Source organism: Vitis vinifera, chromosome 18 (assembly GCF_030704535.1).
Source record: "Vitis vinifera cultivar Pinot Noir 40024 chromosome 18, ASM3070453v1".
NCBI classification, from domain to species: domain Eukaryota; kingdom Viridiplantae; phylum Streptophyta; class Magnoliopsida; order Vitales; family Vitaceae; genus Vitis; species Vitis vinifera.
Window position 1 is genome coordinate 36,089,600 of NC_081822.1, and position 69,038 is coordinate 36,158,637.

At 33.9% G+C, this 69,038-nt stretch overlaps 7 protein-coding genes and 1 non-coding gene across 15 annotated transcripts; all 8 read right to left on the bottom strand.

The window, feature by feature from the left end:
- Positions 1 to 7,043: 7,043 nt before the first annotated feature.
- LOC100261996 (DNA repair RAD52-like protein 1, mitochondrial) lies at positions 7,044 to 11,291 on the bottom strand. Its single transcript, XM_002266622.4, has 4 exons — positions 10,959 to 11,291; positions 9,599 to 9,636; positions 9,376 to 9,470; positions 7,044 to 7,552 (listed from the first exon to the last, which is right to left on the bottom strand). The coding sequence occupies exons 1-4, from the start codon at positions 11,246 to 11,248 to the stop codon at positions 7,409 to 7,411; spliced, it is 567 nt and encodes a 188-aa protein (XP_002266658.1). The 5' UTR covers positions 11,249 to 11,291; the 3' UTR covers positions 7,044 to 7,408.
- Positions 11,292 to 12,585: 1,294 nt separating this feature from the next.
- On the bottom strand, positions 12,586 to 15,878 carry LOC100267169 (GDSL esterase/lipase At1g71250). Its single transcript, XM_002266158.4, has 5 exons — positions 15,459 to 15,878; positions 14,594 to 14,721; positions 14,024 to 14,266; positions 13,264 to 13,513; positions 12,586 to 13,021 (listed from the first exon to the last, which is right to left on the bottom strand). Exons 1-5 carry the CDS (start codon positions 15,718 to 15,720, stop codon positions 12,801 to 12,803), a joined length of 1,104 nt encoding a protein of 367 aa, XP_002266194.2. The 5' UTR covers positions 15,721 to 15,878; the 3' UTR covers positions 12,586 to 12,800.
- A 22,587-nt stretch (positions 15,879 to 38,465) lies between these two features.
- Positions 38,466 to 38,586, bottom strand: LOC132253285 (U5 spliceosomal RNA). Its single transcript, XR_009465160.1, has one exon. It is a non-coding gene; the product is annotated as a U5 spliceosomal RNA (small nuclear RNA).
- Positions 38,587 to 40,323: 1,737 nt separating this feature from the next.
- On the bottom strand, positions 40,324 to 46,095 carry LOC100854310 (F-box/LRR-repeat protein At3g48880). Of its 2 annotated transcripts, XM_010667198.3 has the most exons (4): positions 44,978 to 45,916; positions 43,323 to 43,683; positions 40,931 to 41,250; positions 40,324 to 40,848 (listed from the first exon to the last, which is right to left on the bottom strand). In XM_010667198.3, the coding sequence occupies exons 2-4, from the start codon at positions 43,386 to 43,388 to the stop codon at positions 40,401 to 40,403; spliced, it is 834 nt and encodes a 277-aa protein (XP_010665500.1). In that variant the 5' UTR covers positions 43,389 to 43,683; positions 44,978 to 45,916; the 3' UTR covers positions 40,324 to 40,400. The 2 variants fall into 2 exon arrangements, with proteins under 2 accessions (XP_010665500.1, XP_010643992.1); XM_010645690.3 differs by lacking the exons at positions 43,323 to 43,683; positions 44,978 to 45,916 and adding an exon at positions 45,926 to 46,095.
- A 1,818-nt stretch (positions 46,096 to 47,913) lies between these two features.
- On the bottom strand, positions 47,914 to 51,233 carry LOC104877452 (uncharacterized). Of its 2 annotated transcripts, none has more exons than XM_059734827.1 (4): positions 51,039 to 51,233; positions 50,081 to 50,532; positions 48,858 to 49,182; positions 47,914 to 48,461 (listed from the first exon to the last, which is right to left on the bottom strand). In XM_059734827.1, exons 2-4 carry the CDS (start codon positions 50,456 to 50,458, stop codon positions 48,448 to 48,450), a joined length of 717 nt encoding a protein of 238 aa, XP_059590810.1. In that variant the 5' UTR covers positions 50,459 to 50,532; positions 51,039 to 51,233; the 3' UTR covers positions 47,914 to 48,447. The 2 variants fall into 2 exon arrangements, with proteins under 2 accessions (XP_059590810.1, XP_059590809.1); XM_059734826.1 differs by having other exon boundaries at positions 50,081 to 50,557; positions 51,039 to 51,231.
- Positions 51,234 to 51,496: 263 nt separating this feature from the next.
- LOC100853816 (putative F-box/LRR-repeat protein 23) lies at positions 51,497 to 56,259 on the bottom strand. 5 transcript variants are annotated; one of them, XM_059734825.1, is made up of 5 exons: positions 56,021 to 56,254; positions 55,809 to 55,902; positions 53,806 to 53,918; positions 52,425 to 52,783; positions 51,497 to 52,277 (listed from the first exon to the last, which is right to left on the bottom strand). In XM_059734825.1, the coding sequence occupies exons 4-5, from the start codon at positions 52,781 to 52,783 to the stop codon at positions 51,719 to 51,721; spliced, it is 918 nt and encodes a 305-aa protein (XP_059590808.1). In that variant the 5' UTR covers positions 53,806 to 53,918; positions 55,809 to 55,902; positions 56,021 to 56,254; the 3' UTR covers positions 51,497 to 51,718. The 5 variants fall into 5 exon arrangements, with proteins under 5 accessions (XP_059590808.1, XP_059590806.1, XP_059590807.1 ...); XM_059734823.1 differs by having other exon boundaries at positions 55,809 to 55,923; XM_059734824.1 differs by lacking the exon at positions 53,806 to 53,918 and having other exon boundaries at positions 56,021 to 56,252.
- A 6,330-nt stretch (positions 56,260 to 62,589) lies between these two features.
- On the bottom strand, positions 62,590 to 65,721 carry LOC132252645 (F-box/LRR-repeat protein At3g48880-like). Of its 2 annotated transcripts, none has more exons than XM_059734985.1 (4): positions 65,553 to 65,721; positions 64,595 to 65,046; positions 63,372 to 63,697; positions 62,590 to 63,183 (listed from the first exon to the last, which is right to left on the bottom strand). In XM_059734985.1, exons 2-4 carry the CDS (start codon positions 64,970 to 64,972, stop codon positions 62,646 to 62,648), a joined length of 1,242 nt encoding a protein of 413 aa, XP_059590968.1. In that variant the 5' UTR covers positions 64,973 to 65,046; positions 65,553 to 65,721; the 3' UTR covers positions 62,590 to 62,645. The 2 variants fall into 2 exon arrangements, with proteins under 2 accessions (XP_059590968.1, XP_059590967.1); XM_059734984.1 differs by having other exon boundaries at positions 64,595 to 65,071.
- Positions 65,722 to 66,010: 289 nt separating this feature from the next.
- Positions 66,011 to 67,316, bottom strand: LOC132253196 (putative F-box/LRR-repeat protein 19). Its single transcript, XM_059734705.1, has 2 exons — positions 66,939 to 67,316; positions 66,011 to 66,791 (listed from the first exon to the last, which is right to left on the bottom strand). The coding sequence occupies exons 1-2, from the start codon at positions 67,295 to 67,297 to the stop codon at positions 66,233 to 66,235; spliced, it is 918 nt and encodes a 305-aa protein (XP_059590688.1). The 5' UTR covers positions 67,298 to 67,316; the 3' UTR covers positions 66,011 to 66,232.
- Positions 67,317 to 69,038: the final 1,722 nt, after the last annotated feature.

Consider the following 69,038-nt stretch of genomic DNA (forward strand, 5'->3'; position numbering starts at 1 on the left):
TAATTATCCATCTCCTACTTAATATACTATATATTTTTTTTTGATAATTTGTAAATTTAATTAAGCATGAACCGATTTTTTGAATAAGTTAAAAAATAACGTATGTAAGAAGCAATATTATCTCGACTTTCATATTAAGCTTCTATTTGAAATTAACTTTAATTCGAAGTTGAAGACAAAGAGAGAACCATAATTTTTAAAGTGTCATATCGGTATTACAAATTTTTTATTAAATATGAATTAACTTCTAATAGAAATAAAATAATAATCCTATAAGAAATAATATTTTTCAAATTTCTATATTAAGTTATTTTCAAATCATGAGTTTATTCAATAAAATTACTCAAATAATTAGATAAAAATCCTTTATAAGATCTCCTTTAAGCACATAGATATGGTTCTTGCATAAATGTTTGACTTTTTAATTTTATGTTTGGTTCTTAAAAAATTTGAGAGAAAAAAAAAAAACAAAAGGTGAATGACAACAAAAGTAATTTAAAATTAATAAAATTTATTTAACTTATATTTTTATACAAAAATTAAATAATTTAAAAAAATATTAGTTTCTTATTAATTTAAATTAGTTTTTAAATTCTTGTTGTTTTGAATTTTGATAAGACAATCCAAATGCCTTAGTTTTTAAGTCAACTAAAACATGGATTAAATCAACAAATCTCATCTAATTTAATTTATAAAATTATCATACAAATTATATTTAATGTCCTCCAACATGATAAGACAGTCCATTCATGATGCATGATGCATGATGCATCAAGACATGGCAATTATAAAGTAGTTGAGAATCAATAAAAAAAAGAAAAAAAAAACATTTTTATTAATTATTACACCTTCCATCTCTTAAAAGAGATTTAAAATGGAAAACTACTTCCTCCCACTTCTTTTATTAATTTCACCCAATTTTTTTTCATATTTATGCGTGTTCCCATTCTAAAGGAAAAAAAAAAAAAAATCAAATTGCATGTGGACAGTTTTACCCTCCACCATGGTAGCTAAACCCTCAAATAAATACAAATATTTTTAAATCATGTTAGGAACAACTTTCTATTTTTGGTTTGAGCGAAAACTTGAAGTCAAAACTAATACCATAGGGTTTGATTGGTGACATTTTCTAAACGTCAATTTTTGAAAATGTTACTTGAAAGCAATTTTGTGTTAATTTTTTGAATAAAGTTCCATTTAAGAAATTACTTCTAAACAATGGTTTTATTCTTTGTATTTTAAACCACGATTTAATAAATACTTTTAAAAATATGAAAAATTAGCTTGTAATATTAAAAAATCATTTATAATATTTAAAAAAAAAAAACACTTCATAAATGATTTTCATGAAAACACTTTTTAAAAATCATTTACACTGAAAACATTTTAAATATAAATAGATTGTGTTCGAAAGTATTTTTACTCAAAATATTTTTAGTGAAAATGTTTTCTCTAAAAGGATTTTTAAGAAAATCATTTATAAAGTGTTTCTCTTATAAAAAAACTACAAGTACATTTGAAATGCACTCATAATATTTTTAATGAAAGTGTTTTTTTTAAAGTATTTTTAAGATAATCATTTATAAAATATTTTCAAAAAACATTATAAGAAATTTTTTTAATATTATAAGTGATTTTTTATATTTTTAAAAGTATTTCATAAAATTTGTTAAATATTTTTTTTAAAAAATATTTTTTAAAATTAAAAACACTTTAAAAAATCACTATCAAACAAATTCTATAAGTGAATTTTTTAACATTAAAAATAATTTTTAAAATTTTTAAAAATGTTTCTAAAAACTCTACACTTATTTCTTTTTAAAACATTTCCTAAAATTACTATAAAAGACACTATTATTAAAATGCACCTTATTCTATGAGTTTCTTTGGTCTTCGACAAGAAAGAATTATAAAAAAAAAAGCTTTAAACTTATTCTAAAATTAGTAAATTCCCAATTAAAAAATGTCAAATAGATTCATAATTTTCAAGAGCAATATTGATCCAGAAAATTATACATAGAGTACAGGAGGTGGAATCTTATTTATAACTGGGGAAAAGTTGTATTTCATTATTTTCTTTTAAAAAAATAATTATCATTTAACAGCTAAAATTTTCTGTCACAATTCTCAGACTCCAAACAGATATCTCTGAGGTACTATGAGAAACAGTTAGGCAGCCATGACACTAGTGGTTCAGATTTCCCGGGAAAATCATTGAGCTTTTCCGCCCAGGGTGGCTGGACCCCCACTTGACGAATCAAACTAGTCCACGTTTCCACCCCTAGTACCAAACGGAGTGGCATTTTCGTAATAAACAGAACAACCAAGCCCAAATAACAGACAGCCAGACCCACCACCAAACCGTCCCTTTAACTTTTCAATAACAACGTAACATTCCCATCCTCTATTCTCAGCCGTCCGATGATGCTGATATTTGTCGGAAGATCTACGTAGGTGGTGTGGGCTGGAGAGAGTGAAAATTTCACTACGTAGTAAACTCGAGGGAAGCAGTCAAATTTTTTCACTGCCTTGAGAGTGTGCTTGCAAGTGGTTTAGAAGCACTTTGTAATACGCCAAAGCACTTCTTTACCCAAATCATTCGTTTTGAGGATGGCTTCAGTTAAAACTCTTTTAATACATAGTACGTTTATTGATAATATTTTCTAAAAAATATTTTTGAAGAGAATAGCTTAAAGCGATAATTATTTTGATATTATTTTTATTTTATTTTATAATATGTTATATAATAAAGCGATAATTATTTTTAAGTAATTACGTATCAAGAGATATTATGAAATCATTTGAAGGGATTTTTTAGATTTTTAAAAATGATTTCAAAGTTTAGTTAAACGCTTCTATTCGTGCAAGTATTTTCAAACATTAAGAAGAGTTTTAGACTCTTTTAAAACAATTTAGGAGTAATTCTGGTTAAAATACTTTAATTTGCAATATTTTTATTAATTTCGCTTCAATTAAGAATGTTTTTAAGAAAAATAATTTAGAGTTTGTTTGAAAGTTATTTTGATTAAAATTGTTTTAATCCATTAGATAGTAATATTTTTATTAAAATGTTTTTAAAGGAAATCACTGAATATTTAGATGCAACAATTTTTTTAAGCGAATTACAAAACCCAAGTGATAATCACTCTGTATCAAGCATTTTTTGGAATTTTAAAGTGTCAAACATCAAATTTCTATAAGAAAACACTTTAAATCGAGAGTAAACCGTAAAATCACCAAAAAAACAATACAAGTTGAATTTTTTTTTTTGCCAAATTAATATAACTACTTTCAAGTGTTGTCTAATCCATATAAACTACTTTCTTATGAAAATAATATATGTGATAAATTTTTAAAAATTATTTTTAATTCGTTAAAAATCATTTAAAATGATTTTTAGTGATTCTTTGTAGTTATTTATTTATTTTTTTTGGCTAAGGTGGTGTTTGGTTTTTGACTGAATAGAAAAAGTCAAAATATTTAGTTTTTTCTATTCAGCTAAAAGTAACTTGTTGATAACATTCAATATAGCTAAAATGAACTTATTATCAATAAGTTCAATTTAGTTATGTTGGATGATGTCAATATGTTACTTTTATTTGAATAGAAAAAACTAAATATTTTTAGATTTTTCTATTCAGTTAAAAAACAAACACCACCTAAATTTGTTGTTCATAAAAACCTTTTTTTAGAACTTATATGAAAATATAATTTGGAATCCGTTTGATAGTGATTCTAGGAAACTTTTTTAATATTTATAATATTTAAAAAATTTTATTATTCAAGTGTTAGAAATGTTAGAAACGTTTCATAAAATCATTTTTAAACACATTTTAGAACTAGTTTAACAATAATTTTAAAAAGTATTTTTAATACTTTTAACCCTTAAAATTTTTTATCATTCAATTATTAAAAATGTTAGAAATATTTTTTTGAATCATTATCAAACCCACTCTATGCTTATGTTTATAATAAATATATTATTAATAAATTTTTCTTATAGATAAAGGGACTATTAACGAACTAACCTCCAAAAATAGGTGAGTGCAAGGTGGAGAAAGTAAAACATCAATAACAATCCAACAATCCCATCCTCAATTCTCATTGGAATGTTGCAGATGCATGAATTTCATTATCATATTTTGGATTATTACACGTCATAAGAAAGTAGTTAAAATTTAATTATGTTTTTAATATAAATATTTTTCATTTATTAATCATATTCTACTTTTAACATATGGTGGGAAAAACAAAATTCTAAAATCTAAAATCATAATAAACCCTGATCAAAATAAATCTTCACGGTTTTAAAATACATTTATATGATTAAAAGAAGTTTATGTATATATAGCACCAAAAACTTTTTCCTCTATTAGATGTGGGATATCACATCATCTATATAACTCTCAAACTTAATTATTTAAGTTTAAGAGAACTAACAAAAACATGTCTCATATAATAATTATTTTTTTTAATAAAGTTATATTAAATTTTATTATATAAATTCAATAATATAAAAATACTAATTATATATACTTCTATTTCTTGGATTCTCCTACCCATAAACATATAAATTAAAATAATATCCAAACATGTCTTTAGTAAAAGATTAAAATCAACATAAAAAATTCTCCTAAATAAAAATTTAATTCAATCATATTGTAATGGTAATTTTTTTTTTTTTAAATTTTACTTTTTCTAGAAGTCTTTAGTAAGACTTCAAAAATCCTCCTCAATGAGAATTTAATAATTATTTTACGAAAAAAAATAAAAAAATGATGATGTTCTTATAGATGACCAATAATAAGAGGGCAGAAGTAGAGCCGAGGAGGAGGGAATAGAAACTCAACCTTTTGCAATAGCGAGGGTGGATGATTGAGAGACGTACGTAGGTCTGAGAAGGAGGGAATAAAAACTGCTGAGAGAGAGAAAAGGAAAAAGAGAAGAGAGAGCAAGCTGTCACCAACTCAGAAAATGGAAAAAAAAATATAAAATAGAGAAAGTGAGAGACAGCGCAGACACATATGATTCAATCCTCTCTCCCACATGCCAACTCTGAACACAAAGCCTTTTTTCCTTTTTTTCCTTTTTTTTTTTTTTTGGGATTGTGTGGGGGAGAGAAATGGGGTGGGGACCACAGCCAGCTCACTTTCACTCACCTGTAATTGACTGTGTGTGTTGTTTGGATGGCAGGAAAATAATGGGAAAATGTTGGGGCTGACGTCTGCCACTCTTTTTTCTACCAGCATGTGTCGGTTGACGTGGCAGCATCAAATACCGTAGTCTAATTTCTCTATATAAGCTCAAATATGGATTTGAAATTGGTATAGGTACATTAGCAATTACTAATTGCATTAAAAATAACTAAAATTAGGTTTTTTTTTTTAAATTAAAAAAATATTTTCAAAATATCTTTTTTTATTTATAGTTGAAAATTGGAATTGACACCAAATATAAATTTTAAGAATAATATTAATATAAATATAAAATAGCTTTGGATCTCCTAAAGCTTAGATGATAAGTAAGATTTTTGTGACAGACACATCCAACTTTTTTTCAAAAAAATTAAATCATAAGCTATGTTAATAAAATTAATTAAATAAAAATAAATAAATAAATAAAAATGCTATTGTAAGACATGTGACAACTTATGCATAAAATAATTTTTTAGGTCTAAAAAATACATTTGAAAAACTTTTGGAAAAAATAGTTTTTTCAAAATTTTGAAAATAAATTTGAAGTATTTAAGAGTTGAGAATATTAAGAATCCTTTTCGAATTTTTACATTATATATAAATATATAAGATTTTTATTAAAAATAAGGAAAAACTATTTTTTATATTTCAGTTTTCAAATACGATTTTATTCTTAAAATCAATTTAATTGTTTTAAAAATTTATTTTTAAAAACATTATCAAACACATCATTATTCAAAAAAGCATCATCAAAGAGACTTTCATGATTTCTTTTTCTTTCTTTGTTTCTTTCAATGTTTTTCATTTTTTATTTTTGTTTTTTTTTGGTTTTTCCTCCTTTGAGAATAGGAATGGGCCAAGAGCATGAGAAGAGCAAAGATAGAGGTCGATTGGACTTCATAGGTTGTCTTCAAGTCATGTAGAGAAAAGAAATTCTCTGCTTAGCTTACAAACTAGTTGGCTCATTTTTGTATTCTTTGAAACAAACTACCATTCTAAGGGGAGATAAGGCATGAGTTGGAAATTTTCATGCAAATTCCCTGCACTTTCCATTCTACATGGGACAATAATGAAATGAAACTTAAATTAAATTAAATTACAAATAAATGAGACTATTTTTTGTTACATGCCCCTATCATCATTAGCCATCACTTTTCAATATGGTACCAAAAAACCATTTTTCAATTCCATATAGAATGACCTTTTGGCATATGTTTCTTTCTTTTGGCAAAGAATCCATGGGGAAACATTTTGTCTCATATATTGATGAAGCAAATCCTAGGTGATATGTTTCCCATCCTAAGCTACTTTGATACTACAAAGATTTTGAACTTTTTTTGAAATTGTTTTTGAAAACACTTTTCAAAAAATGATTTTCTAAAACAATTCTTTAAAACAGTTATGGCTCATAATAAAATTTAATTTGAGAACTTTCAATATGAAAAACAGCTTGACTTATTCTCTGTAAAGCTTTTATATACATATAAAGTTCCTAAAATGTTTTCCATACTTTCAATTGTTGCTCAAAACATTATACAAAAACTAACTTAAAACAGTCCAAATTTGTTCTAAAAAACAACCTGTTATTAGAACAAATTTTCAAAAAACTATTTTTTTTTGTTGTGAGTTTGCCATGTGTTTTCCAAACAAGACCATAGTCAAAGTGTTTTCCTTTTAACAGTTAAAACAGAAAACAATTTTTAAAAACAGTTCTAAACAAAGCCTTTGAGAAGGCACTACCATTGAGATGGTTAGAAATGGCTAGAAAGGCCTTCAAGTTGCTTTCATTTTAACAGTTACAATATGCTTAGAAATGGACTTTTGATTGCATATGGGACATATGTGGGATGCAGAAAGCAATAGGCATTTTGCCTGCAGCCTGTATTAGCAAACCACCACAATCACAAGTTAAACATGCTGCGGTTGCACCCTAAATACAGGATTACCATCAGGAACACTAACAAGACAGCGTGTTTAGCATTCATATTGGATAATAAGCGACAAGGGAAACATTCTGAACAAAAAAGAAAGCTGTAAATCTTCTGGCTTAACACGTGAAGAGGCACTTCAATTGCAGTTTCATATGCAACAATGGCAAAACTCAAGCTTCCGGTTAGCATGATCCCCTCCATCAACCAAATGAGATCACGGTCACAGCAGGATTTCCCAATGTCAAAAGCGAGCAAGCTGAATTTGAGGAGCATGAACGTGTTCTATAGCATGTCCTCATGATAAAGATGGAGGCCAAGACCAAAGCGTGCACAAGCACGCCTGAAAGCCATTGCTTCCGCCTTCTGTACAGGATCTCCATAGCCTGTGTCCTCTACTAAAGCAGTTCCTGTTGACTCTCTGTACATCTGGTGGAAAGACAAATAATGTTACGGGCAATTCAAGTTAGTTTTCCTTCAGGGGTTTGGCCTCTTTTCATTTTTGAGATAAAAAACAAAGTAGCTGATGCTGCTGACCAATTACCTAGTTTTAGACGGGTTTTTCCCTGAAGGTTTTGTTATTTTTAATCTTTTCCTTCATATTCAACAAACTGTGTTCGGGAATATGCTAGGCATTATGAGTATAAATCCTAACAGCTTAAGTTTTTAAGGCATTGATTGTCTAACATGGTATCAAAATCTCATTTAATGGGAGGTCTTGACAAATTAAATCTATTTTCTATATGATGGAATAGTAATTCTAAAATCAGGAGAATATGAGTAATTTGACGTCTTTCCTCATGCCTTCGCCTACTAGAATATTGTTATAACATCTTCAGAGTACTTGAAACAATGAAGCAAGACGAGCAAGATGTACAACTTGAGTTGTTCGTTTAAATACTCCTTCCAGAATCATAAATACCTTGATATCATTGTTATTCCATCGTGATTTTAGAAGCAGACCTATAAAAATCTGCGGAATTATAATTCAAATTATAATCAGATGTTAATATCCCCTTTCCTGTCAATCAAGTTCGTTGTTGTCTCATTATTCAACACGTTTGTTTCACCACTTTCCCAATCAACAACTCTACTTTTCTAGACCAGAACAGCATCCTGTGCCTTAGATGAATAGGAAATCTTCACAATAAACAATCATTCCAAGATCACATAATACCATTTTGAACCAGATGCTTGTGTAATTTTACCAGATTTTATCCGAGTTTCCAACATCTAAATCCTGAAGCTCATCTGCAACTTAAGAGAACATCATTTCCATCCTATTATTGGTTTTGGCTATGTATTTTGCGACAAAAGATATTGTTGAAGTTCATCAAATTCTAAATCTCATTATTCAAGATAACAGCACTCTACTCTGCCTAAGCATCTCTGGATCAAACCACCATTTCACACCACAGTGCTCTAGACAGTTGGGAATGCATAGGCAAGAGGTGTGTCATGCACCAAGCAGCAAGCTGAACCTTCAGCATGTCCCCATATCCCAAATTGAATCAAAAGCCAATTTTGAAGTTCTCCCAGATTACAATATTGCTTTGTCCAGAGATACCCTGAAACTTCAACAATGATCATTGGTATAGATCATTTTTCTCCATAGCCTATCTTAGATCATCACAGCCCTTTACAATGACCAGCAATTATCCTTGTAAAAGGATTTACCAATTTTTCTCAGACAAACAACAAACCTGAAGCCAGCTAGATTATCTTTAAGAGTGGTACAGATATTTTAGTTCTCAAAATTTTCATAGTATTTTTAACAGTATGAAAAGGAATTGGTGTCATGACTAAAATCCACATTTGACCTCGTTTTTGTGAGGCAGTTCATACTTCTTCAACCGCAATCAAGCCTCCACTTTCCATAAAAATTACATCATACTAACTGTATATCCATGTACTAATAAATCTGTTACAAAGCTGCGAAGGGGTTTTATATAGTCCGGGCCTCTAAATCAGAACCTAAAAGGAATCATTTCGTAGGGTGTGCTGGTGTATGCTGTCCTTAAGATGGTGGGTTTAGGTCTAGACACCATGAGTCTCAGGACTAAATCCTTTATAATGATTTATATATGTGCATTTGCTGCTGGGCTTTTTATGATACTTCTAATCGAGAAATTTAAGAGCACTATTAAAATCTAATGAGTATTTTCTGTTATTTCTGCACCAGGACAATGTTCAAAACCAAACAAATTGATATAACAGGCACAAGCTCTGAAGTTTAACATGAAAAAAATTACCTCTGCATCAGTCCCATATAGTGTTACACGGTAAACAACAGATACAGATTTTCCATCTGCAGAATAGGTGATGCTTCGAACCTCCCCAGACCATTCTACAATAAGAAGAGCAAAATGAATCATTATGAGAGTTAAATGATTTGAAAGCCTTCTTATAATGAACAGTCATAAGTTTGACTGGGAAGAAAAAAAAAAAAAAACGAAGAAAAGGAGTGAAACATACCGGGAGCATGTAAATTCATAATCCTATTTACAATGTGCCTGCATATGATGAAAATTGATTATAGGGAAATCTTAACCATAAGCTATGCCTTTTGGCACACTACACATTAAAGCTAAAATCTGATTAAAGCTGCTAAATGGAGTAGAAAGTAGGGGTATTCAAAAAACCAATTGGCTCAACAAAAACTGACTGAATTGACTGATCAAGGTTCAAAGATCTTTTCAAAATTTTTGTTTTCTAAACATAAAACCAAATTGGACAGTTGGTCTAAGATTTCCCATTTAAAAAACGAATAATAAACCAAACTGAATTGAAAGTTATAATGCATAAATATGATATACATGCGTCGTGCAACTATTAGTTATATTATTAATTTGGCACACATCTTCCACTGTAGATGGGATCCCAAAATAGGTTCAAATAAAAAATAAAAAAGGTTCAAACCTTACAATTCCATTTCAAATTTTCCTTTTCTTGGTCTTCTTACTCTCCCCATTAGATTATAATAATATGTTTTGAAATGAGCAGCAATCATGTGGTTTAAATAGGTTTTTGGTTATTCAAGTCTTTTGGCCCAAAATGCCTAATCATCAGCATTTTGGCTTTGGGTCAAACTGACAGAAAAAAAGGTTTTTCTGTTAAATCAAACTAAATCAAAGTGAAGTAAACCGACATATATCAGTTACTGTTAATATAAACCAAACCAAACCCATCGATTTCCTCTTTAATTTCAATTAGTTCTGTTTTTAATGGAAAATTGGTTAGATCAATTTGGTTTGATTTTAATGCTAAAAGCCAAACACAACCCTACTAGCACCAAATAGAGGTTATATATCAATGGTTATAAATCAATTTTAATGAGACTACCCGGAGAAGAAACACGTAGGGCCTCTCTAGTATTGAAAATCAGAATGTGGTTTTCCCAAAAAAAGGTTCTAATTTTTTGGAAATATTTTCTAAAAGGTTTTTAAAAACATGTCACCAAACACATTTTCTTTGTCAAATCCATCTTCTGTTATGATAACGACAGGTATTCTGATAAAGCATCACTGCACTTTGTTGATCACAATTATCTCCCACTGTTAAATCGTTCTCCTTTGCATTTTGCACACCTTTGATTCCATTAATCATCCACATAGAATCCAACAATCATTCCCGGAAAAACTTTTCCCCGGGAAATTTTCCCACATTGCGTCTAAAATTTTATCACAATGTTAAAATTTCTGTATAAATGTCAAAGTTCTGCTTAAATTTCATGATTCTCCAAACTTCAGAACAAACCCAACTCAAAACAAACAGACACAGAACAAAGAATTTTCCGGGAAAATAAGGAAAGCCCACCAAGCAAGAAAATTCATACCAGGGAATGTATTTGATGGAAAACCCATCTTCCGTACGGACTTTGACGAGGGTATCGGGGACTTTTTTGCTGAGTTCTTTGAGGATTTCAGAGAGGGGTCTGCTGATTCCGGAGGTTGGAACGACGTCATCTAAGCGCTCTGGCTCTGGTTCTGGTTCCGGAACTATCACTCTTTCTTTCTGTGAAGCCTTTGCGTAGGATCGAAGAGAGCTGACAAGCAATGATTTGAGAGTCGGAGAAGAAGGTGAAAGTGGGTTTTTTGTGAGAGATTTCAGCAAATACGACGTCATTTTGAAGTCTCCCTGTGTCTGTGTCTGTGTCTGTGTCTGTCTTTTCTTCAGTCGCAAAACCCTATTTTATAGGGTTTTAGAAGTGGGCCCAAATTAAACCCCAAAATTGGGCCCAAAGTAAAGCCCAAATATTTGTCCTTTAAATTGGGTCAAAGGCTTTTCCTTGGCCTTCGTGGGCATATCTGGGTGAGATGAAGATTGGCTTTCGCATGCATGCAAAGGCAGAAGGGAGGTATCACTGTGAGGGAAAAATGTATTTCGACATGCTCATATGAAAAAAAAAACCATAAAATAAGAACCCAAATTTATAAAATACAAATTTTAAATATCCATTTAAAAATAATTAGTATTTCATGCATTTTTTTTGTTTAAAGGTCCTATTTTGACCATTCAAATATATCTTTTAATGATATACATTTGACTATTTGAGGTACTATATTTAACAATTGAGTGTATAAAATTTGAATAATTTTTAGAAAGTTTCTACTTTATAATTACTTTTACATGAGTGTACAAAAAAACATTTTTTCCTTTTATGTTTTCAAAGAGACTTTGTCATTATGTTTTCAAAATAGTTTTTAAAAACTATTTTATGATATTCTGTAAAACAAATGTTTGTTTGAAAGCCTAAAATGTTTAAAATATATTTTTTATATTTTTAAAATAATTTTATATGTATTAATTTATTTTAAATCATTCTCTATAGGTATGTAATTATTTTTTAAAACAATCTTTTAAAAACAAATGAAAATAACTAAAAGATGTTATTTAAAAAAAAATCATGTTTTCCAATTGTCAAACATGTTTTCCTAGGCCTTTTTTTTTTTTTTTTTGTCTTAAAAAATATAAAAATATTTTAAAAAACAATTACCAAACATAACAGTTTTAAAAAATTGTTATAAAAAATTATTTTTTGGAATTGTTTTTAAAGCCGATGCTTGTCATCTTCCTTTCATTCATTTTCGAAGGCTCCACCTTTGGATGTTACTTAATTATCACTACGAGCAAATGGATGTAGGTCAGGACATCGATGTTTATGATTCTGATCGTGACTGAAAGTTGGTGAATTGTTCATTTAGTTTGGGCTTGTTAACCTAGATCTACTTGTTTATGGCCTGGTTATTGTAAGATGAACCATCCATCACTCCAATGTTTTCTAGTCCTAAACACTTGAAAGGCTCAGTTTCACGGCTTATTCACATGGTCGGCCGTTCTCATCTTTCAGGCCACCGAGTTTTTGACTGATCCAACTTCAAAAAAACAAGATGTTCCAACCTCTTGGACTGGTTTTGATCAAATCCAAATTTCAAAACATTGCATAAAAGCTAAGCAAAAGCTGGGCGCGAAACAAGAAGCATCTTCCGTTCTTATTGCAATAGTGTTGCAGCATAGTGGGAACAAGCTAGCTAGGTTAATTTATACCTGATAATATATGAAACAAAAATGAAAAATCCATATGAAATAGCACACCAAGTACATATATTTAATTTTTGCTAGCAACAAGTAGGGAACCATGCATGAGTGTGTGTATGTATACATACAGGAGTAGTGATTAAATGAGAGCCATTTGCTGGACATTGATGGGGTAGCAATCAGAGGGAGGACCATAGAAGGCCGTTTGAGCAAGGATGACATTGGCAGCCGTGGTTGGATGGAAGGCATCCCAAAACACATATTCATTCCTGTTTAGGCATGGCATTTGCATAGGCAGACATGTTATCTGCCCTTGGTTTCTTCCTAGTCCACAGCACCCTCTATCCACTACACTGAACCCTGCATGCATTCATATATAGTCATAGTCTCATTTTTAGAATCCATAGTCACTGTTTCATACAATATATCACACGTTAATTTATCAGTTACCCTAAAAATTTAAGAAGAATGTGGGGAATGGACTAAGAAAGTTTAGTAAATACACCAAATCTTGACATATTTCTCGTGTGTTATCTCTTGTACTTTCGTAGGAGTTCAACAAGTTTAATTAGGAACATCATGTGAAAAGTAAGTTCGCTCACCATAAGTAGCAGGATTATTGAGAATGTCACCAAAAATACCATAAGTATTGCCATACACAAAGATGGAGCCAGGATGGTTCCCATTCAGCTGGTTGACGAGTGCCCTGAGCCCTTCATTGAAGGTACCAAGTATCTGATTATCGTAGTCGAGACATCGACCGGGCGGCGCCAAGGCTCGCTGGTTTGGCATGCAACCAAGTGGTCCAATCCCGGCTAGGAAGAACTTCCTTAACCCTAAACTATACAGTGCCTGCATTTATACATGCATGCTAATTAAAGATAAAGAGTCATAAGCTTGAGAACATGATCAATGATAAGCTTAAAAAATGATAAGAATTTTAGCTAATTGTATATCATATAATTCGTTTAATAAATAAGTCATGAATCTAACATATTTAAACTATTATTTAATCATATCAAAATAACTTATGACTTATTCGTTTAACTCATATACATTACAAACTTCAATTTAAAAATTATAAAAATTAAACTTTTCTAAATATCTATATCATATATTTAAAAATATTTAATTAAATATTAAAGTATATTCTATCTTATAATTCTATCTTAAGGATATAATTAAAAGTTTAATTTATCTTTTAAATCGGCTAAATAGGTTGTGCCATACCATCTATGTATAAATACAGATGATTCATTATCAACATAGGTATAACTTTCTTTTAATAAAACTAATAATATTAGGATGTTTTCTATTAGACTTTAGATTTTTTAATAAAATAAGTAAATAAACAAAAATTACCAAAATTTGCCGTGCATAATGGTTGAGGAGGAGGTTGGCGAAATCCGGGGGACTGTAGTTGTAGCTGGAAGGGTAGAGGGAAGGCATGAGGTAGTTGTTGAGGTAGTCATTGCTCCCGAAAACCATTATAACTATGGATTTGGCCAAGTACCGACTCAGAGTTGTTCCATTCGCCATTGTTCTCATTTGGCTCAATGTGGTCTCAAAGTTCAGCACCTGTTGGCTCAAGCTAAACCTTTGTCCCTGCACCGATCGATTCCACATTCCAAGCACTTGTATTAACATAGTATTGGTATAAGACTTAAAAATGTTTTCTTTAGAAAATTTCAAAAATTGCTTCTAAAATTTTTAGAAAATAATTTTTAGAAATCGCTTAAAGCTCATTTGGGAGTAATTTTGAGGGGATTTAAAACGTCCACTTATATTAATTAGATGTTTGACAAACTTTGAAAATCATTTATGATGAATATATTTCTAACAAAAGTGCCACAAAAGTGCTTTTACTATAATTGCTTGCTCTCTGGTCCAAGTAATAATAGTAATGGAATTCAAGAGGTAGAAGTATGATACGTAGTTTTGGCCAGTTTCATCAAGGATGCCAGCAGCTGCTGAAGCATAATTCACTCCACTAAATATTTTGGACCCTGTTGAGCCAGGATCTGCGAAAGGTTGAGGATATGAAACACCTAACATCTCAGCTGCAAATCAAAAGGAAAAGAATTCGATATCAAATGACAAAATTCTACTCACATACTCAAGAGTTCATTCTCTTTAACTTTGCCAAATTTGCAGAAGTTGGTCAACTGCTTTCTCATACCATACCCAAAAAAATGATACCTAAAGATTTATCAACATTTTCAAAAATTAATTCTTAAAAAAGGGTTTTTGATAAAGTTCTTAACAATGATATTTTCTTATTTTAAAAAATAAAATTTTGTTTGAGAACCTAATTTTTAAAAATGACTTTATTTGGCTTGTTTCAAATTACAACAATATATAAAATATGTTCTAAGAATGATCGTATTCTTGATGTCGGTCTATAAAAAAAATAAAAATATTTTAAATTTTTTTCGAAAGTCACTTTTTTTTTTTTTTTTTTTTTTTTTTCATTTTTTTATTAAAATAAGCAAATTATGGATAAACTATATCATCAAAAGTGTTTTTGAAATTGGAAAATTATTTTCCATTATTTAGAAAAAAATAATATTTTTTTATTCTTATGAAGAAATTAAAAAAAACTATGAGTAATTTTTATTGTCTAAAACTAAGATCCATTGTCAACACTTTTGATGTACAAATTTTGGATCCATCCATAATTTGGTAAAAGTGTAACAAACTTTGTCCCATTAAGAACACACATGATCACCGGATAAAATCAATAAACAATTACCTCAAATGATATTCTTATGAGAAAATGAAAGATAGAGAAACTTACCAAGTAGATCAACAATGGTTTTCCCATTACAAAACCTGCCAGTAGGGCCTCTGAAATCAATCCCGTAAGGGTAGTAGTTTGATTTGGCTATGGAGTCCAGGAAATTGTTGTTGCCATCATCTATCAACGAGTCTCCAAAACAAAAGATCGCCGGAACCCTCTGCGATCTTGCAACCTGAGTCGAGAATTGTAGACTAAGCAGCAGCAGGAGCAGCACTGCTGCAGACCACAGTGGTTGTTGCTTCACCATGGTGATCATCATCCTCTCAAACCTAATTGTCCCCTCAAAAAGATGGCTTTAGAAGATGAAAAATGAGAGGGTTGATATAGAGGTGGCACAGGATAAGATTATCCTCTTGAAACCGCTAAGTATGAAGGAAAAGGCCATGAAATGTTGCTTTTTCTTTGTGCTTTTTTCCGGGTTTTAGTTGGTATTTTTTGGATGGCCGTTTTGCCTTTTTCTTTTAAGCCTTGGGGTGGGTGCATGGATGTGTGTCACTTTGTGAGTTTGTATGTCAGCAAAGAGGCACGTAAAAGGCTTCCATCAAAGCAAAAACTAACAATTTTGTGGTTTGTCTTATCCTAGATTCGAGGTTCCACTAGATAATTCGAGTTTCGTGGAAAAGAATGTTTTCCAAGGGGGGAAAAACAAGCGTATCTAGCTTAAGCTTGGAAATAAGGTATAATTTCGCAATTGCTAATATTAAAATTAAGTTTTGTAGTGATTCTATTTAAAGTGTTTTTAGGGAAAATATTTTTTTTAAAAATATGTTTAGAAATTTTTTTTAAAAATAACCTATAAAATATTTCTTTACAAAATATTATAAGTGATTTTTTAATATTATAAATCATTTTTTAGATGTTTAAAAGTTTGTTAATCACTTAATTTTTTTTTCAAAAACATTTTTTAAGTTAAAAACATTTTTTGAAATCATTATTAAACGGATTCCTAAAGTAAATTTGGAAATATTTTTATTCGAAATATCTTTAATAAAAATGTTTTTTTTTTTATAGTGTTTTTAGGAGAATCACTTATAAGTGTTTTTCTAAAAAACATTATAAGTGATTTTTTAGAATTTTAAAAATGTTTCATATGATTTATCAAATTGTAGACCCCCCGAACAGTAGCATTCTTTGGGGTGATATTGCTTTTATTGATTTATGCTTCTGACGACCCAAAAATGAGGCTGGTGGTGGCGGCAAGATGGGACATAAGATTGATGTGGGTTGCCTAGGGCAGAAAGAAAAGGAGAGGCTGGCCAGCAGAGAAAAGAAAAGGAAAAGGGAAAAAGAGGGGCGACAGCTTGGAGCAGGGCAGAGCAGAGGAAGAGGGGAGGGACTCAGGCATTTTTCTGATTGGTTCCTGCTAGGAGAGAGCTCTTCCAGGTGCGAATATTATGGATCTTCTGTTTGTATTTTCTTGTTGCATTGTTCTTCATGCATTTTCCTTGACGTCTTTAGCTTTTATTCACTGTTTGGATGCAACTTTTCTGCTACTCTCTCGTTTTTTTTTTATGATTTTCACTTGAGGATATTTATGCATATGAGAGCATCAGAATCATACATATATTCTCTGTCCTTCCCTGTACGTGGAGCTTGGAGCATGCATGGATATCTCTATCTCTCTCTACCCGCACCCTCATGCATGTGTCCATCTAAACATACCGCCCAAAACCCATTCTTTCTCTGTATCCTCATGTCCTTCATCCACTCCTACCCTCCATTTTTCCTCCTCATTTTCCTCTCATTTTTCTCACCCCTCAAAACACCAGAAGAAAACGTCTACCAGGACAGCAGCCGGAGATGCTCAAAACTCCAACCCCATTTCGAGCCTAGCGCCAAAGCTCCAAAATCCCAGCAAATGGAGAGCCTCGGATGCAGTTCTGGGAGCATGAGGCTCTCTTGCGGTGCTCCGGCGAGTCCCATGCACCTCGCGTTCTGCGTGAAGGTGCCGCCATCAACTCTCCCCTCATCGTCGCCGCCCTTTGAAGCCACTCTACCCAGCCCGCCCGCTATAGGAACTCGGTGGTAGCAGCATTGTCGGCGACGCACGCGGCAAACTCTCCCCCAGACGGCCAGGTTCGACCGAGGAAGCGTCCTCGGACGCCGACACCAGGCTGCGGCTGCTGGCTCCACTCCCGGGCGCCGACACCAGGCCGCAGCTGTTGGCTCCACTCCCGGACGCCGACGTTGGAACACGACGGAGTGGGTGGCGTAATCGAGGCGGCGGGATGGAAAGTTGGCAGCTTGGACCAACTCCGAGGACCTCTGGCGACGCCTCTCTCACCTCCGCTTTCTCCATCATAGTCTTCTTGAGGTGAAGAAGAAGAGCGTGGCTGAAGGGCCCAAAGAGAAAATGAGTATGGATTTGGATTTTAGTGGGTTGGGCCCAAAAGAGAAGCCCAAGTTTGTGAAGGCTTTAATTGCCTTGGGCTTGCCCATTGACACCTTTGGACTTGGGCTTGGATTGGGGCACTAGGCCCAAGTTGGTGATGGATTATTGTATTAGGCTTGCCCAATGAAGACATTGGACTTGGGCTTGAATTGGAGCCCAGGCCCAGTTTGTGTGGATGATAGGCTCCGTGCCAATCCTTCAAAAGAAAAAATCCTAAGTTCAATTTAATACTTCAAAATCTTTGTTTAAATCATATTTTTATAAATCACATGATTATCCCTTATTTATTATATATTCAAAGTCCAATCTATAAATCAAAATCACATGTTTTAATTTAATTCTTCAAATGCTCTTTTAAATCTCATATTTATCAACTAGAATTATTATCTTATATTCTCCTATTTTACTTATACCAATCCTTCAAAAATCTCATGCTTTGATTTAATTCTTCAAATACTTGTTTAAATCTCATTTTCATAAAATCAAATCATCATCCCGTATTATTAGTTATTCGAATTCTAATCCATTAAGAAAATCCCATGTCATAATTTAATTCTTCAAATGCTCTTTTAAATCTCATATTTATTCAACTAGAATTATTATCTTATATTCTCCTATTTTATTTATGTCGATCCTTCAAAAAATCTCATGCTTTAATTTAATTCTTCAAATACTTGTTTAAATCTCATTTTCATAAATCAAATCATCATCCTGTATTATTAATTGTTTGAATTCTAAATCCATTAAGAAAATCCCATGTCCTACTTTAATTCTTTAAATGCTCGTTTAAACCTTATGTTCATCAATGAGAATTATTACCCTATCCATTCACCTATTTTATTTATACCAATCCTTCAAGAATCCCATGTTTTTAATTTAATTCTTCAAATACTTGTTTAAATCATATTTTCATAAATCGAATTATTATCCCACATTTATTTAGTTATTTAAAATCTAATCCTTCAAAAATCCCCTGTCTTAATTTAGTTTCTCAGTAATTCGTTTAAATCTTATTTCCATCAATTAGGATTATTATAACGTATTCGTCTATTTATTTAAAACCTAGTTCTTAAAAAATCTCTTGTCTTAATTCAATTTTTCAATCCTATAAATTCTACTGTTCGTCTAAATTTTATCCTCATCAATTAGAATCATTATTTCCATATCTATTCAAAGTCTAATCTTCCGAAAACCCATGCCTTAATTAAAACTTCAATCCCAAAAATTCTACTATTCATCTTTATTCACCGAAATGTTATTCTCGTTAATTAGTATTATAATCACATACCTACCTATTTAGTCAAAGTCATATCCCTTAAAAATCCAACGCCCTAATTCAAATTCTCAATTAGAAAAATTCCACTATCCTCTTTTTTATTCGTTTAAACATTATTTTTGTTCATCAGTATCATTACTCCATACTTATTTACTTATTTATTTCGATCATTAAAATTCAATTCTTCAAAACCGGACCTCCAAATTTAACCTTGAGACTAAAAAAATTCCACCATTCTCTTTTATTCATTCAAATATCATCTTTGTTATCATTGTTATAAATTCCACGTTTACTTATTTATTTCTTCTAAAAATTCCAATAATTAGAGTCCAATTATTCAAAAATCCGACTTTCAAACTTAATTTTCAAAATCCCACTATTCACTATTCATCCGTCCAAATATCGTTTTGATTAATTAACAACATTATTCCATATTTACCCATTTATTTCTCTTAAAAATCTCAATCATTAAGGTCTAATTCTTCAAAATTCCAATTTCTAAATTTAGCTATTTGAAACTTCAATTGTCCAATCTCCGAACTTAATTTTCAGTTTCCCATGCTCCAATTCCCGTATTTATCCCGCTACTTATTATTATCATTATCATTATCATCTTATTCATTATTTCTATAAATTCCGCCTTCGAATGATTTCTAGGATTTCCAATTTTTACACATCAACTTTCGTTTTTAAAATTCCAACCTCTTTCAAATTCAGTTTCTAAAAATTCTCATTCTCACATTCAATCTCTAAAAGTCTAATCTCCAAATAAATTCTAAAACTCCAATTTTCTAGTGATCTTCGAGATTCCAATTTTTCAATTAAATTTCAAAAATCTAATTTTCTCCCGAAAAGTTTTAATTCCGCTCTGGCTTTCAAACAATCTTCTGCTCCTCTGGACTTTAATAAGCAAGAACGAATCTTCATAATTCCGAAATAATGGGATTCGTGAGATTAATTCATGCAATATAAATCGGGCTTTGGTGGGGGCCCAACATATGTGATTTCCTTATGATTGATTGATTGATTGTTTGTTTGATTTAATTGCCATGCATGATCGATTTTATTTTGCTCTATGACATGCTCGAAATTATTCCTTAATTGTGCGCTAACCTCACTTCTTGATAGCGCTTTATGGATCACTGCCCAGGTACGCATCCACACCCGCTCGGGTTATTTTTCTGTATGCATGTTTAGATTCCCACATGTGCATGATCACTTTGAGTGTTCATTGATTCCCTCATCAATTGCCATTGATTGCTTCATTTTATTAGTAGAGACCCGTTTTTTTTAGGGACTTAGAGGGGTGCTACGGTACCTTCCCGATAAGTAACCTGACCCCCGAATCCGATCCGGTTTTTCACAGACCACCTTTTCCAGAATAAGGAGTCGTACTTAGGGTTTTCTTTCTTATTTTGTTTACCCTTTAAAAATAAAACAAAAATAAGTGGCGACTCCAAGTCATTTTCTTAATCAACAAAAATCAATTTTTCATATAAAAATCGAGCTCGCCATCGAGTGGGAAACGCATGAGCCGAAATGCGGGGTCCACACAAATACTCATTTTTCTTTTCAATTTTTTTTTTAAAACTAAAAACATTTAATAAAATTATTACCAAATAGAATCTAAGTTATATTGTACTTATTAGGATTTCACTTTAGAACATAAACATTGGTTTTATAATGTACTTATCATGATTTCACCATAAAACAACACTGGTTTTAGTGACTTTCGTAATTATAATTGACTTACAATTGCAAATAATAACATTGACCATAATACATTTTTTGAGTTTGGCTTAAAACTATAGCTATTAATATTAGTTTCTTCTCTCTCTCTCTCTCTCTATATATATATATATATATATCATACTAGTTAATATTAGTTATAGTGCATTTTTTAATTTGGATTATGACCACAGTTATTAATATTTATTCTTGTGATTTTCTAGTTTTGCCTTTGACAAAGTATTTGTTAATGTTGGTTACATTGCTTATCTTAAATTTGGCTTTAAACCACAGTACTTAGTTTTGACTTCAGTTATTTTTGTAACTTTGGCTTAAAACACTCTTAGTAATGTTGAACAGCCATATAGACCAAGAGAAATAAGTTGTTCCCAGCACTTAAGATTATACCTTCTTAAGATTACATGGTACTTTGGAGTGTCTAGGAAAACAAAACACTAGAGTGATGGATGGTTCATATTACAATGAGCCAGAGGACTAGACCTAGCTTAACAATTCAACAACTTTCAGTCACTAAAATGATCAGAATCACTAGAGCATCAAAAAGAGATAGAACCTTCACACATGAACGCAGGAATGTGAGAAGCAAGCTCCAATATCTCAACATCATTCTTATCAAAGCCAATGCAATTCCTGACGTCCAAATGAACAATCTCTTTGCAGCCTAGCAATATCAGCACTAGATATTCCTGCTTATAGAATGTTGATCCCTCTAGAACCAAGTACTTAAGCTTCGGTAGTGAGGTGACAATGGCTGAAGCAACTTCACTCCCAACATTGGTACCTCGAGCTGCTAGCTTAGTGATGTTGCAATGAAGACTGATTTTGGCTAGGGCTTTCCCACTGTGATTTCCTCGTCCAAAATCCAACGTTTCCAGGTTTTTCCAGTTGCTCAACAGTTTTGGAATAATAGTTACTTCTTGGGAAGGTCGAAGAGATGATCGAATGCAACGCTCAGCAATATTGAGAGACAAAGCCTTCAATGCAGGACACCTGAAAATAACAATTACCAACAGTACTACATGAAGCCATTTATTGAATTCTAATTAAGCTGCAAGGAAGACGATACGGTTGCTTGAATTGGCCTTTCCTCTAATTCTAGGATATTTTCATCTTTACTCTAATTGTTGTGTTCCTTTTTAAAGTACAGAAATTTTTTGGTAACTTACTCATTCGCAGCATACTTTAATGCCTTTCCACAGCAGCAGAAGGAGAGGCTAAGCTCAGTAGCACATCTACGACTACGGTTAATCACGAATTTCATGAATGCAGTGATAGGAAAAGGACATCCAACTTCCGTCAAGCCTTTGATGTAGTGACGGTGACCATATTCACTTATTATCCTTCCCGGATATGGAGTGCAGATATAATCCCACGCGCTACAAGGTTTGATGTCTTCAGGAAAAATAAGATGTTCCCAGCACTTAGGATCGAGGGTAGCTTTATACCATGGCTTGCATACCAAGGGAACATCCAACAACAATGACTCCATCCCAACTCTCCCAAACACATTCACCAAACAGTCTAGGTTTAGCTCTTCCCATTTTCGTCCTTCCATCTGAGAAAATGAAATATTTTTCATTCAAAAATAAAAACAAAATTGATACATAGATTCATGGCATAAAATAACCTTAATTTGTACATCATAAGGTATAGTTTTGAATTTTGAAGGAAAAATATGTGAAAGTAAGACATCTTAAGAATATATATTCCAGGTATTATGCATGAAACATACTTATATCGAATTCATGAGATAATACAGAGAAGGAAAAAGGTTTATGCAGAATTTTCTTCAATGAAGAGAATTAGATTTACCTGAAGTTTTTGTGAAGAACTGGAGCGTTAAAATGGTGGTTGGATATCGGTATGCAATACTTTTTTATTGTATGCAACTGAATATTTAAAGAGTTATACTTGACCACCTTTTCAACTTCTATCTGTCTCATTTAAGACTTCACCACCCTTTCAACTTCCAATTTTCATTGAATTTTCAGGATTCAGCTTGTTAATTTATAAAACTTTTAACCTTCCGATGAACTTTTAATACAATATTCATTGATTACAATCTAGAGTGTGGCCGGCCTGTCTTTAATTTCTTTCTTAGTAATTAAATCCCATGGCTTTTTTGGGATGATTGTGCTAAAAAAGTAGAAAAGAATTCAATTTTTTTTTTTTTTCTGATATATGTGTAATCAAATATAGTTCAAATTATATATATATATTCTAAGAACCAAACATAACCTAGATGTTTGGGAGTATGTAAAGGGGGGTATGAAGTGGAATGATGAATGCTTCTACACTTTCAATTGGCTTCATGAAGAGAGATCCTAGTTGAGAGGTGCCCTAATTGATTTCTTCCCAATTTCCATGATTTTACTTCAAGTTGATGTCTTTGAATAACATAGGATATATGAATTTTGCAAGTCTCCTAGAAATTATGCTATAAAAACCAGATTGTTACTTGTTTTGGTCCTGTAGGTGCTAAGGTTCTGATTTGCCATGATTTGGGTATAGCAGAGGTTAGGGGTAAGCCTTAATTTTAGATTTGAAAGAGATGGGCTTTTTAAGTTCAGGGTCATCCAATTAATCCAACCCCAATCCAATATCCTAATAACTAATCGAAGATTTGAGGTTGCCTTTGGATGGGGCTTTGAATTGGGATGATCTCACTTAGTTTGTAAATAGGGTAGGTCTGAGTTTGGATAGCTTCTGGTTTTCTTATTCCTTTTCTTGCATCATTGTCAAACCTTTTCCAATTTTGTGTTTAGTTTGGTGATGGTTCCTCATTGGTGGGAAGGAGGGGTAATTATGGAGCAATGTTCTTCAATCAATGGAGTATACATTATTACCTCATTTATAGCAAATCAAAACTTTCAATTATTTACATCTTTAACCCAACCTAGGCAACTTACAGATTAATCACGTTATTAAAGTTTAACAAACAACACAAGTTTGGCAGCAAATATGATGGTCTTGTTTAGGGTTGGGTTTTTTTTTGTTTTTTTTTTGGGGCTTCAATTATAAGTAGAATAATGCATTAAAAAAAAAAATCACAAATATTGCAGTATTTTAGGACTTTCAAAATGAGCTTTTTGATAAAATTGACACTTTTATGAAATTAATTATGACCCAAACACATTTGAAAGCTCAAAATAAATTTTGCCTTATTTTCTTTTATCTATGGAAGCTTAATCCCATATCGTTAGCCTAAAAAGGAAAAAACAAAAAAAAGGCTCTGGTTTGGAAAACTCCAATCAAAATATCTCCTAATAATATTGGTACATTTTAAGTGCAACAAATCAAAGCTTAAGAATTATTTTTAAGAACTATTTTCAATAATTAATTTAAAAAATGTTTCATACAGCTCCTATGAGTTTGAATCTTTTTGCTTGAAACTTCTTTCACTTGTTTGTTTCCTTTATTCATTAAGCCAACAAGCACTTTTCCCATGCATTTTAGAGGGAAAAATGCTCATACACCCCTTAAACTTTTAACTACTGGTCAAAAGACCCCCTTAACTTTTTTATTGACCAATTTACTCCTTAAACTATTCATAACTGCCAAATTAATACTTCAGTTAGTCACACGTTAAAACACTAACGGAATAAACACATGCCACTCACGTGGCTTTTAAATACAAACTGAAAAACACCCAAACATCCAAAACCCAACGGAAGAGAAGAGAACCAGTCTAGGTCCGGCACAGAGAGAGAGGGAGAGAGAGAGAGAGAGACTGCACGCTGTTCATAGCCACTGCCAAGCTTCTCTTCGCCGTCTCGCCGCCCTTGTCCCGGCGGCTCCTTGGTGGTTCCGTCGCACTGTTCAATCTGGGTATGTCTTTTTTTTTTTTTTTCTTCTTACGTCTTGCTATTTAAATTTTCTAAGAACTTTTATTTTATTTTTTAATCTCCATGTGCGAATTTTTATTGTAGAAATTCTTGTTTTGGTTTAATTTCTGGGTTGGGTCTCTATGAAATTCTTGGTTTTTTACTTTCTCCATGTGCCTTTCACCAACTGTTGCATTTGAGTATGCCATAGAGCTGTTTGATTAAATGCCTGAGAGAGATATGGCTACTGCTAAGGGGGTTTGGTTGCTTGGTTATCCAATTTTCCAAATATGCTGGCCTTCCAAGTTTCCCTTGCAACCCATTTGCAACAAAAACATATCAAACACGAATTATTATTTCTTCCCATTTGCACTTCAATTATTATTTCTTAATTTTCTCCTTCTTCATGTAGAAATCAACCCTAAATATTTCCCTTATTTGTTTCAGCAAATCAGATAATGTAATTTACAAGCTCAAAGAGATGGGAAAGATTGGGGAGAAAGATATATTGCTGATCTGCGATTACTTCAGTAAGCTTGATCGCAACAACTTTGGGAAGATAACACTACCAGATCTTTAGGAACCTTGTGGCTGCAAGAATTATGAAATCTGTTTCTATTCTTTAGATGGAAGAAATGTATAGTTACATTTTTTTTCTTCTTCCATTGATACTTGTAAAGGTTTCAAGTCATATAGGAGCAATGAAAAATAGAAGCCAATGGGATATGTCCCCCTTCTGTTATAGGTTCTCTTACAACCATTAAATTGAGAGGTTGCTATGGAGGGTTTGAGTTGTGTGATGTAGATTTGACACTGTAATAATTCAAGTAGTCAACAAGGAAAGTAAACAATCTTGGGATGATCTTACTTCTTCTCTTTATTTTGATTCAAGTTGTATGAGTGATTTGGTTGATGCATACTTCTTCTCTTTATGCAATAACCACCAAAAATGAATGTGTCCCAATCTGCCATGAATTGAACTTTATGCAATAACTCTAAGAAAATAAATCAATAATTACACTTTTCCAACAATATTGAAAAACAAAAGTATACTGGCTCCATCAGTATTCTTAAAAGGATCTCAATATGCCATGAATTGAAATATCAAATAAGTGTTCACAAATGGTATATTGTTTGCCAAAAAAATAACACTCAATGAGTCAATAATTACACTTTCCAAGCAATATTGAAAAACAAAAGTATACTGGCTCCATCAATATTTTTAGAAGGCTGTGTATCACTAAACAAATTATTGAACTAAAAAATTATTTATCTTCTTGCTGCCACTAAACCTTAGCCTTTCCCTTATCCTTCTTGCTTCCACTAGTGTTGTCCTTTGTACGACTTTGACTTGACTGTTGAGTACCTGTATTTGATTGCTGAGTATCCTATAAAAAGCCAAAAAAGTTGAAAAAGTTTAACAAAGTAGTACTTGAAATTTGGATGAAAAGTTCAACAAAGTAGTACTTGAAATTTACCAATAATTTTTTACTCCCTTTAGCTCCAGATGTAGATGATTGTTTTAATTGCCCTTTCTTTTTCTTTTTATAAGCCTTCTTGTTGGGGTTATCAGGAGCTTTACAAGTTCTTTGATTATGGCCCCACTGGAAACAATTCCCACATTTCATGGCAGTTCCTTTCTTGCTCACCCTAAATGCATTAATAGGTTCTCCTACCTCCCTCTTTCTTACCTTCTTATGCTTGCCTACTTTCTTTGTAAATTTTGGGGGCTTGATTAGGTCATAGGGTGTTTTTGGCCATTGTTCATGGCTTGGAAGTGGGCTTATCATCCATTGGTAACAACTTAGGAATGTCTCCTTAGTGTAAGCAATGTCTACATAAGTCTCAAGTTGCTCTCCATGCTCAATTATTGCAGCAGCAGCATGAAAACATGGGATTCCACTCAATCCCCATCTCCCACAACCACAAGTCCTCTCATTCAAGTCCACCACATATCTTCCACCATAAATATACTCCACCTCATATTTGGACTCTCCATTCCAACGAGAAATGCAATGTCCAACCTCGTTTTTTATCCTCTCAAGCTTCTTATAGATTCTTGGACAAACCCTCCCTTCATACCTTCTCATATGATCTCTTTTGGTTTGCAACCTTTGCATCAACATCACTCTTATGATCTCCATCATTGTCAACACTGGTTTATCCATAGCCTCCAAAATCCAAGCATTGAAAGACTCTGCTATATTGTTTACTAGAGTGTCACTCTTGCTTCTTGGATTAAAAGCATGTCTGCTCCATGTTCTCACATCTAACTTCACAAGCCACTCATATGCCTTCACATCTAGCTTCTTCAACTCATCCATGTGGAAGTCAAAAGAATTCTTTGTTGTTGCCCTAGCAGCACTCCACATTGCATCTTTGAGTACCTTCCTAGGAAAATCCTTCTTGAAATTTGTATGTAAATGCCTAACACAAAATCTGTGCTCTGCATTAGGCATCAAATCTTTAAAGGTCTCTACTAATCCCTGCCATAAAAAATACGCAAATATACATTAGTTATTCATATTCGGGTTATAGATCATGATATTTTTAAAAAATAAATAAATAATTCACATGCACATTAATTGTTTCTTGCCTTCTGTCGGTCTGAGATAAAGACCCATCCATTCTCATCCACATGTCCAATGTCATCCAACAAGCATTGTAGAAACCAGGTCCAAGAGCTTTTATTCTCAATTTCAACAATAGCAAAAGCGATTGGGAAGATATTATCATTCCCATCATTTCCAACAGCAACCAGCAACTGTCCACCTGTTGTCCCCTTCAAATGACAACCATCTATCCCAATAAGTGGCCTACAACCTGCTAAAAATCCCCTTTTGCAAGCATCAAGACAAATATACATTCTCTCAAACACATCATTCGTAGTTTGTATCTTCACTGTGCTACCCACATTCCACTTCCTAATAGCAGCTGCATAGTCCCAAAGTCTCTCATACTGCTTCTCCTCAGCACCATGTATCATCTTGAATGCCATTCTCTTAGCCTTATAACATTGGTCCAAAGTCACATCAACTTCATGGTCCCTAAACACGACACCTTTCAATGCATTTGCTGTCCAAGTATGATCATCTCTAAAGAATGGCAAATATTTATTGGCTAGCCACCTTGAAGAAATCTTACTATTCTTATGATCCTTGCCACACGTATGAATGCTTTTAAAACTTTTGATTTGAAAGGCATCTCCCATTTGTGTTTGGGATGCATGTATCTTCCAACCACATTTTTTTTAACATACAGTTGTCACTCTCCACTTATCATTGTGCTTACACTCAAAATCATGTTTTTCTTTAATACACCACTCCTTTAGTGCCTCCTTGAAGATGACATGTGATGCAAATTTTTGATCCTTCACTAGCTGTACATTCTCCATGCCAATGCGCTGGTTAAACTCAGGGAACCTAGGCCTTGAATTCCCTTCATCATCAGATGACCCTTCTGCACTCCTTAACTCATCACTATCCCCATGATCTGAATCTCCTTCACCATTCCAAACTCCCTCAAGCTGCTTGCCTCCAATTGCTCTATTGATTCCATCATCCTCCATACCAAAATCTTCAATTATATCATCATCAGATTCAGAAAAATCACTCAAATTGTAATCTTCGTCATCCTCGTCATCCTCCACATCAATTGGAACATTAACAATTTCAGATTGGCCATCAGCCTCAATAAAATCATATTGGGATTGAGGGGCTTGTACATTTGGCATAGAAGGTGAATTTCCAGGGAGTGACAGTGGACTTTCATCCATGGCTACAATACAAAATTAACAAGAACATTAATAGAAGAGCTAGAGAAAACATAATTAAAAAAAAAAAAAACAATATAGAGAATAGTGAGAAAAAAAATATAACAATTTGCTCATGCACATGTGCATGATTGCTGCTAGTTCAATTCACATAATTCAAAATATTACGACATGCTAGCTTAGTCAGTAGACCATATGGCTGAAATCATTACACCGAGACCCAGTATCTTTAACACTAACCAAAAGCCATATCTTTAACAGTAAACTATATATTACATATTAATATTACTTAGCTGCACCCAGCATCTTTAGGGGGGAAAAAAAAAAAAGATGCACCTAGCAACAGTAGAAAAATGTAAAAATTAATAATATTCTTTTGAATGGATCCATATTCCAAAGTATTTAGAAACCTTAAATCAGTTGAGTTACAAAGACATTCGGCGATCAAATTCCCTCTATCCCAACTAATGAATTATCATAAAAAATAAACTTATTTGGATCAAACTAGGTAAAATCTTTAGTGACTTAATGCAAATTTTGAAACTATGTTTATGATTTTTCAGTATCAACTGCTTCGTCATTGCAAATGTTGCATAAGATGGTTGTTAAGACATTAAGACCGTAAGGCTTACTTACAAAGTGACCTTGCCTGAACATATGGAAAAACTACATTATCTTCTCATAATAAAAAAGAAAAGTGCTACACTAATTCTATAGTGTAATTAGACATGGTAAGTTTGGACCAAACTGGAACACACTAAAAATACCAAGGGATTCATAAACAGGATTTTGGATGTTCATGATCAATCCTTATGTAGCTCTGCATTATTTCTTGGATGGATACAAGGCATATTTGCAAGTGACAAAATTAATGAAATTTCTCTAATTGAAGATTTAGTTATTGGCTTCTGGATCATTACAGAACCAATTATTGTGTTTGATATTTTTTTGTAGCAAATGGCTTGCAAGGGAAACTTGGAAGGCCAGCATATTTGGAAAATTGGATAACCAAGCAACCAAACCCCCTTAGCAGTAGCCATATCTCTCTCAGGCATTTAATCAAACAACTCTATGGCATCCTCAAATGCAATAGTTGGTGAAAGGTACATGGAGAAAGTAAAAAACCAAGAATTTCATAGAGACCCAACCTAGAAATTAAACCAAAACAAGAATTTCTACAATAAAAATTCGCACATGGAGATTAAAAAAAAATAAAAGTTCTTAGAAGATTTAAATAGCAAGACGTAAAAAGAAGAAGAAGAAAAAAAAAGACATACTCAGATTGAACAGTGCGGCGGAACCACCAAGGCGTCGCCGGGACAAGGGCGGCGAGACGGCGGAGAGAAGCTTGGCAGTAGCTATGAACAACATGTAGTCTCTCTCTCTCTCTCTCTCTCTCTCTCTCTCTCTCTGCCGGACCTGGACTGGTTCTCTTCTCTTCCGTTGGGTTTTGGATGTTTGGGTTTTTTTTAGTTTGTATTTAAAAGCCACGTGAGTGGCATGTGTTTATTCCGTTAGTATTTTAACGTGTGACTAACTGAAGTATTAATTTGGCAGTTGTGAATAGTTTAAGGAGTAAATTGGTCAATAAAAAAGTTAAGGGGGTCTTTTGATCAGTAGTTAAAAGTTTAAGGGGTGTATGAGCATTTTTCCCCATTTTAGATGATGGAGGTCTCTCCTTATTGATCAAGTTCTCTTGTGAGATATTCTGGAGTGGAATGAAGGAAAAGGAAAAGTTAAAAAAAGATCATATGAAAGGGGTAAGCCACATGGCAGTGAAGTTTTGAAAATATTTGGTGGATTTGTTTTGAATTCTATAATGCATTTTATTTAAGTTTTGGATTAAGGAAATGAGAATTTTAAGATTATGTTTGATTTTTGAAAAGTACTAAGAAAAAGGAAAACGAAAATGATAAGGGAAATGATTTTCTCATATTTAGTTCACCATGAAAAATATAAGGAACTCTTTGTTAACAAGCCCAAGACCAATTGAAGTTAGCTCACCAAGTTTCAATTTTTAAATAGGGCTCAGGAAGGCTTAGATCAATATTGCTTAGTCTGTCAATGGAAGAATTAAAATCCCTGAGCCTTCACACATGAATGCAGGAATATGTAAAGCAAGTTGCAATCTCTCAGCATCATCGTCCTCAAAACCAATGCAGTCCCTGACGTCTAAACTCGCAAGTTCTTTGCAGCCCTGCAATATCATCACTAGATTCTCCCGGTCAATGCCTGATACCTTTAGAAACAAGTATCTAATGTTTGGTACAAAGTTCACGAGGCCTGGAGCAATTAGCTGAGGAAAGTTCTTGCAATGAAGACTGATATGGGGTATGATTTCCGCCATATTATAGCTCCACTTGATTGGCAATACTTCAAGATTTTTCCACTTGCTGGTCAGTTTGGGATAAGGATGGATGATTCATGAGGTATAAAATCATGCAGAACCAGAACTTTCAGGGCAGGACACCTTCTTATCAATTCATTGCAAAAAAGACTTAGTTTTCTTTTGACAGATCTTAGCAGCATACTCTCGTGCCTTCTCACTGCAGTGTTTCGGCAGCGCAAGAGTGGTAGCATATCCACTGCCACGATCGACTGCCAACTTTATCAGTGAAGTGCATTCCATGAGTAACCTTATTGGGATATCTGCCTGCCCATATCACTAGGGTTGATGTCGGGAAAAACAAGATGTTTCCAGTACATAGGATTGAGGCTTGCTTTATACCATGACATGCACACAAAGGGAACATCAAACGAAAATGACATATATATATATATATATATTGGTTCTCAAAGGAAAATACAAGGAAAAGAAAATATAAAGAAAAATTAGAAAGAAGAAAAAAACAAAAGAAAATAAAAAATCGATTTAAAGTCATTAAATTATTTTTACAGTTATTTAATTCTTCTATACAAAGATAATATAATTTTAAAATATATAAATTAAAGTTGCATTTATTTTCTTTTGTATTGTCCACTGTAAAACTAAACATGATAAAATCATTTTGTTTAGGCAATGGTGGACATGAGAGTATGTAAAGGTAGACATGAAGCAGAATGGTGAATGCTTCTACACACTTATCAAAAAAAAAAAAAAAAAAATGGTGAATGCTTCTACACTTTCTGTCAGCCTCATGAAGAGATCCTAGTTGAGAGGTGCCCCAATTGATTTCTTCCCCAATTTCCATGATTTTACTCCATGCTGATGTCTTTGAATGATAGAGGATATATGAATTCTGCAAGTCTCTTAGAAATTATGCTATCTTGTTTCTAAGTCCTACAGGTGCTAAGGTCTTGATTTGTCATGATTTGGGCATAGAAGAGATTGGAGGTAAGCCCTAATTTTGGACTGGAAAGAGATGGGCTTTTTAAGTTTAAAGTTTTCCAATCCAACCCGAATCTAATGTCCTAATAACTAATCTAGATTGAGGTTGTTACAGAATTTGCAGATTGGGTAGGGTTTTGAATTGGGGTGGCCTCACTTTATTTATGAATAGGGTAGGTATGGGTTCAGATAACTTATTTTTTTTTTCTTATTCCTTTTCTTGTATCATTGTGAACCATTTTTCAATTTTGTATTTACTCTGGCAATGGTGGGAAAGAAGGGTAGCTATGGAGCAATGTTCTTCAATCAATACAGTATATATTATTAGCTCGTTTACAGCAAACCAAAACTTTTAACTATCCATTTCTTTAACCCACTTTCATTTCTTTTAACTTACATGCAACTTAGGAGCTTAGTAGAAATCTAGCCTACACAACTTATAGATTAATCATTTTATTCAAGTTTAACAAACAATAAAAGTTAGGCATTGAGCTTTTTGATAAAATTGGCACTTTTATGAAATTAATTATGACACAAACACATTTAAAAGCTTAAAAAAAGTTTTTCCTTATTTTCTTTTATCTATGGAGGCATGTTGGGCCATGAGTTGGACAAGATCCCATACCATTAGCCGAAAACTAAAAAGAAAAAAGAAAATGCTCTAATTTGGAAAACTCCAATCAAAATATCTCTCTATAACATTGGTACATTTATTTATTTTTTGATAGACAAAAAAGAGATTGTATTAGAAAAGCCTAGCAAAGGTGAAAAGAGTACACACGAAGGATACAAGCAACGCCCAAAAACCTAGGCCAAAAAAGAAAACCTTTCTTCTATCTAGACAAAAGCCACTCTATAAAGTCAAATAAGGACAAAGAATGATCCTCTAAATATACCCTACCCCAATTCACAAAAGTGTACAAAAAAAAAAGTTTTAGGGCTTGGTCGGAACGTTAAGTGTCATTGAACAACACTCTTTCATTTCTTTTCTTCCATAATGTCCACATTAAACAAAGGGAAGCAACCTTCCAAGCTTTTTCCTTTCTCTTACTCACAAAAGCACCATGCCAAGTTATCAAATTCCTTTTGATTGAGGAATGCAGGACCCACTGTACATCAAAAAGGGAGAAAAGCAAGCTCCATAACATTGTAGCCTTTTTACAGAAAAGCAAAAAAGCTAACTCTCATGGGAGCCCAAGATCTCCAAATAATGCTCCAAGGAAAAGGTTCACTAGAGGCAAGTGTGAGGGATCGATAGAGAAATCTAACAGAAAATGAGTCATTCTTGCTAATCTTCCAACTCATAACATCCTCCACATCACTATGCAAAACCAAAGGGTGTATTTTTCGAAGCAAGCCCTCCACCTCTTCCATTTCCCAATCATTAAAGTGTCTTGAAAACAAAGGATTCCAATTTCCCACCTCTCCTTCCTCTTCCTAAGCATCGCACACCCATTGATCCTTGTTAACCGCCAATCTGAATAAGTTAGGGAAAACATCTTTCAAAGCTTGGAACTCACACCACAAATCCTTCCAAAATTTGACCTTCCTCATATTCCCCACTATAAAGCGGGATCTAGAGCGAATGATTTCCAAATATTTTCTGATGGCTTTCCACACTCTCACACCATAGGCTCCCCTCACTTCTTTTGAACACCAACCTCCCTCTTCCACCCCATATTTGTCTATGATTACTTGTTTCCACAAAGAATTCCTCTTTACAGCAAATTTCCAGCTCCATTTCTGTCAGCCTCCTTGTCTCATATCAGTACAAACTGCACTCCAATTCACCAAGTGTGGCTTTTTCTCTAAAGCGCCACCGTCCCACAGGAAGTCTCTTTGGATCTTTTCAAGTCTTGCGCACACCTTTCACGGAATGACAAAAAGAGATATTAGGTAAATAGGGAGGCTTGAAAGGGTACTTTTTATCAAGGTAAGTCTCCTCCCTTTTGAAAGATATTGTCTATTCCACAAGGACAAACGCTTTCTGAATCTCTCTTCCACTAGGTCCCACACCCTTGAAGATTTGAAGGGAGCACCTAAGGGAAAGCCCAAATAAGAAGAGGGGAGTTTCCCAATTCTACACCCCAAAACTGAGATGATATTCTCCAAAGTGTCAACCCTTCTTGCAGGGATAACCTCACTTTTATCCCTGTTCACTTTTAACCCAGAGATCGCCTCGAACCATAAGAACACCCAACTCAAGTAACACAACTGCACACTATTGGCCTTGCAGAATAAAAGGGTATTGTTAGCAAACAGGAGGTGGAACAGATCCCTTTCTATTCCATTACTGTTTCCCACCTTAAACCCTTCAATGTAGCCCCCGCTTCTGGCTCTAAAGAGCAACTGGCTGAAAACTTCCATGACTAATAAGAAGAGATAAGGGGATAAAGGATCCCCTTGTCTCAACCCCTTAGTGCTACGAAAAAAGTTTGAAGGGGTCCCATTAATTAAAATTGAGAAGTTGGCTGTGGAGATGCACCAACTAATCCAATTTATCCACTTTTGCCCAAACCTCATCTTGGACATAACTGAAATAAGACAATCCTAATTGACATGATCAAATGCCTTCTCAATGTCTAATTTTAAAAGGAGTCCAGGGATGTTAACCTTCAGCCTGGAGTCTACTGCCTTGTTTGCAATGAGAGCGACATCCAGAATCTGCGTATTCTGGATGAATGCATACTGGTACTCTGAAACCACTTCCCCAACAACTTGTTTCAACCTATTAGCCAAGACTTTGGTGAGTAATTTGTAAAGGCTCCCAACCAAGCTTATTGGTCTAAAGTCTTTTAGCTCTTCCGCACCCCCATTTTTTGGAATTAAGACGAGAAAAGTGGAGTTTAGGCTCCTCTAGAAAGTACTAAGGTGAAAAAAATCACCAAAAAAGGCCATTATCTCAGCTTTGGTAAAATCCTAGGAAAATTGCTAGAAAGCCATGGTGAACCCATCTGGACCAGACGCTTTATCTCTAGAGAGGCTGTAAAGGGCTTCAAAAACTTCTTTTTCTGAAAAAGGCTCCTCTAAGCTTCTGACCCTTTTTGTCCCCAGAACATGAAACTATAAATTCCTCATTCTTGGTCTCCAGTCCTCAGTTTTCGATAACAAAGTCCTATAAGCCCTACACACCCCATCCTTGATATCTTTCGCACTAGTAAGGGAGTCCCCATTAATGTTCACCTTGGATAAGAAATTCTTTCTCGCCTTGGCATTGACCATCTTATGAAAGAATTTGGTATTCTTATCCCCCTCCTTTAGCCATGTCTCCTTGGATTTTTGCCTCCAAAATGTTTCTTCCATTAAAACACACTTCTTGTACTCTTCCAAATCCCCCAAACGAGCCTCTGCTTCCTCAAAGGATATGGGATTAAGACTCTCATTTGAATCTCAAAACTGAATTCGAGAAAGAGCCTTAGATTTTTTAGAAGAGACATTACAAAAAAATTCCTTGTTCCATCTTTTTAGATCTATTTTAAGGGCTTTCAGTTTTTTTAGCAAAGCAGTGGTTGATAGATCCTACAATCGAGTAACTTGTCCACCACACACAAACTAGCTCTTTGAACCCATCTGACTGAAGCCACATATTCTTGAAGCAAAAGGGAGTCTTGCATTTTTTAACCCCCCGCGCCCTCCAAGAGAATGAAGCAATGATTAGAGGTAATTCTAGGGAGAGCACTTTGAAAGACACTCGAAAAGTGATTTTCCCACTCGTTGGTGATTGGAAAGCGATCCAATCTAAAAGTTGCTTGAGAATTAAGACCGCTAAACCATGTGAATTGACCACCGAAAGATGGCAGATCCTTTAGATTCAACTCCTCGATGACCTCAGAGAACCTTCTCATCTTTGTAGTCAGATTAAGCCCATTCCTTCTTTCTCCTGAAAATCTAATGGAATTAAAATCCCCCCTAACGCATTAGGGCTCATCCCACAGGCCTTTGATAGCGCCCAACTCTTCCCAAAACTCCTCTTTTGCCTTTGAAAGGACTGGTCCATAGACACCAATGAATACCCAAATATAGTCGTCTTCCACATTTCTAAAGTGACCTAAAATGGTGTAAACACCCCGCTCCAACTCCAAGAGTTCTAGAATCCTATTGTCCCAAAAAACCAGGATGCCTCCTAAGACACCCCCAACATCAACTACCCTCCAATCCATGAACCTTCCAACGCCCAAGCTTTTCACCATCTTTGATGGCTTTTCTGACACCTTTGTTTCTAAAAAACAAACTAAATTTGCCTTTTGGGCTCTAACTACTAAATTAATCATCTATCTTTTTCCCTTGTCATTGAGCCCTCTAACATTCCATGCAAGTATTTTAATCTTCATCAATCTACAGGGATCAATTCCCATTTGCTCCTGCCACTTCTTCTATTCGTAGGCTCTCCATAGCTAACCGAACAATCCAACCTCTTCAGTTCCCTTTTAGAGCGCGATGCGGACACCACTTTCTTTTTTCTTTTTTTACAGAGTGTCCCCTCACCAGTCATCTTCTTCAACTTCTTTAACAACAAAACTATTTTTTCTTCCTACCCCTCAATCGACCTTCCCAAAAATCTACTAAAATCTTTGAAATTGGAAAGCTCTTTGTTGGACGGTGTATCCTCTTCAGAGGAAGCATTCTCAGGGAAAACCACCTTTGATCCATCTTGAAGAACCATGGAAAGAGGCCCCTTTACAACGTCGACCCTTGTTTCCAGCGCGCCCGTTTCTCACTCGGGAGAATCACCCAAACTCTTCAAGCACAAGGATGACCCTCCACGATCTTCGCCCAAAGAATTAGAAAACAGCACCTAAGAAGGAGTAGAAGAAGAAGATGACCTTTCCCCCCAAGAAGAACAAGACGGAGGAAGCGTACTTTTTTGGAATCTAAGGACTTCATCTAAGAGAGCGATGTCAGCAAGAGGCTTTGTGATCACCGTCGGAAGAGACACGCAGGGATCAACGCCTTGCGAAGGACCTGTCGAGAAAGACGCATAGTGAACAGTGCCTTGCGAAGGCGGAAGTCTAGGGCTCCAAACGTGAAGAGACGCACATGGATCAACGCCTTGCGAAGGACCCGTCGGGAAAGACACACAGTGAATAGTGTCTTGCGAATGACCCGTCACCGAGAGAGGACCCATCGCCGAGAGAGGGAGTCTAGGGCTCCGAACGTGAAGATGACTTCCGAGGGAAGAAAGAAAAGTCTCCCCACCATTTGAAGAATAGGCACGACCCACTTCTAGCTGGGCCTAACCTAAAGAAAGCCTTTTGAGGCTTCCACCAAAAGCAGAGCCCAAAGCCTAAGAATCAGAAGTAGGGGCCTCTAACTCTGAGCCTAACTGAGCCCCCAAAGCCCCCGCACCATTGAGCTTCCCTTTCCTATCAGTACCTGTAGCTGTTCCTCTCAGGAAAGGAGCAAAGTCCTTTCCCTTTTTAGTAGAGGGCAACGGGTCAACTGTCGATACCTGGCCAACCTCTTTCCCAATGCAAACTTTTGCAACTCTCAGGAAGATGCGTGACCCAACCTCACCCTCAACCTTACCCCTTCTTCCCCTGCAACTCCAAGAAGGCTGCACTTCACTGATCCAAGGAGCAGTCTCCCACCATAACTGGACCGCGAAACATATAGAACCTGTTACTAGTTGCAAAGAGCTCGGGAAATTCTACCATCTTACTTCGATGAGGATTCTGGTCCACTGCAAGTTCCGGTGTTCAATCGTATCCTCGTCAATACTCATAAAGCGGCCACAGGCATCCCCTAAGCTCTTGAAAAAAATCATCCCCCAAAGGTGCAGAGGGAGCCCCAGAATTCTTACCCACACTTCTCGGCTCTTCCTGTCCACTGTGAGACAACCAACGGAGGGTTTCCACTAATCCAAGAGAAGACATTTACCTTTAAACCACTTGACCCCTGAGTGCAACACCCTCTCAGCTTCAACGACATCTTCAAACTCAAAGAGTATAAACGGGCCTCCTAACAAAGCCAAGCGAAGATTTCCTCTCAACATCCAGCTGGACTGTGCCCAAGACTTAAGGGAGTCGAGGAAAGGGGGCTGATCAGAACCCTCCCCCCCTTCCACCCCAAGTTTCCCCTCAAAACCTCATTTTACTATCAATCACCTCATTTTCTGTTTCTAACCATACAACGTTCCAAATTTCAGTAGAACCAGTAAGATCTGTCTCTGGAAGTAGGTCCTTCTTCCCGATACTAGCCCCATTAAGACCTCTCCCTTCCGAAGGAGAGGCTAAGTGCTTGTTACCCCTTTGACCTAAGGAGAAACCCAAGTTTCTTAATTTCCCAGCCAAAAGTTGCTAACCTCTAACCACTCCCCTGCCTTCGGGGAAAGCCAATGAGAATTTCTTACCTTCTACATCCTAGACCGTGCAAAACAAAAACCGACTTGCTTGGTTAAAGCGCAATTCCATTTGATATCTTCTTCCCTTTTCCGCCTAAGCTTTTTTGAATCGCTCCCCCATTTTGAGAAAGCAATAGGTCTCAGCTCCTTCCAAAAGGAAGGACAAGCCCTTACTGCTAAAACGAATCCAAGAAGGAAAGTTAGGACTCCTTTTGCAAACTGTTCCTAACATTGGTACATTTTAAGTGCAACATATCAAAGCTTAAAGATTAAATATTACTAGGGAGTGTTCCAACAGGGAGCACTCCCTTCAAAAATAGGCTTACATTTTAAGTGCAATACAATCAAAGCTTTAGAAGTATTATGTGGCAATATGTGGGGAACGCACGATATTCTTTAGTAAAAGGCAAAAAAATAGTTCACTTTGTGCTCACCACACGACTTCATGGCTTGGAAGGGCTTTAAATTCTTAGTTATATGCTAATCTATGTCCAAGTCATTCTATTCCCTACCTGATGTGGGACCCCTCCATTTCTTTCTTGAAATCGTTATCGAGTCTGAGAGCTATTTCCTTTTTACTGTGCTTCACACCTATCACTTGGCCACTCTCATGATCTTCCATATAATTACAAGCTAGCGCATCTCTTTCTTTTCTTCAGAGTCTTATGCTTGTTGGGTTCTTTTTATCGTGAAAAACAACACCACATCAAGAAGAAAATTGAAAAAACAGAAGAAGGAAGGAGTGAGTGTAACGTGAACACGGCTGGAGGTGTAACAACTTGTTTCTTATTTCTTAAAAACATACAGAGGACCACTTCCTCTATTTAAACACCAGAAAGCTGAGATAATGAATCCGGGATTTTCTCTGTTTAATCTACAAGATAAGTATTTAAAATCTACAAGATATGCTCTGTTTTGAATCCGGGATTTTCTTCAATCAGTTTGTTGATAATTCCTTAACTAGTCAAACTACCATTTCGGGTGGAAGTTGTTGCCATTGAGACTTCTTCATCTTTCAACGTCTCTCCACTATTGTAGCATGAATTGTGGGAGTTTTCAGCCTTATCACTTCCATAGTTATACTCCACCTTATCACTCCGTTGAGTCTTACAATTCACGCCAAGGTGCTGCTGGGTTGTGCCAATACATCATTCCTCTCATCATCATGAGCATGGTTTTGGGATTTAGAATGAGGAATGAGATTCATGTATGTTCAGTGTGTTTGTTATGACTCGGCTAGCACTAGTTTGGAGAATGGTAATGCATGTAAGATGTTTGCTGAGATTCTTGACAGAAATTTGGTTTTATTATGTTTGGCATTCTTGAGCTGAGTATAGGAGTTGATTTTATAGATGTGAAAGGACTCTAGAGGCCTGATTGGATGATGATTGTTACAACTATTCCTACACAGATATGGGGTGCATGAGAATTGCCAAATTGGTATGTGGATATGCAATGAGAATTGGGTTTGAGTGATTGAGTCATTTGTGAATGTCACTTTTTTTTTTTTCACTCTAGAATGTAGGGACTTTGACTGGGTCAATGGGTGACTGGTTGATTAATTTCATGACATTCAATGTTGATGGTTACGCCTAATGTAGATTTTTAATGATCAATTACTGTTTCTGAGGAGATGGTGGATGGGTTGGTTGAACCTGCTTAGTTAGCCATCATGGGACCATGCCTAACCTTTTTTATTGGGCCGGCTGCTGGTTCAATGTGACATGAGATCTTATCCAAAAGGATGCATGTTGAGCTAGGAGATTAGTGTTTTTTATATTTAAGTTTTTAAGAATTATTTTCAAAAATTAATTTAAAAAATGTTTCACACAGATCCTATAGATTTGAAACTTTTTGCTTGAAACTTCCCTCACTTGTTTGTTTCCTTATTTTATCAAGCGACCTAAAACCAAATAAGTACTCCTGCTCCATGCATTTTAGATAATGGAGACCTCTCCTTAGTGATTAAGTTCTCTTGTGAGATTGGCTGGAGTGTAACGAAGGAAAATGATAAGGGAAAACCAAAAAGGAATGGAAAAGGTCAAAGATATATAGAAGAGAAGAACAAACAAGGACAGGCATGTTAACTTTTGAAAACATTCGGTGGATTTGTTTGAATTTTTTATTGCATTTTTTTTCCTTCCTATTTTCTTTTAAATTTTCCACGAACCAAATGTTGGATGAGGGATAAAAAATATTTATTAATCCTATGTTTGAATATTGAAAAATTTGAGAAAAAGAAAATAGATCAATATTGCTTAGTCTGTCAACTGAGGAATTAAAATCCTTGAACCTTCACAAACGAATGCAGGAATATGTGAAGCAAGTTGCAATATCTCAGCATCATCATCCTTAAAACCAATGCAGTCACTGACGTCTAAACTCACAAGCTCTTTGCAGCCCTGCAATATTATCACTAGATTCTCCTGCTTAATGCCTGATCCCTTTAGAAACAAGTGTCTAATGTTTGGCACAAAGGTCACCATGGCCGACGATTCATCTTTCCCAATGATGGAGTTTGGAGCATTTAGCTGAACAAACTTCTTGCAATGAAAACCAATTTGGGGTATGATGTCTGCCATATTATAGCTCCACCTGAGTGACAATACTTCAAGATTTTTCCACTTGCTTATCAGTTTTGGAATAAGGATTGATGACTCATGAGGCATAAAATCATGCAGAACTAGAATTTTCAAGGCAGGACACCTGAAAAATTTTACAATTCTTATCATCAATTCATTGCAAGGAAGACTTGTTTTCTTTTGACAGAAGATTTTAGATAACTTACTTCTTAGCAGCATACTCCAGTGCCTTCTCACTGCAGTGTTTCGGCAGCGCAAGAGTAGTAGCACATCCACTGCTACGATTGACTACTAACTTTACCACTGAAGTTGATTGTATCAGTAACCTTACTGGGATCTGCCTGCCCATATCACTCGGGTTGATGTCAGGAAAAACAAGATGTTGCCAGCACATAGGATTGAGGCTTGCTTTATACCATGACTTGCACACAAAGGGAACATCAAACAACAATGACAACATTCCCACTTTCTGAAACACATTCGCCAGACAGTCCATGTTTAGCTCGTCCCATTTTCGTTCCTCCATCTGAGCAAATGCATGAAATTATTTAACATATGACTGGTCATCCACCGAAGACACTTTCCTCAGAAATAGTAGTGGGGAGATCTCAGTATATATAAAACCGATTTGAGAGGGCCGGAGAGAGAGTAAAGGTGATGAAATCAGTGAGTTTTTTTTTGCTGACTTGACTAAATACTAAAGAGAGGCAGCTGTACTATTAAAACTTACAAGGGTAAACCTCTCCTTAGTGCTTAAGCTCCCTTGTGAGATTGGTTGAAAAACAAAGAGGGAAAAGGAAAAGAAGAAAGATAAGGAAATAGTAAAAAGAAGGCAATTAAAGAAAAAGAAGAGAAAAAAAATGAAAGAGGGGGAAAAAATTAATGGCAAACTCTGCAAAGAAAACTATGTGCTGCCTTCTTGTACTCGGTAGTGTACAAGTAATTGGTTAAATTATTGAGGAAGTGCAAGGGGCATCTGCTAGGACAACCACCATGTGCTCTTATGGAATCTTAAAAGGAAGACTTCTGCTTAGATCTTAAGCTCTCGTCCGAGACTGGCCGACGAGTAAAGAAAGAAAAGGAGAAAGTTGAAAGGAAAAGTAAAAAAGAAGGATAAGAATAAAAGGGTAATCCTTGAAAGTGAAATTTGAAAATATATATGACTTAGATTTGTAGTGAGTTTTTATTTGTGATTTAGTTACATTTGGACTAAGGAGGTGAAAAACTTAATATTTGGTTGGAAGAAAGTTTGAAAAAAAAAAAAAAAACTAATAGAGGAAAAAGAAAGGAAAAAAGACGAAAATTTTAATTAAAGATTTTTTATTTGATTGTATATAAAAAATTTATGAGAAAGAAAATTTAAATTATTGTTAATATCCAATGTGTGGGTTTCAATACACATGCAATACCAAATTTAATCTATTAATAGCTAATTTGATGAAACAACCGAACAAAATGAAATTGCAATTAATGGTGGTAAGATGAATCAAACTGTGAAAAGAACAAGAATTTTTATGTTAAAAAATCTCTTCTAAGATTATAATTAGAAATGTATTTTAAGTAATCACAACACCACTGATCAAGAAAAACACTATTAGTGGAAAAGGCTTACTAGCTCATCAAGATCAAAGATTAATCACGAATGGAATTTCTACATGCCTCTTTAATGCAAGCTTGATAGCAAATCATTTAAAGCTCCCAAGTTTCGCACCAAATCCAAAATCACTCTAGTGAAGATGAAGATGAATCTTCAAATTGGATCAAATCAAGGAATGAATTGATGAATGCAATATTCTAAGCTTAGAAATTTTTTCAAAAAGCTCTCTTCAGAAAATAAATTAAGATATGAAGTAAAAACACATGTGAGATAACACTTCGGATATAATGATTCACCTTGAATCAGACGGCCTGATGGATGGCTTGGTTTTGGTTGGTGCTCGTGGTTTCCTCAAGTGATATATATTCATCTCTTAGAAAATGAGGACTTAACTTTTTCAAACTACTTCTAATGATCAAAGTATGCACAATAAATAATCCTTTCTTGATATTATCTTTTCATGTTGGATGTAATAACTACTTTAAAGTCGGAGAATGCATGAGTCATCCAAACGAAAACTCTTAAATGTAGTATGATGCTAAATATAATAGAAGGTTTAAGATACTCTTATTAGATAGTAATGGACTTTCAGATGAGATGAACAAAACTTGATTAAAAAATTAGTGTAAAATATTTCAAGCGCACACAATCACTCGTACTGCAGTATCTTTAGACATACTGACCATATGCAAACTTGGCTTTGATCTTAAATTCCCATAAGCTCCACACAAGATTTCTCAATGCATGACTGACCTTTTGTATCAAGATACAAGTATACACACAATGGAAGAAAATTACCAATACACTTAAAAGAGCCAAATTTAATTATATCATGCAGTTTGTTTACAAACAGGCATCACACAAGACTCAAAACAATAGTAGCATATTGCAATTAATACCTATGAAAGATGAAAACAATGCAAAAGCTGAGAAATGCTAGTTGGTTAGTAATGGTTTTTCTTCATGGACTTCCTAGTTAGAGATAATTTAAGATGTCTTACTCGTTTGCAACATACTCCAATGTCTCCTTGTCGCAGAGGCTTGGGAACTTGATGATTGTAGCGCATCCACAGCTGCGGTTAACTATGAACTTCACGAATGCAGTGATAGACAAGTTTGCTCCGTATTCCATTGCTAACCTTTCCACAAAGGGCTTGTCAGGGCTGTCTTCCTCCCAAATATCATAAGGTTTGATGTGTACTCAGGAAAAATAAGATACTCCCAGCATTGAGGATCGCGGCTTGCTTTATGCCATGACTTGCATACAAAGGGAATATCCAATAACAATGACTCCATTCCCACTCTTTGAAACACATTCACCAAACAGTCCATGTTCAAGTGCTCCCATTTTCGTCCCTCCATCTGATCGAGCAAATAAAAAAACTTATGTTTCAGACTCACCATCTTGTTTAATGCTATTTCACATCAGTCTTTGTGGGATGTTAAATGGGATTCTAGGTGAAAATAAACCTATAATTAACAATCTCAAAAAACTACATCCTAAAGACTCTTTGATTTTGCTTTGGATAGTACTAATATGTTTGAATAATTCAAAGTACTAGAAAAGAGAAAAAAAAATACTACAAAAGGAAAAAAAAACATCTTATGTTTATATGTCATGGAAAAAAAATGTTGTTAGGAATTAAGCAATGGAGGAAAAAATGTTTTTTTTTTTTTAAATTCTTAGATTTGGATCTAGGAAAAGGCAAGAAAAATACCGAGAGATGAGAAAAGATAGGCATGAAAATTTCAAGAAATTGTATTTCTTGACGATTTAATTTCTTTTCATCCTATTATATATATATATATATATATATTTTTTTTTTTTTTCTTTCCATCCACTTCTATATTATCCTATTATTTGCTTATATTTTTCCTCCTCATTTTGTTTCCCTCAAACTTTTTGAGAATCAATTATGCATAGCTTAAAAATCACAAGAAAATGTATTATTGAACATTTAATTTTCTTTTTCTCAAAATTTTTATCATTGACAATTAAATAAAAAAGAATTCTATCAAATTTAATTTCCTACTTCTTTTATATTATTCTCTCCCATTTTTTTTCTTCCTATCAAAGTTTTTGAGAACTAAATATAACTTTAATGTATGCATTATAATTTATAAGTAATAAACATCATAGAAAATATAAGCTATACATGGAAATTAGAGCACCTAACTTAATTATTTTATAAGTATAATTAGCTCCTAAAAAATTTTAAGATGTAGAAGATAAAATGGAAAAATATTTTTTTAAAAAAAGGTGGTAACGAAAATCTGTAAAACTTCTATCCTAATTGGTTATTTATGGAAAAGTTGAAGGAAAAAAAAGTCATTGAATATAATATTTTTTAAAAAAGTTTCTTACTTTTTTCAAGAAAAATAAGGGCAAAACCTTGTAGTATTTTGCCTCATCTTTCCTTAATATTTTTAAAAATATTTTCTTCTTTTAAATAATTTCAAGTTCCAAAACATAGCTTAAGAGTGTGCGCTTTTATATCATTGATTTTCATGGATCATATTATGAAGAAATTAATTTATATATATATATAAATATAATGATATTGATGGATTGAAGCTTGAACCTCATATAGATCTAACTAGTGTAGCAAAATTTGATGAACAAAGAGAAATAAGAAATGTAAAATGATGGATATACCCAAGCTGATGAGAAACTGAAGCAGCAAGAGTTTGTTGATACCTCGCGCTCCTGGTGCTCCACGTAGTTGCCAAATGGATGGACGCGCGACCTCAACCAATATAGGTTCTTGATTCAGTCGATGTACCTGCAAAAGACATCCGGACAGGATGTCCGGACGCACTCTCCGATGGTTTTGTTAGCCATGGTTAGAGAGGGAGGTATAAATCAGTTGGCCTTTTACCAGGTACCAGGTCGTTACCTTCCTCTTCGTGTGAAGGTTTATATATAGTGCCAAGAGTACTGTTCCTCTCATTAATGGTGGGGAGATATTTTATGTTGTCATGATGACATTAGGTGGTAGCGTGGCCATCATCACCCTACGGACGGTTGACAGGGATCGTGGCAGGTGATGCGGCTGTCAGAGATCGTGGGAAGTGATCATGTGGAATGATCCTAGGAAGTGACTTGTTGTCACTTCATCTTGTCCTCTCACCCTGCAGGCGGCGGAACGTGGGCCATGACAGGCTGTAGTGGTAACGTGTGAGACTTGCTTACTTCAGTCAATGATCCGGACCATTGTATCCGGATGGAATATGTTGATCATCCGGATGTATTGTGTAAGCCGTCCGGATGATATGTTTATAAGTGTCGTTTGATCTTCCTTGAGGCAGTCTGGAAAAGCGTGCCATGTGTGTTTTATGGGAAGACTCGGATGACAATGCGTGCCACGTGTCACTGTAAGATGCATGCCACGTGGCTTGGAGGGAGGGGTCCCTACAGAGTTGTGGGGAGAGATTTTCATAGATCTAACTCAATGTGAGGAATTTTGATCATCACAGCTCTAATATTCTTTGTCTATCAACTAAATTTCAAAACTTCAAAACCCAAAATAAAAAAAAGAAAAATTTGCAGCAAAATTTGATGAATGAAGAGAAATTAAGAAGAAAAGTAAAATAATGGACATACCCGAAGTTGATCTATGAGAAACCGAAGCAGCAACAGTAATGGGGATATCTCTGTTTGAGAGCGATTAAAGGTTGCAGACTGAAGACTAAAGGGAAGTAGTCCGAAAAGGAAATGATTTTTCCTCCCATCCACTAAGATAATACACTATTAAAACTTTATCCCCTTTTAAAAGTGATATATATATTTGAACTTTGAAGGTTTGGAAATGGATACCTCTCCTTAGGTTAATTATTAATTGGTCAATTTAATGTGGACAAGGGGCATCTGCTATGATAGCAACCATGTGCTCCCTTCTGCTTAGTGCTTAAGCTTTCTTCTGGGATAGGTTGAAGAGTAAAGAAGAAAAAGGGAAAGTTAAAAAAGGAACACTAAAGAAGGAAAAGGGAAAGGCAAAGTTAAAAGGAGGAGAAAAATAAGGGGGGAAAGAATAACAACAGTAGAGGGGAAATCCTTGGAAGTTAATTTTGGAAATATAATGTGGATTGTATTAGATTTTTAATTATAATTTATTCACATTTGGATTAAGGAGATGAAAAAGTTAATGTTATGTTTGGTTGGAAGAAAGTTTGAAAAAGAAAATAAAGGAAAATATAAAAGGAAAGAAATATGAAAAATTACAAAACTTTTCTTTTATTTGAGTGTTAATGAAAAATTTCAAAATAAAATAAATAAATTTGTGATAAAAAATGGACTTTTAGGATCAAGAAAAATATAGAGATGATATTTTAAGATTTTCTACTTTTTTTGGCTTTTTATGAAATCAATGTTAGAGTATTTTAAAATAAAATAAATAAATTTGTGATCAAAAATGGACTTTTAGGATCAAGAAAAATATAGAGATGATATTTTAAGATTTTCTACTTTTTTTTGGCTTTTTATGATATCAATGTTAGAGTACATGTAGCTCTGATCTTTTAAGTATTTTGAAAATTGATTGTTCAATATGATCTTAAAGTCTTATTTGACAAGAGGTCATATATTTGAACCTCAATATGTGCGTATTTTTTATTAATCTTAAAACTGCTACTTTATTTCATTAACTTATTAAGCATATATTTATTATTAATCCTAAAGAATGCTACTTTATTTCTTTAATTTATTAAGTCCCCGTGTAAAGACCATATACATAAAATAAAGTGTTAGAGTACACGATACATATTATGAACACAAATCTTGGTTTTAATTTCTCTTTTTATGTTCAACCGCTATTTAAGGAAATGAAGGAAGATTTGTGTATATTTTCTAACGGGAAAAGTGAGTTTTGATTTACTAATTTGAAGAAAAAATATAGAAAAAGGAATTCAAACTTTTACAAGTAAGTTTTATCTTCATCAATTTAAAAATATTTTAAAATGCATGCACTTTTTCATAAGTTAGAAATTTATTTCTTAAAATACCTTTTTAATTGATAATATTAAATAAAATTATCAAAAAATTAATTTGTTATTTTAGTTTGATAAAAGTATTTTATAAATCAATATATTAAAATTATTTCTTATATAATATGAGATATGAATCATTTTGAAAAAAATTCTTCATGATCCTTTAAGTGATAAATAAAATCTTTTTAAATAGTTATGAATTAAAATTATTTTATTTTATTTTTTATATATGAAATAAAGAAGGAATAATAAATTCATGTTATGTTTGATTTATGAAAAGTTAAAGAAAATGGTTTTCTTATATTTATATACTATGAAAAGTACCAAAAAATATTTCAAAAAAAGGGAGGAAAAGTTTTCCATAGAATTTATTTATTTTTGGTTTTTCTTTTCTTTCTCTATTTCTTTTTCTCTATTTTCTTTCCTTCAAATTTATTGGGAATCAAACATACCTCCAAAATTTACTAAAAACAATTTATTTCCTTCAAATCTCATTTATATTTTTCTTCATTTTTCTTTGATTTTCCATTTTTCCTCTTCATTTTTGTTTTTTATTCTTTTCTTCCTATTATTATTTTTTGACTCGGTTTTTCACAGCTTAGTACATATGGTGGGGATACAAGGGAATTTCTCATAGCAAGTACTTTAGGTTAACAAGCCGAGCTGAACTCAGCTCACAAAGTTCCAATCAAATGGGCCGTCCCATTCACCTAAAGAAAAATTGTCCCCCTCCATTCTGCATAAAGCAATCTGGAGTTGTCTGTCCTCATAATTGTCTATATGGGTTGATCCTTCACACCTGAATGAAGGAATATCTCAGGTCTAACCTCACAAGCTCTCTGCAGCACCGCAGTATCATCACTAGATTCTTCTTCTCAATGGTTGCTCCTTTTAGAGACAAGTGCTTAATCTTTGGCAGATATGTGACAATGGCGGACGCTTCATTGGCCCCGACGTAGGACTTTGGAAGCATTAGCTGAAAGAAATTCTTGCAATGACGACTGATTTGAATGAGGATCTCTGGTACATAATGGGGGGCCCTCCTCAGTCTCAATACTTCAAGATTTTTCCAGTTTCTGATCAGCTTGGGAATGACACTTGCATTTTTGAGAGATAGATAACCATGGAGACCGAAAACCTTTAAAGCAGGACACCTGAAAAAACGCAAAGAAAGAGAAACTCTACTGTTTTAAAAATCGGAAAACTGTTTTTCTAACTCAAAAACATATTTGATAATTTTTTCTATATAGTTTTTTGAGAACTTGTAATGTTCTGAAAATGTATCTTATTTGTTTCTTAAAGGACATTTAAAGAAATAATTGTATGAAAATAAAGCATCATGGAAAAAAAGTTACTTTTAAGAAATATTTAGAAACAGAGAAAATAAGTTGAAAACATTCCAAATTCCCAAATCGACTTTTCTTTTAGAAAACATTAAAGAACTGTTTCTTGAAACAACTCCCCAAAACTATTTTTGGAGAACTGTTGTTGAAAATGTTCTCAAATAGGTCTAATTATTTTCCTTTGATAGAAAATTTTAGGTAACTTACTGCTTAGCAGCATACTCCAACCCTTCTTCACTGCAGCGTAGGGCAGCATAAGAGTAGTAGCACATCTACTGCTGCGATTGACGATGAACTTTATGAATGAAGTGATAGGAATTTCCTTTTGATATTCCTTCATTATCCTGTCTGCAAATGCCTCGAAGTTTTCTGGAAAAATAAGGTGTTGCCAGCACATAGGATGGAGGGTTGCTTTATACCATGACTTGCATACCAAGGGGACATCCAACAACAGTGTCTCCATTCCCACTTTCTGAAATACATTCACCAAACAGTTGATGTTTAACTCCTCCCACTTTCTTCGATCCCCAATCTGAGAAGATGAAACATCTAGAGTTATTTCTTCTTCATGGATTCAAATTCAATATAAGATGTATCCTATATATTTATATTTATAGATTCATGGCATTATAAGAAAGTTACGGTGTTTGGGACTCCACACACTTACGAAGTTGATATGATCAGGATGGACTAAGCCTTGTACAGTTTTCCACCAAGATTCTTCGGCTAGAATTTGAAGAAAGCAAAATATGGAAATAAAAACAACCTTAGTGAGTTTGGAAGTGTTTCTATTTGGAGTAGTTTTAGTTAGAAGTGTTTTCTATAAAAGAGTTTTTGAAATAATCACCTATCAAGTATTGTTTATGCGGAAAGCACTACAAGTGCTTTTCAATTTTTTTTAAAAAATGTTTTCTTAATTTTTTCTAAAGGCTGGTTTTTCTTTTCCAAAATCGCTTTTTTTTAGTAAAAGTACTATTTTCTAAGGTTAATGACAAATAGAGAGAGTATTTGATAGTATTTAAAACTCTTTTATCATAAAAATTGCTTTTAGAGAAAACTCAGATGTTTAGTAAAATTCCGAAAACATTTCTAAAATGTTGAAAAATCACTTATAGTACTTCTTGAAAAAACATTTGATAAATGATGCTCTTAAAAATATTTCTGAAGAACATATTTTAATTAAAAACATTTCAAATGGAAACAACTTCCTAACACACCCTTAACTTCCATATGGTGGTAATTTTAGAAAACGTTTCTAATATTTTTAACACTTCATATTTTTTATCTTTCAAATATTAGAAAAACTAGAAACGTTTTTTGGAATTACTGAAAAATACACTTTTAATGTTATAGAATTCATTCGCTTTTGTGTGTTTTCACTAAAGGAAAAATTGCATGCATAAAAGAACTAATAACATAAATATATATACCAGTACTTTGTTGTCGTCAATTTTAGGAGAATCATTTGAGAGCTTGGATGAAGTCTCCCCATTATTTTTACCATCATCACCCACCTCCACTGCATTAGTCTCTTTTGTTAGCAAAGCAGTTGCTTCAAGTACCCGTAAGGGTGCTGGTTCTTCCTCCAAATATATTTCTACACAGTACACTCCAGATCTGCTGGGCACTTCCAACAAAAGTTCCCCCCCCTCATCATTCTTTATAGGGATCGGTTTATACTCCTGTGAAGAAATAGGATATCTGCATATGATGTTCAACTCAAAATTCTGTCTGGCTATGGCGGTGGTTGCATAGATTTTGTCCAACAATCCAGCATAGGTAGTTCCATGGAACACCTTAATAGGCATGACATTCACCTTGGCACCTTCGTAAACAACATCATTCGATTCCTTTTTCACTCTCCCGTTCCAATAGCAATTCACTGCAACACCCGTCACAGCCATAATCTATACCATTCAGAGCCACAATATTAGAGAAACTATTGGGCATATAGAATTTAGATAACAAATGGCTAGAAAAAGTAATCGAAATGACTGAAATTTTGTCTAAATTTCAGTGATTTTCAGCAAGAATTTAAAGCAATTGGTCATCAAACATACTGACCAAACTGTAAGTATTTTCAACAAATCATTCACACAGACCACAACTGCAATCCAACCCAAATATAAATGGGTTCTCAAACCCATTTCTGTGTAGAATTTTCTAACTGTTTTACATCAATTTTCATTACTCCATTAATATAAGATATTATATTTTCTGAGGTTGCTCGCTTCGAAAAATGACCGGATTGGTGGATTGATGCTTGAACCTCATCCGTGAACTAAAATTCAACCAAAGAGAAAAACCGACCACTAGCCAAATATTGAGTACATGCAGCAAAATCTTCACAAATGAAGAGAAAGAAGAAATGTAAAACAATGGACTTACCTGAAGGTGATGAGAAACTGAAGCAACAAAAGCAGTGGGGAGAACTCAGAGGAGAAAGAGAGAGAGAGAGTAAAGTTAATCAAATCAGTGAGAATTTTCTTTTGCAATTTAAAAGCACATGTTCTTTATTCTAAGGAGCTCCTGCTGAAGCTTCCTTGTGGGATTGGCTGAAGAATAAAGAAGGAAAAGCAAAAGGAAAAAGAAAATAGAAGAATAAAAAAAAGGGAAAAACCTTTTAGGCACAAATGTTTACATCCCTCTTTAAATTGTGTAATATCTCATCATGATTTTTTATTTTATTTTATGAGAATTACTTTCCATATTCTAATTCTTCTTCGAGAAAAAAGAAAAAAGGCTCAATGCTCAATGCCCATAAGCTCCATCAGATAATGCTTAATGCATGATTGATCTTTTGCATTAAGATATCAAGTAAACAAAGTGGAAGACAATTACCAATAGAAGCCAAAAGTCAAATATAATTATATGTTTAGTTGAAAGCAATATTTATAAAGACATTACACAAAAGTCGAACAATATTAGCATATTTTGCAGTCTAGGTAGAGCAGCATTAACTCTTCAGAGTCACTAATAATTTGTCTTACATTACATAAAGAGGCACGCAAGCGAGTTTTTCATAGCGCTTTAGCTTATTAACAAGCCCACCTGAACCTCAACTGAAATCACAAACCGTCAAACAAATCATCATAATCGAATAAATCATAAACACAGTCATCGTGATTAATTTGATCGCAGTATAGCTCATGGTCAAGCCTGCGGTCACGCAGATAACTGGTTCCTATCTCAGGTATTATGCCCGACCCTTCACACATGAATACAGGAATATGTGAAGCAAGCTCCAATATCTCGGCATCATCATCACAAAAACCAAAGCACTTCCTGACGTCTAAATGAACAAGCTTTTTGCAGCCCTGCAATATCATCACTAGAGCTTCCTTCTCAAAAAATGAGTAATGTAGATCCAAGTACTTGAGTCTTGGCAGTGAGGCCACAATGGCCGATGCTTCATCTTTCTCAATGGAGGCATGTGGAGCTGATAGCCAAATGAAGTTGTTGCAGTGAAGACCGATCTGTGGTAGGACAGATTTCATGTGAAATAGCCCTACATGAAATTTCCCTAGTCTCATCAGTTCCAAGCTTTTCCACTTGCTTAGTTTTGGAATAATATCTTCCATAGAAAAATTATTAAAAACCACATCCAAAGCCTTTAATCTGGGACACCTACAAATCACAATTCACTTCATATGAAGCCACTTCTTGAATTTTGGAAAATTTTAAGATCCACAAGTACTGCTCTGTAGAACTATAACTTAAAGTCAAAATGATGATGTTTTTCAATATAATAATGTAAAAGCCAAGATGCCTTACTCGTTTGCAATATACTCCAGTGCCTCCTCGGTGCAGTCTTTGGGGAGTTTGATGATTGTGGCACATCCACAGCTACGGTTAACTATGAACCTCATGAATGCAGTGACAGACAAGTTTTCTTGATATGTAGTCACTAACCTCTCTGAAAAGCCCCTGTCGGGGCTGTCTTCTCCCCATATATCGTCAGGTTTGATGTATTCAGGAAAAATAAGATCCTCCCAGCACTGAGGTTCGCGGCTCGCTTTATACCAAGGCTTGCATACAAAGGGAACATCCAACAACAACGACTCCATTCCCACTCTTCCAAACACATTCACTAAAATATCCATGTTTAACGCCTCCCATTTTCGTTCCTCCATCTAAGAGAGCAAATTAAAAATCACATCCCAAATTTTCCGTCTTTTTAATGCTATTTCATTCTGGTTTTTGTTGGAATATTTTCAAGAAAAAGTTGCATGCATATAGGTTAAATGCGAGTCTATGTTAAAATAACAGCCCCATGAAACCACATATATCTTAAGATATTGCAATTTTCAGGTAAACAAAACCGAGAATAGAGAATATAAGCTATACTATACATAGAACTAATGCATCATAAGATGTGTTCAGTATTTAAATGCCCAAGTCGGAATGAATAAGAACGACAATGGCAATGAATCAAAATTCTAAGTGCAAGAGTGGATAATGAAAATCCTTGTAAGTACAAGTTTGAATTCTATGATAATCAACATCTTATTCTTATTGTTAATTCTAATCCAAATGCCCTAATGAACATAGAACGAAATATTTTTCCTACTCTCATTATCGATTTCAGCATTCAATGTGCCCAAGGATCCATACACAACTAGACAAAAGAAATTTTTTATCCCAAATATGCCAAGGATCCATACACAACTAGACAAAAGGAATTTTTTTTATCTAAATATCATCGATTCTCAATTGAGATTCTAAAGGAATTGGTCCATAATGAATGTAAAAAATTTGTGAAAATAACCAATATATCATACAGGCCTCATGCTTTGTTTGGTACAATTTACGATCTAAAGTAGATTCTAAATTAATGGAACAACACCCATCTTCCAACAAAACTGAAAATTGAAAAATTAGCCCAATAATATCATACAAAATAATAAGCAGCAACTGGCAAAGAACGATTGCATATATATATATATATATATGTATGAATGAGGTTGATGGATAGAAGCTTGAACCTCAAATCGATCCAACTCAACATGGGGAATTTGATTATCAATTTAGATTTTTATTCCATCAACTAAAATTAAACATTTCAAAAGCAAAAAAATACTAAGAAAGAAGAAAAAAAATTGCAACAAAATTTGATGAATGAAGAGAAAGAAGAAATGCAAAATAATGGATTTACCTAAAGCTAATCTGTGAGAAACTGAAGCGGCAGCAAGAGTTGTGGGGTGATCTCAGTGACCAAGGAGAGGGTAAAGGTTATAAAATCAGTGAGGCTTGTCTTCGTTGACTTGACTAAAGACCAAAGAGAGAAGACCGCGACAAAGCCCAAAAAAAAAAAAAAAATTAATGATTTTTCCTCACATCCACCAAGTTACACCATTAAAAAAAAATTATTTTTAAAAGTTTTACGACAAGCGCTGTTTTTTAAAATAGGAAACAAAAAATAGTTTTTAAATGTTTTTTTTAAAACAATGATGTTTGGAAGGATACTTTAAAAAATAGGTTTTTAAAATAAAAAAACAAGAAACTTGTTTGAATGAAAGAATTTATATTGTTTTTAAAAATAATGTCTTACTTTTATTTTATAAATTTGATTTATAATAATATGAAATTAAATTCAAGTTAAGTCTTATTAAAAAATAAAAATTAAATATACGTATAATTTAAAGATAAATATATTTTTTAAAATTATGAAACAATTTTTTTTATTCTAGTGAAACAAAAATTACTATAAGATAAAAATAATTTTAATATTTATTTTTAATAAAAATAAAATAATTAATTTTATTATTATTTTTAATTTATTGTTTGATCTTATGCATGTTTTTAAAAATTGAAGCCTTATTGAAAATAAAAATAATTTTGTAATTACAAATTAATTAAAAAAATAAATAGTTTTTAGTAAAACATAAATAGAAATATTATAATAAAATCATAAATTATATTTTTAGTAGAACATATACTATTTTATGATATGTTAGAAACATAAGGATATTAATATCTTTGCATTTTTTTTTGGTTAAAAATGAATAACGAATAAAATTTTACCTTTTTAATATATAAATGAGTCAATTTTTTATATTATATATGCACACATTTAGTACTCAATTTTAAACATAATATTTTAGAATATTTTGATTTAATATATATAATTAATTGGATTGGTTTTCTATTGCAAATTATTCATAAAAAATGAAAAAAAATTATTAAAAAAGTTAAAGCATTAATTATGTTTTACTCAATTTATATTCTATTTACTTAGTGATTTTTTTTTTTTTAAAAAAAACTGTTGTATGTATAAATAATAATGAAGTCATGACTCATGGTATATCAGTTTTTCTCTCTTATTTATTTTTCAATGATTAGACTTATTTTTTAGTTTTAAATTATTTTAAAAAATTATTAAACTCATTAATAAATTCAATAAAAAACATTGATTTGAAGTTCATTTTTTTAATGGAAAAATTTATAAAATTTTAATGAATTCAACACATTAACTCTTATTTAATTCGAAGTTTATTTGCCTAATGAAAAAAAATCGAAAAATAATGATTTTATATAAAAAAAAGAAACAATAGAGTTGTTTTAAACCAATTTTTGTTCATAATTTTTTTTTTGTATTAAATGAGGTTATTATTTAAATTTTAAATTATTTTTAAAAATTAGTAGAATTGTTAACAAATCCAATACATTATGTCTTGTTTAATTTGGAGTTAATTTGTTTAACAAAAAAAAAATCAAAAAATAATAATTATATGTAGAAGAGAAATATTAGAATATGCATGTGTTTTTATTATCTTTAAAACTTGTTAAAAACAATTTTTACTTGTTTTTTTATTTTAATTTGTTTTTAAAAATTGGAAACAAAGAATAATAACCAAACAGTGTTATGAATTTTTAAAAATTATTTTATGTTTTTAAAAATAGAAAATAATTTTTAAAATATTTTCTTCTTTTAAATAATTTCAAGAGCCAAAACATAGCTTTAGAGTGTGTGCTAAATATCATTGATTTTCATGGATCATATTATGAAGAAATTAATTGATATATATATATATATATATATATATATATAAACATAATGATATTGATGGATTGAAGCTTGAACCTCATATAGATCTAACTAGTGCAGCAAAATTTGATGAACGAAGAGAAGTAAGAAATGTAAAATGATGGATATACCTAAGCTGATGAGATCGAAACTGAAGCAGCAAGAGTCGTGGGGAGAGCTTTATATAGATCCAACTCAACGTGAGGAATTTTGACCATCACAGATCTAATATTCTTAGTCTATCAACTAAATTTCAAAACCCAAAATAAAAAAGAAGAAAAATTTGCAGCAAAATTTGACGAATGAAGAGAAATTAAGAAGAAAAGTAAAATAATGGACATACCCGAAGTTGATCTATGAGAAACCGAAGCAGCAACAGTAATGGGGATATCTCTGTTTGAGAGCGATTAAAGGTTGCAGACTGAAGACTAAAGGGAGAGTAGTCCGAAAAGGAAATGATTTTTCCTCCCATCCACTAAGATAATACACTATTAAAACTTTATCCCCTTTTAAAAGTGATATATAAATTTGAACTTTGAAGGTCTGGAAATGGATACCTCTCCTTAGTTTAATTATTAATTGGTCAATTTAATGTGGACAAGGGGCATCTGCTATGACAGCAACCATGGGCTCCCTTCTGCTTAGTGCTTAAGCTCTCTTCTGGGATAGGCTGAAGAGTAAAGAAGAAAAAGGAAAAGTTAAAAAAGGAAGAGTAAAGAAGGAAAAGGGAAAGGGAAAGTTAAAAAAAAGGAGAAAAATAAGGGGAGATAGAATAATAATAGTAGATGGGAAATCCTTGGAAGTTAATTTTGGAAATACAAAGTGGATTGTATTAGATTTTTAATTATAATTTAGTTACATTTGAATTAAGGAGATGAAAAACTTAATGCTATGTTTTGTTGGAATAGAGTTTGAGAAAGAAAATAGAGGAAAAAACAAAAGGAAAGAAATATGAAAAATTATAAAAATTTTCTTTTATTTAAGTGTTAATGAAAAAAATTTAAAATAAAATAAATAAATTTATGATCAAAAATGGACTTTTTCCTAAATCTTTCCATCTTTTCTCAAGAAAAATATAGAGATGATATTTTAAGATATTTTATTTTTTTTCTTGACTTTTTTTTTTTTTTGACTTTTTATGATATCAATGTTAGAGTACATGATATGTATTATTAGCTCTAATCTTTTAAGTATTTTGAAAATTGATTGTTTAATATAGTCTTAAAGTCTTGTTTGACATGAGGTCATATATTTGAACCTCAATGTGTGCATATTTATTATTAATCCTAAAATTGCTACTTTTTTCCTTAACTTATTAAGTATATATATATTTTTTTATAAGTAAAGAGAAAAATATTAAACAGAAAGAAGAGACACCAAACTAGTGCCCTCTAGGTATACAGGGAGTATACAAAAGCAGTCCATAGACTCCAAACCAAGGAAGGGGAAAAAACAACCCCTACCCTTACTTAGATCCTAGCCACTCAAAAAAGCTAACAAGAGAACAAGGGTTCAAAACTATAAACACCCTAACCTAAGACCACATATTACATATAAAAGAATGTTTTAGCCTTTGGAGTGAAAACACCTCATCCCCAAAAGCCAACAAATTTCTTTCCTTCCATATTGACCAAAATATACATAAGGGGGCCATTTGCCACGCCTTTTTACAAGTTTTCCCCACAAACGCTCTATGCCATCTAAGGAGAGTTTCCTTAACTAAACTAGAGAGAACCCAAGCCACACCAAAGAGAAAAAAAGAAGATTCCACAATGCCCGCGTCTTAACACAATGAAGTAAAAGGTGATCCACCGTTTTTGCTTCAGAAAGGCAAAGAAAACACCTATTTGCCAAAGAGTACCCCCTCCTCTGGAGTTGCTCCAAAGTTAAGATTTTGCCTCAGGAGGCTTCCCAAGCGAAGAAAGCTACCTTAGGAGGCATATACGCTCTCCAAATACTATCATAAGATAACAAAGCAGATCCTCTAGGCTCCAGAATAGAATAGAACGACTTGACTGACAAATCTCCACTTCTAGATGCTATCCAAACCACCTTATCCTTGTCCTCCCTTTGCACCCTAAAGGCTTGGATTTTTAGCATAAACCGTTCCACCATCTCAATTTCCTAATCATTAAGCGCCCTTGAGAAAAGAGGGGTCCAACCATCCCCTACACCATCTGGGTTCCACACATCCGATACCCAAGCATCTTTAGCCAGGGAAATGGCAAGTAAAGAAAGGAAGGACTCACAAAAAGGGCTCATCTCCACACCGGTTATCCTTCTAGAATCTCACTCTCCTACCATTACCCACGCGGTAGGCTAAACTGCTATTCATACCCAACCACTCATTTCTAATAACTTTCCAAAGCCCTACTCCATGCATCCCACTTATGGCTCGAGTACACCATCCCCCATCCTCTACTTCATATTTTTGACTGATCGCTTGCTTCCACAAAGCCTCACTTTCAATGGCAAAGCGCCAATTCCACTTACTAAAGAGAGCTTTATTCATCAAAGCTAAATTTCTCACCCCCAAACCACATTTCTTTCTTTCCAGACAAACCAAGTTCCACCTAACAAGATGTGGCCTCTGTTCAAGTGCACCTCCTTCCCATAGGAAGTCCCTTTGAATCTTCTCCAACCTTAGCCTTACTTTTCTGGGAAATAAGAAAAGAGACATGAAGTAAACCAACAAACTAGATAGAGTGCTCCAAATTAGGGTGAGTCTTCCCCATTTTGATGTATTTTGTCTCTTCCACATAGCCAGCCTTTTCCAAAACCTCTCTTCAACACTATTCCATACCACCTCTGATTTGAAGGGTGCCCTCAAAGGCAAACCCAAATAACAAGAAGGCAAACCACCCACTTTACAACCCAATTCCAAAGCTAAATCCTTTATATTATTCACCATCCCCACCGGAATAAGCTCACTCTTGTCCAAGTTAACTCTCAATCTTAAGTAAGCCTCAAACCACATGAGAAGTCAGCTTAGATTAGTCAACTAATCCCGAGACTCCTCATAAAACACCAAGGTGTCATCCGCAAAAAGCAAGTGAGATATCAGAATCCCTTTTCCACCCCTACCTCTTACCCTTCACCCTGATAAAAAGCCCCCACTAATGGCCCTTCTTTCTCATTAAGCAACTAAACACCTCCATAACTATCACGAACAGATAAGGGGATAGGGGGTCTCCTTGTCTCAAACCCATTGAACTTTGGAAAAATCCCGAGGGAGAACCATTTATAAGAATAGAGTATCTTACAGTAGAGATACACCGCTCTATCCACTTAATCCATTTCTCCCCAAAGCCCATTTTTTTTTAGCACCACCAACAAGAACTTCCAGTAGACGTGATCATAGGCCTTCTCTATATCCAATTTGCACATCACACCCCTTTGATTGCTTTTCAACCTAGAATCCACAACCTCATTTGCAATCAAAACTGCATCAAGAATTTATCTACCCTCCACAAAGGCATTTTGGGGTTCCGAAATCACTTTTCCCATTACCTTCTTGATTCTATTTGCCAACACCTTGGCTAACAACTTGTAAAGGCTTCCCACAAGGCTAATCGGTTTGAAATCTTTCAAATCTTCTACACCTCCCTTCTTAGGGACTAAAACCAAGAAGGTGGCATTTAGAGATTTAACAAATCTCCTCCTTTCATGAAATTCTCTATAAAAGCCCATAATCTCAATCTTTACCACATCCCACCCAAAAAGCCAAAACGCCATGGTAAATCCATCTGACCCCAGGACTTTGTCTTTGATTAGATTTGTAAGAGCTTCAAACATCTTTTCCTCCGAGAAATGATTTTCCAACCCCTCAACCTTACTGTTATCTAACCCCATAAAAGACAACCTGTCGATACTAGGGCGCCACCCTTCTTCTTTCGAGTACAACTTTTGAAATGCCCCCACCACACTGTTTTTTAAATTATTTTCCTCTGAGTGCCAACAACCATTAACTTTCAACTTGGACATCTAATTTCTTCTACTATGAGCATTTGCCATCCTATTAAAAAATCTGGTATTATTGTCCCCCTCCTTCAACCACAACTCCTTAGACTTCTGCCTCCAAAAAATCTCTTTCCTCATCACCCAAGACTTGTAGGCCTCCCTTGCTCCATTTCTTGCTTCACATTCTTCCATATTTAAAGCTGCATATTTCTCCTTTTCATCTCAATACTCAACCTACATTAGAGCTTCACCATTTTTAGTCTTAACGAGCCCAAACTCTTCTTTATTCCAAATCTTTAGAATATTTTTAAGGGCCCTCAATTTAGCATCTAAAATGTAGCTGGATGTCCCTATAAAATTTAAACCCTTCCACCACATCTTCATCCTGTCTTTGAAACCCTTCTCCTCCAACCACATATTCTCAAATTTGAAAGGGGAAGGTCCCCTTTTCAACCCTCCTCTCGGGAAGTGATCCAAGACAAGTCTGGGAAGAATACTCTGCACAACCCCATTGCATAGATTATCCCAGTTGTCCGTCACTAAGAACCTATCCAACCTCGATTGGACCTGGTTATTCAAGCCTCCTCTCCAAGTAAACGGTCCCCCCATTAAAGGAAAATCCTTCAATTCCAAATCCTCTAACACTTCTAAGAATCTCCTCATTGAAGCAGTAAGCCCACCTCCCATACTGCGTTCCTCTGGAAACCTTACTAAATTGAAATCCCCTCTCACACACCAAGGGTCACTCCATAACCCTTTAACTAACCCAAGTTCCTCCTAGAAATCCTCTCTATCTCTACTACATACCGACCTATACACACCAGTGAACACCCACACTACACCATCCACACAATTTTTAAACTGACACGAAATTGAGAAAACCCCTTCTTCCCAGCCAACCAGCTCCACTAGTCTATTGTCCCAGAACACCAAAATACCCCCAGCTACACCCCTAGAATTGACTGCTCTCCACTCTATATTTCTTCCCACCCCTAGACTACGAACAAGCCTCGTAGTCATTTCTTAAATTTTAGTTTCCTGTAAACAAACCACGTTCACTCTCTGGGATTTAATGACTGACTTGATAATCTTCCTTTTATCCATATTATTAGCCCTTCTAACATTTCACGATAGAATTCTTATCTTCATTTACACCCTGATCCTGAAGCCCCTCCAAAAATACCCACGCTAAAGCCCATTTTTGCTTTTTTGTAGCTAACAGTCCACTCCAGCTTCTTGAGTTTCCTACTGGATTTTGAAGATTTTAAACTCGTCTTCCTGGTCACCCATTCCTTACCCTTTTGCTCAATTCTCCCCTTCATTCTCCTTAAGAAGTACAAAATTTCCTCTTCGAAGCCTTCCGTTGGCATACCCAAGCAGTGACTGAACCTCGCAAGACTGCTTGAACTCCACCCTTCATCACTTCTCCCTTCTTCCAGGTGATAGACATTCCTTTTCTCAAAAGGACTCGTAAAGTTCGACCCCACCGGGACAAGAGCTAACTTATTCCTTCTTTCAATGTCAACCGAGTCATAAGAAGGCTCACTCCAGCCTCCGAAAGCTGACGCAGCTCTGTTTCACCCCACACTCGGTGCAAACTGACCCAACTCCCCTTTCGCTCCATAATCAACCCCCTTCGATGCCCCTACAGCCTCGGCGTGGCCCCAGAGAGAAGAAGAAGAAGAGGATTCCCGAAGCCCCAAAGTAGAAGAATAAATAGGAACAACGTAATACCTGGAAGCCTCCTCCATCAGAGCCACGTCTGTGACCCTCCGACGACTCGACGTCAACTCCATGGCAACTTCAACTTCAACAGCCAAGAGCTTCGTATCCATCCCCCCTACACCCTCCGTGGGAGCAGACGGAGCCCTAGCCGAGGAGGGTCGCTCCAAAAATCTCGTGCCAGCCTTAATAAAAGTGGGCCTCGGAGACCCATCCCAGCCCGCCTCTTCAAAGCTGACGGACAATGGGCTTTGGCCCAAACCACTTCACCACTTAAGCCCAAGCAACCATTCTCTTTGAAAGCCTTCCTATGTGTAAAGAATGCTACTTTATTTCTTCAATTATTAAGTCCATGTGTAAAGACCATATACATAAGATAAAGTGTTAGAGTACATGATACATATTATGAACACAAATCTTGGTTTTAATTTCTCTTTTTATGTTCAACGGATATTTAAGGAAATGAAAGAAGATTTGTGTATATTTTCTAATGGGAAAAGTGAGTTTTGATTTACTAATTTGAAAAAAAAAATATAGAAAAAGGAATTCCAACTTATACAGGTAAGTTTTATCTTCGTCAATTTAAAAATATTTTAAAATACATACACTTATTCATAAGTTAGAAATTTATTTCTTAAAATACCTATTTAATTGATAATATTAAATAAAATTATCAAAAAATTAATTTATTATTTTAGTTTGACAAAAGTATTTTATAAATCAATATATTAAAATTTTTTCTTATATAATATGAGATACAAATAATTTTGAAAAAAAATTCTCCAAGATCCTCTAAGTGATAAATAAGATCTTTTTAAATAATTATGAATTAAACTTATTTTATTTTATTTTTTTATATATGAAATAAAAAAGGAATAATAAATTCATGTTATATTTGATTTATGAAAAGTTAAAGAAAATGGTTTTCTTATATTTATATGCTATGAAAAGTACCAAAAAATATTTCAAAAAAGGGAGAAAATTTTTTCCATAGAATTTTTTTTTTTTCTTTCTCTATTTCTTTTTCTCTATTTTCTTTCCTTCAAATTTATTAGGAATCAAACATACCTCCAAAAATTACTAAAAATAATTTATTTCCTTCAAATCTCATTTATATTTTTCTTCATTTTTCTTTGATTTTCCATTTTTTCGCTTCATTTTTGTTTTTTTTATTCTTTTCTTCCTATTATTATTTTTTGACTGGTTTTTCACAGCGTAGCACATATGGCGGGGATACAAGGGAATTTCTCATAGCAAGTACTTTAGGTTAACAAGCTGAGCTGAACTCAGCTCACAAAGTTCCAATCAAATGGGTTGTCCCATTTACCAAAAGAAAAATTGTTTCCCTCCATTCTGCATAAAGCAATCTGGAGTTCTCTGTCCTCATAATTGTTTATATGGGTTGATCCTTCACACCTGAATGAAGGAATATGTGAAGCAAGCTCCAATGTCTCAGCATCACTCTCCTCAAAAAGAAAGCAGTCCCTCACGTCTAACCTCACAAGCTCTCTGCAGCACCGCAGTATCATCACTAGATTCTTCTTCTCAATGGTTGCTCCTTTTAGAAACAAGTGCTTAATCTTTGGCAGATGCGTGACAATGGCGGACGCTTCATTGGCCCCGACGTAGGACTTTGGAAGCATTAGCTGAAAGAAATTCTTGCAATGAAGACTGATTTGAATGAGGATCTCTGGTACATAATAGGGGGCCCTCCTCAGTCTCAATACTTCAAGATTTTTCCAGTTTCTGATCAGCTTGGGAATGACACTTGCATTTTTGAGAGATAGATAACCATGGAGACCGAAAACCTTTAAAGCAGGACACCTGAAAAAACACAAAGAAAAAGAAACTCTACTGTTTTAAAAAACGGAAAACTGTTTTTCTAACTCAAAAACATTAAAGAACTGTTTCTTGAAACAACTCCCCAAAACTATTTTTGGAGAATTGTTTTTCAAAATGTTCCCAAATAGGTCTTTATATTTTCCTTTGATAGAAAATTTTAGTTAACTTACTCCTTAGCAGCATACTCCAACCCTTCTTCACTGCAGCGGTTGGGCAGCATAAGAGTAGTAGCACATCTACTGCTGCGATTGACGATGAACTTTATGAATGAAGTGATAGGAATTTCCTTTTGATATTCCTTTATTATCCTGTCTGCAAATGCCTCGAAGTTTTCTGGAAAAATAAGGTGTTGCCAGCACATAGGATGGAGGGTTGCTTTATACCATGATTTGCATACCAAGGGGACATCCAACAACAGTGTCTCCATTCCCACTTTCTGAAATACATTCACCAAACAGTTGATGTTTAACTCCTCCCACTTTCTTCGATCCCCAATCTGAGAAGATGAAACATCTAGAGTTATTTCTTCTTCATGGATTCAAATTCAATATAAGATGTATCCTATATATTTATATTTATAGATTCATGGCATTATAAGAAAGTTACGGTGTTTGGGACTCCACACACTTACGAAGTTGATATGATCAGGATGGACTAAGCCTTGTACAGTTTTCCACCAAGATTCTTCGGCTAGAATTTGAAGAAAGCAAAATATGGAAATAAAAACAACCTTAGTGAGTTTGGAAGTGTTTCTATTTGGAGTAGTTTTAGTTAGAAGTGTTTTCTATAAAAGAGTTTTTGAAATAATCACCTATCAAGTATTGTTTATGCGGAAAGCACTACAAGTGCTTTTCAATTTTTTTTAAAAAATGTTTTCTTAATTTTTTCTAAAGGCTGGTTTTTCTTTTCCAAAATCGCTTTTTTTAGTAAAAGTACTATTTTCTAAGGTCAATGACAAATAGAGAGAGTATTTGATAGTATTTAAAACTCTTTTATCATAAAAATTGCTTTTAGAGAAAACTCAGATGTTTAGTAAAATTCCGAAAACATTTCTAAAATGTTGAAAAATCACTTATAGTACTTCTTGAAAAAACATTTGATAAATGATGCTCTTAAAAATATTTCTGAAGAACATATTTTAATTAAAAACATTTCAAATGGAAACAACTTCCTAACACACCCTTAACTTCCATATGGTGATAATTTTAGAAAACGTTTCTAATATTTTTAACACTTCATATTTTTTATCTTTCAAATATTAGAAAAACTAGAAACGTTTTTTGGAATTACTCAAAAATACACTTTTAATGTTATAGAATTCATTTGCTTTTGCGTGTTTTCACTAAAGGAAAAATTGCATGCATAAAAGAACTAATAACATAAATATATATACCAGTACTTTGTTGTCGTCAATTTTAGGAGAATCATTTGAGAGCTTGGATGAAGTCTCCCCATTATTTTTACCATCATCACCCACCTCCACTGCATTAGTCTCTTTTGTTAGCAAAGCAGTTGCTTCAAGTACCCGTAAGGGTGCTGGTTCTTCCTCCAAATATATTTCTACACAGTACACTCCAGATCTGCTGGGCACTTCCAACAAAAGTTCCCCCCCCTCATCATTCTTTATAGGGATCGGTTTATACTCCTGTGAAGAAATAGGATATCTGCATATGATGTTCAACTCAAAATTCTGTCTGGCGATGGCGGTGGTTGCATAGATTTTGTCCAACAATCCAGCATAGGTAGTTCCATGGAACACCTTAATAGGCATGACATTCACCTTGGCACCTTCGTAAACAACATCATTCGATTCCTTTTTCACTCTCCCGTTCCAATAGCAATTCACTGCAACACCCGTCACAGCCATAATCTATACCATTCAGAGCCACAATATTAGAGAAACTATTGGGCATATAGAATTTAGATAACAAATGGCTAGAAAAAGTAATCGAAATGACTGAAATTTTGTCTAAATTTCAGTGATTTTCAGCAAGAATTTAAAGCAATTGGTCATCAAACATACTGACCAAACTGTAAGTATTTTCAACAAATCATTCACACAGACCACAACTGCAATCCAACCCAAATATAAATGGGTTCTCAAACCCATTTCTGTGTAGAATTTTCTAACTGTTTTACATCAATTTTCATTACTCCATTAATATAAGATATTATATTTTCTGAGGTTGCTCGCTTCGAAAAATGACCGGATTGGTGGATTGATGCTTGAACCTCATCCGTGAACTAAAATTCAACCAAAGAGAAAAACCGACCACTAGCCAAATATTGAGTACATGCAGCAAAATCTTCACAAATGAAGAGAAAGAAGAAATGTAAAACAATGGACTTACCTGAAGGTGATGAGAAACTGAAGCAACAAAAGCAGTGGGGAGAACTCAGAGGAGAAAGAGAGAGAGAGAGTAAAGTTAATCAAATCAGTGAGAATTTTCTTTTGCAATTTAAAAGCACATGTTCTTTATTCTAAGGAGCTCCTGCTGAAGCTTCCTTGTGGGATTGGCTGAAGAATAAAGAAGGAAAAGCAAAAGGAAAAAGAAAATAGAAGAATAAAAAAAAGGGAAAAACCTTTTAGGCACAAATGTTTACATCCCTCTTTAAATTGTGTAATATCTCATCATGATTTTTTATTTTATTTTATGAGAATTACTTTCCATATTCTAATTCTTCTTCGAGAAAAAAGAAAAAAGGCTCAATGCTCAATGCCCATAAGCTCCATCAGATAATGCTTAATGCATGATTGATCTTTTGCATTAAGATATCAAGTAAACAAAGTGGAAGACAATTACCAATAGAAGCCAAAAGTCAAATATAATTATATGTTTAGTTGAAAGCAATATTTATAAAGACATTACACAAAAGTCGAACAATATTAGCATATTTTGCAGTCTAGGTAGAGCAGCATTAACTCTTCAGAGTCACTAATAATTTGTCTTACATTACATAAAGAGGCACGCAAGCGAGTTTTTCATAGCGCTTTAGCTTATTAACAAGCCCACCTGAACCTCAACTGAAATCACAAACCGTCAAACAAATCATCATAATCGAATAAATCATAAACACAGTCATCGTGATTAATTTGATCGCAGTATAGCTCATGGTCAAGCCTGCGGTCACGCAGATAACTGGTTCCTATCTCAGGTATTATGCCCGACCCTTCACACATGAATACAGGAATATGTGAAGCAAGCTCCAATATCTCGGCATCATCATCACAAAAACCAAAGCACTTCCTGACGTCTAAATGAACAAGCTTTTTGCAGCCCTGCAATATCATCACTAGAGCTTCCTTCTCAAAAAATGAGTAATGTAGATCCAAGTACTTGAGTCTTGGCAATGAGGCCACAATGGCCGATGCTTCATCTTTCTCAATGGAGGCATGTGGAGCTGATAGCCAAATGAAGTTGTTGCAGTGAAGACCGATCTGTGGTAGGACAGATTTCATGTGAAATAGCCCTACATGAAATTTCCCTAGTCTCATCAGTTCCAAGCTTTTCCACTTGCTTAGTTTTGGAATAATATCTTCCATAGAAAAATTATTAAAAACCACATCCAAAGCCTTTAATCTGGGACACCTACAAATCACAATTCACTTCATATGAAGCCACTTCTTGAATTTTGGAAAATTTTAAGATCCACAAGTACTGCTCTGTAGAACTATAACTTAAAGTCAAAATGATGATGTTTTTCAATATAATAATGTAAAAGCCAAGATGCCTTACTCGTTTGCAATATACTCCAGTGCCTCCTCGGTGCAGTCTTTGGGGAGTTTGATGATTGTGGCACATCCACCGCTACGGTTAACTATGAACTTCATGAATGCAGTGACAGACAAGTTTTCTTGATATGTAGTCACTAACCTCTCTGCAAAGCCCCTGTCGGGGCTGTCTTCTTCCCATATATCGTCAGATTTGATGTATTCAGGAAAAATAAGATGCTCCCAGCACTGAGGTTCGCGGCTCGCTTTATACCAAGACTTACATACAAAGGGAACATCCAACAACAACGACTCCATTCCCACTCTTCCAAACACATTCACCAAAATATCCATGTTTAACTCCTCCCATTTTCGTCCCTCCATCTGAGAGTACAAATTAAAAATCATATTTCAAATTTATCATATTTTCTAATGCTATTTCATACTGGTTTTTTATTTCTATTCCAAACGTGCCCACCCAAACATTATATATATGATAATGTTCTCTTTCAAAATTTGTATTTATTTTAATTCATCTGTAAAAGATGATAGGGTTGATGGATAGAATCTTGAACCTCAAATCGATCTAACTCAACATGGGTAATTTGATTATCAACTAAAATTAAACATCTCAAAATAAAAAAATTCAAAGAAGGAACATATAAAAAAAAAATGCAGCAAAATTTGATGAATGAAGAGAAAGAAGAAATGCAAAATAATGGATTTAGCTCAAGCTAATCTGTGAGAAACTGAAGCAGAAAGAAAAAAACGCAGAAAAATTTGATGAATAAAGTAACAATGATAACAATATTTTATTATGATGAAGATAATGAATTGATTAGTAGAAAGATTAACAATATATTGTGATTAACGGTATTTACTCCAAATCTTAGGAAGGTAAGTAAAATTTATTTGTTGGTGGAACCCATGCTGAAACTCCATTGAAGTGAAACTAAATATTTTTTTGCCTAGCGTCAGTTTAAAGTAAAACAAAGTATAGTTAGTGATGATATTATGAATTGCTCTTTTTGGAACCATGGAATAATGTGTACAAAATTTTCAAACAATGCTTTCCACGTATGATCTCTTAGATTATGTTTGATTCTTAAAAATTACTAAAAAAAGAAAAAAAAAATTAAAAAAGTGTTTGATTTCACTAAATTCCTAAAATTCAACATCTTTTCCCATCACATGAATTTTTTTATCACAATTGTTGGTATTCCACCGTAGAATTTATTCTCCCATTCTTTATTTAGTTTTTTTTTTTTTTCATTTCTCAAAACTCAAGCAAGTATTGTATTGGTCTCATACATCGATGCCACTTGTCCCCCTTTATGCCTTGGAAAAATATTAAAGCAGAAAAATTCAAAGAAAATGGGTAGAGAATTTGTCCTCAACAAATGGCTCGATTATTTCTCTAAAATATAGGTGGTGCAAAAATATTTTCACTTCATAAAAAGTTATACGTCATTTCCTTATGTTGACAGCATGCAGGTGTCTTAGGTGTCCATGCCTATGGGTTTTAAATTCTGTGGGCCTTGGTCTGGGCCGTCACATTGTCATCCAAAGCCCTGTATGACCCCATTTCAGTTTGATTTTGGACCTGCTCCAATTTTAAAGCCTTGAGGACTATGCATTTTATACAATAACAGCATCAGTGGCTTGATAGGGAGAAGTATAATGCATTTTAAAGTTGTAAAGAGCTTTAAATGAATATTTACAGGTCGTTACACATTGTATTGAAGTCGATCATCACTAAGAAAAATGTGGAGTTTGGGCACTTATTAACTCTATGGGCATGACAAGGATGTCAAGTCCATATCGGATAATGAATATGGTCTCTCACATCACCCAGAAAAGGAAGTTTGTTGGTATGTATAAAGGGTTTTAAAAATGTATGGTTTATTGGATTTTAAATCTATATATCCCATGGATACTAAAACAAAAAATCCAGTGTGGCAAGAAGGATAAAACATGAACAATCAATAAAATAATCCATGCTCAAATAAAGAGTCACAATATCCATGTGTCTGCTTGATAGCAAATCAGTAATTTAAAAAAAAAAAAAAAAAAACTCTCATTCTCATCTAATTCAACATCACTCCACTGCAGATGAAAATGAACC

Excerpts from the sequence above, each read along its gene's own strand:
- LOC100261996 (XM_002266622.4), bottom strand. The coding sequence starts at position 11,248 with ATGACGTCGTATTTGCTGAAATCTCTCACAAAAAACCCACTTTCACCT. Across the intron at positions 9,471-9,598 it reads TATGAATTTACATGCTCCCG|AATGGTCTGGGGAGGTTCGA; the intron begins GTATGTTTCACT and ends TTCTTATTGTAG. Across the intron at positions 7,553-9,375 it reads TATATGGGACTGATGCAGAG|ATGTACAGAGAGTCAACAGG; the intron begins GTAATTTTTTTC and ends TCTTTCCACCAG.
- LOC100267169 (XM_002266158.4), bottom strand. The coding sequence starts at position 15,720 with ATGATGATCACCATGGTGAAGCAACAACCACTGTGGTCTGCAGCAGTG. Across the intron at positions 14,722-15,458 it reads AACCATTGTTGATCTACTTG|CTGAGATGTTAGGTGTTTCA; the intron begins GTAAGTTTCTCT and ends TTTGATTTGCAG. Across the intron at positions 13,022-13,263 it reads CAATAATCCTGCTACTTATG|GGTTCAGTGTAGTGGATAGA; the intron begins GTGAGCGAACTT and ends GAATGCATGCAG.
- LOC100854310 (XM_010667198.3), bottom strand. The coding sequence starts at position 43,388 with ATGCGCTACAATCATCAAGTTCCCAAGCCTCTGCGACAAGGAGACATT. Across the intron at positions 41,251-43,322 it reads TTGGAGTATGTTGCAAACGA|ATGGAGGAACGAAAATGGGA; the intron begins GTAAGACATCTT and ends GCATTTGCTCAG. Across the intron at positions 40,849-40,930 it reads CTGGAGTATGCTGCTAAGAA|GTGTCCTGCCTTGAAAATTC; the intron begins GTAAGTTATCTA and ends AAAATTTTTCAG.
- LOC104877452 (XM_059734826.1), bottom strand. The coding sequence starts at position 50,554 with ATGGCTGTGACGGGTGTTGCAGTGAATTGCTATTGGAACGGGAGAGTG. Across the intron at positions 49,183-50,080 it reads TTGACGACAACAAAGTACTG|ATTGGGGATCGAAGAAAGTG; the intron begins GTATATATATTT and ends TCATCTTCTCAG.
- LOC100853816 (XM_059734821.1), bottom strand. The coding sequence starts at position 56,149 with ATGGGAGGAAAAATCATTTCCTTTTCGGACTACTCTCCCTTTAGTCTT. Across the intron at positions 52,784-56,020 it reads TTCTCATAGATCAACTTCGG|ATGGAGGAACGAAAATGGGA; the intron begins GTATGTCCATTA and ends TTGCTCTCTTAG. Across the intron at positions 52,278-52,424 it reads CTGGAGTATATTGCAAACGA|GTGTCCCAGATTAAAGGCTT; the intron begins GTAAGGCATCTT and ends TGTGATTTGTAG.
- LOC132252645 (XM_059734984.1), bottom strand. The coding sequence starts at position 65,068 with ATGGCTGTGACGGGTGTTGCAGTGAATTGCTATTGGAACGGGAGAGTG. Across the intron at positions 63,698-64,594 it reads TTGACGACAACAAAGTACTG|ATTGGGGATCGAAGAAAGTG; the intron begins GTATATATATTT and ends TCATCTTCTCAG. Across the intron at positions 63,184-63,371 it reads TTGGAGTATGCTGCTAAGGA|GTGTCCTGCTTTAAAGGTTT; the intron begins GTAAGTTAACTA and ends GTGTTTTTTCAG.
- LOC132253196 (XM_059734705.1), bottom strand. The coding sequence starts at position 67,297 with ATGGAGGGACGAAAATGGGAGGAGTTAAACATGGATATTTTGGTGAAT. Across the intron at positions 66,792-66,938 it reads CTGGAGTATATTGCAAACGA|GTGTCCCAGATTAAAGGCTT; the intron begins GTAAGGCATCTT and ends TGTGATTTGTAG.